This window comes from Miscanthus floridulus, chromosome 5 (assembly GCF_019320115.1).
Source record: "Miscanthus floridulus cultivar M001 chromosome 5, ASM1932011v1, whole genome shotgun sequence".
In the NCBI taxonomy this organism is placed as follows: Eukaryota; Viridiplantae; Streptophyta; class Magnoliopsida; order Poales; family Poaceae; genus Miscanthus; species Miscanthus floridulus.
In genome coordinates this window covers 101,330,506-101,402,594 of record NC_089584.1, presented here as the reverse complement: position 1 = coordinate 101,402,594, position 72,089 = coordinate 101,330,506, and the positions used below count along the sequence as shown (strand labels likewise).

Below are 72,089 nucleotides of genomic sequence, written 5' to 3'. Positions count from 1 at the left end.
GATGGTGTGAAGACCATCTTTCTCAAATATGTAGCCAGAGACCCTCTCAATCATAAACATAATATAGGGGCATAGGGTATCCCCTTTCTCCCATCCTCCATGGCGTTCCTCAGCTCATACCACATGAAGCGAGGGATATTAAACCTATCACCTCCAGGAGGAAATCTAGCAAGCACATTCCTCACATATCCATTAAGATCAGAAGCTGCTCTATCCTTGGGATTGATAGTGTGCCTGATCAAATTGTTCAGAATATAATAATAGCTCTTCAGGCCACTAACCTTCCCTTATGCACTTCTCCTATCAATCCACATATATGCAATGTCATGGATCTCAGCTCTAGCCTCATCATGAATGTAAGTGAAGCCCCGCTCCTCCTCTCCAAAACCAAGGATCCGACTGAAAGTCACAAAATCAACTCTATAATGCCGTCCCTTAGTCATCTAGTGAATCTCATCAGTGTAGATACTATAGAAGAAAGTGGCATGGAACTAGAGTAGCACTTCCTCATTCCAATTATATCTAAAGCTCATAATATAAGTGAGGCCAAACAACTCACAAGCCTTGATCACCTTATTGAATTCTAGCTCATTCTTTGCCTTCATCTTCTCCCAATCAACATACTGCATCTTGACAACTTTGGATTTCTTGGAGTTGAAGTTCATAGATGCATAGAAGTTGGAATGAAACTCATTCCAAAACCTATAGTCTATCTCTAAATCCTTTGGCTGCTCATAGGGATTGTTCTCACGTTCTTCCTCCACCATCTTTAGCTTTCCCGCATAGTTGAGCACGGGATGAGTACGTGTGTCAACAGGACGCCTCATGACTACATCCTCAGAATACTCTCTGATGTAGCTCCTGTCAAACTCCTTAAGATAAGGTGGAGTATCTAGGCAAGCACCTAGAGGAATAGTGTGGCCAGCCCTCTCTAAGTTCTCCTCCTGGATCATCTGATCTCTCCTCCCCTATCTCTGGCAACATCTTTGCCTGCTGCACTGCTGCTGCCCCCTATGGTCCTACCACGACCATGATGAGGCATCTGCTTATCCTGAGGCTCTATCATCTTTCTTTTCCCCCTCCGGTCATCATTACCTCTGAAGGCCATCTACGCAAAAACATAGACCAAAATGAGAAACTATACAAATGAAGAGTAGGAGTTACCCTATAAAGCAAGTTCAGTAATCAAGAAGAGTCAACGTGCAAGCTAGAGAAGCAGCTAATCAGGTACTGCCCCTAGATGTGCAGCACTGCCGTGCCTAGAAGCGGCACTGCCACACCAGCTGTTTCACCAAGACTGCACTTTGTATCTTCTTGTCTACTGAACTTACTTCATAATTTAACTCCCAGCCCACTATATAATCTTAGAAAGCATATGCATGTCTATGTCATCGATTCATCTAGATATGATTGAGAGAAAGCCTAGTAATCATGAATCTTAGCATTGGGTGCTGAGTGAAATAGATAAAGTGAGTCAACCATCGAACTAGGAGTGTAGCATTGCCATCTTTGCCACAGAGGTGCGGCACTACTGCACTGAGGGTGTGGCACTGCCATAGCAGTTAGTTTGGTTCCAAAGATGAATCATGATTTCTACTTTAATCAATCCTCAATACACCATCCAAACTACTATATACCTTCCAATCAACCATCCAAGACAACTAGAATCGACACATTGCATAGATCGGGAAGGATTTAGGGTTTCACCTTGGTTTTCATGGATTGAGGAGGAAAGAGATGAAACGGCTCCATCCATGAGCTACAGTGCTACTGGCGATGACGAGGAAGACCAGCAGCATGGCATGGCACTGCCAGAGGTGACAGCGGCGCCTTGCTGGGGCGTGACGACGCTATGCACGAGAGGGAGAGAAAGGAGAGAGAGAGAGGCGACGCTGTAGGTGAGAATGAGGTGAGAGTTACCCTGGGGCCAGGTGAAATAAGAAGAGTAAATGGGTCCCCATGGTAACTGTTGTCATGGGCTGAATTTTGATTGAAATTCAAAGTGCAGCACTGCCGCTGGGCAGGCGCAACACAGCCGTACTTCCTAGTACAACAAATTTAGCTACTAACTAAATACCTCTCTATATGTAGGATATGGACACATATCTCAAGCACACTATGATCAGCAACCAATAATCAATATAAACAGTTATCATAATGCACTTGTTTCTTATGATAAAATATTTTAAGCATAATATTTATACTTTTGCAATTCATTTCTCCTATCCATGCTAGTTCATCAATCAAGGTGTGCTATAGTTCAAACCATGTTACGAGAATCAAGAATATTTAGCTCACTACGCAAAGCACAAAACCTTGACTCATTAAGAGGCTTAGTGAAGATATCAGCTAGTTGCTTTTTGGTGCTCACATGGTGAATTTCGATATCTCCTTTGGCTTCGTGGTCTCTCAAGAAATGATGTTGGATGCCTATGTGCTTAGTTTTTGAGTGGCTTATGGGATTGTTGGCTAACTTTATGGCACTTTCGTTGTCACACAAGAGTGGGATTTTTGTGAAGTGACATCCGAAATCTTGAAGGGTTTGCCTCATCCAAAGTAGTTGAGCACAACAAGCACCGGCTGCAACATACTCGGCCTTAGTGGTGGAAAGGGCTACATAATTTTGCTTTTTAGAACTTCAAGACACTAGGGACTGTCCAAGGAATTGACATATCCCCGAAGTGCTTTTTTGATCTACTTTGCAACCAGCGTAATCGGAATCTGAATACCCAAGTAGATCAAACCTAGAGCCCTTAGGATAACACAAGCTAAGGTTGGAAGTGTGTACTAAATATCTCAAGATTCTCTTAACGGCCACTAAGTGACACTCTTTTGGGTTGGCTTGAAATCTAGCACATATGCACACACTAAGCATAATATCGGGCCTAGATGTGCATAAATAAAGTATAGAGCCAATCATGGAGCGATATACCTTAGTATCTATGACTTTCCCTTCATCATTGAGATCTAGATGTCCATTGGTTGGCATGGGAGTTTTGATAGGCTTGGCATTCACCATGTCAAACTTCTTGAGCATATCATGGGTGTACTTCATTTGGCTAATAAAAGTTCCATCCTTCACTTGCTTGATTTGAAATCCAAGGAAGAACTTCAATTCACCCATCATGGACATCTCAAATCTCTTGGTCATGATCCTACTAAATTCCTCACAAAAAGAATGATTAGTACTACCAAATATTATGTCATCGATATATATTTGGCACACAAATATATCTTTGCCAACTTTGTGAGTGAAAAGGATAGGATCAGCTTTGCCTATTTCAAAGCCTTATTGAAGCAAGAATTCCTTAAGACATTCATACCATGCTCTTGGTGCTTGCTTAAGCCCATAGAGCGCCTTTTGGAGTTTGTAGACATGGTTGGGAAACTTATGATCTTCAAAGCCTGGTGGTTGCTCAACATAGACAAGTTCTTGAATAGGGCCATTGAGAAATGCACTCTTCACATCCATTTGATATAGCTTGAACTTGTGATGAGAGGCATAGGCTAGAAGCATTCGAATTGCTTCATGTCTTGCCACTGATGCATATGTTTCTTCAAAGTCCAAGCCCTCTACTTGAGTAAAATCTTGAGCAACCAACCTTGCCTTGTTCCTTGCCACAACTCCATTCTCATCTTGCTTGTTGCGGAAGACCCACTTGGTGCCAATGACATTGGTATTGGGTTGTTCCACCAAAGTCCACACTTGGTTTCTTTCGAAGTTGTTTAGCTCTTCTTGCATGGCCATCACCCAATCCCGGTCTCCAAGTGCTTGTTCTACCTTAAGAGGCTCCAAAGAGGAAACAAATGAGTAGAATTGGCAAAAGTTTGCTAAATATGAAGGAGTTGTTACCCCCTTTCGAAGACTCCTAAGGATGTTGTCAATGGGATGATCCCATTGAATTATTTGCCTTAGCCTTGGATGCTCAATGGCCTCTTGTTCATCTTTTAGATCTTCATCATCATCTTGCTCAAATATGGGTTGTAGGTTTTGTCCTTGAGCTAAAGTCGAATCAGCTGCTGCTGACTATGTAGGTGCGGCACTGCCGCCCTCAAGTGCAGCACTGCTGCACTCTAGAGTTGCAGCAGATGCTTGCTGTAGTGTAGCATCAGTTACATTAGCGGAAATAGGTGCAACAGCAACTTGAGGAACCTCCACTTCAGTGACTTCTTCTTCTTGTGGTCTAATATCACCAATAGCCAATTGCATGATTGCTTCACATGGTGGATCCTCCTTTCCTACAACACTTGAATCAACTTGCTCCACTCTAGAGCCATTAGATTCATCAAATGTCATGTCTACCACAATCTCAACTCTCTCGGAGGTTTTGTTGAAGACACGATAGGCATGCTCATTTGATCTATAACCAAGAAGAAAACCTTCATCAACTTTAGGTGCAAACTTAGAGATTTTGGGTTTCTTGTTAAGTATGAAACACTTGCACCAAAACACTCTAAAGTAAGACACCTTAGGCTTGTTACCGGTTAGAAGCTCATATGAAGTTTTCTTCAACTTCTTATGTAGGTAGAGGCGGTTATGGCATGGTAAGAGGCGTTGACGGTGTCACACCAAAAGATGTCCGGCGTCTTGTACTCATCTAGCATTATTCTTTCCATTTCAATGAGTGTATGGTTCTTCCTCTCTACTACACCATTTTGTTGAGGGGTGTATGGAGTTGAAAACTCATGCTTGATGCCCTCTTCATCAAGAAACTCCTCAACTAGAGTATTCTTGAATTCGGTCCCATTGTCGCTTCTCACTTTCTTGATGGGAAGACCGAACTCCTTTTGAGCTCTTCTAACAAATATCTTCACCTTCTCTTGAACTTGGCACTTGTCATGCAAGAAAAATACCCAAGTGAAATGGGAATAGTTATCAACAATAACAAGACCATATTTGTTACCCCCGATACTTAGGTAGGCGGCCGGTCCAGAGAGATCCATATGTATTAGCTCCAATGGTTGCTTGGTGGTCATGATGCTCTTTGGTGGGTGAGGGCTCCAACTTGCTTTTCGGCTTGACAAGCACTACAAATCCTATCTTTCTCAAAGTAAACATTTGTTAGTCCAAGAATGTATTCATCTTTTAGAAGTTTGGCCAAGTTCCTCATCCCAACATGGGCTAGTCGGTGATGCCAAAGCCAACCCCTGCTTGATTTTGCCACTAAACAAGTTTCAAGCTTAGCTTTACTTTTGTTGAAATCAACTAAGTAAAGCTTGTTCTTTAATTGACCCGTAAAGACAATAAAGAAATCCTCCCTTCTAAAGACTTCCACACCCTCATCCGAAAAGAGACAATTGTAGCCCATCTCACACAATTAAGAAACGGACAACAAATTGTAACTCAACGAATCAATATATAATACATTTGTAATTGAATGCTCAAGGGTTATAGCAACTTTACCGAGACCAATCACATCCTCCTTTGAATTGTCTCCAAAGACAATGTTTTCATTTGAGTGCGTCATCGGGGAATATGATGAGAACATACTCCTTTCTCCGATCATATGATTTGTACATCCACTATCAAGCACCCAACTTGATCCACCGGAGGAGTATGCATACAAAACAAGTTTAGTTGCTAGATTTAGGTCCTCAATTTAACTTCGGGACTTGCATGTTAGTCACAAGAATCTTAGGAACCCAAATAGAAGTATTTCTATATATGTTGGTTTCCTTTCCAATATATTTTGCAACCACTTTCCCACTGCTGTTGTTTCTCAAAACAAAGCATGATGTCAAGTTTTGTCGAGGTGCATAAGTCTTCGGTTGATAGGCATACTTATTCTTAGTGGCCCACATTGATTCCTTAGGCTTCTAGAAAAATTGTTTCTCCTGGTACACCTTCTTCTTGGGCTTAGTTTGATCAGGAGCAGAATTGGTAGCCTTCCTATTTTTGTGGGGCATGGCACTACCGCTGTGCGGCACTGCCGCTTGGGGACACTGCACTGCCATGGTCTGTGTAGGCTAATCTATACCAATTTTGCCCTTGCTTTCAAACTGCACACACTCATAGCCATTTACTATCCTTCTTCCATTTGTCTTGGCTCCTTTTGTGTGTCCAAGCCCATGCTTGATTGAGGGATGCCTTTCTTGCTTGAATTATGGCCCTTTTGATTCATCATTCTTCTTGTCATTGGATTGGGTCTTACCTATCCACCCTTTTCCAATGACTTCATTGAGACTAGCAATTTCCTTTCTCATAGCCTCCATGTTTGTAAGGTTAGTGGAATAGGCATTCAAATCAAGATTACAACATTTTCCACAACCTTGACTAGTGGAGGGACTAGAGGTTTCCTTTGCCTTAGGGAGATGTGAGTTGCTATCCTAAAGAATGTCATATTGCATCTCAAGTTATTTGTGCTTTTCATCCAAGTCACAATACTTTTTCTTGAGAGATTTATTTGCTTTCTTTGTAATAGCATGGTCCTCTTACTCTTTGGCCAAAGCCTTGCGGAAGGATTCCACCTCACTTCTCTCTAATGCAAGAGCTTCTTTACTAGCAATGTAGAGATTCTCTTGTTGGACAAGAGTCTCTTCTCTAGATTCTAGCTTGGATTGGACACTCTTTAAATCCTCCATTAGCTTAGTGATGAATAATTTGGTCTTTCCATCCAAATTTTTAGTTATCATGTTTATTTCTTCATCACTAGAGCTATCACTAATATCACTACTAGAAATATCACTAGGAGGTGGAGGAGATTTTGCCTTCGATTTGGATTTTACCTTCTCCCCCTTTGCCATGAGACAAATGTGAGGGGAGTAGTAGTCATCATCGGACATGTCATCGAAGAGCCTTAGTGTAGGGGATGACTTGTGAATAGCAATAGTTGCAACCTTCTCATCCTCTTCACTTGTGCTCTCTTTAGTTGAATCCCATTCATGCCCAATGTGAGCCTCTCCCATGTACTTTTTGCTCTTTTTACGGTCGGCCTTCTCCTCTTTCTTGTCCTTCTTGTATTTGTTGTCCTTGATCTCATATGGACACTTGGCAATGAAGTGATCGGTGCTTCCACAATTGTAGCATGTCCTCTTTTTCTTGTTTGGAAAGCTTTTCTTCACTACCTTGTAGCCTAGCTTCTTTAGCCCCTTGTGATACCTCTTCATAAAGAGAGCAACATCATCAACTTTCTCATATTGATCATCATCATTTTTACTTTTACTTGAAGATGATGTGGTCTCTACTCTTTCTTGAACTTGCTTGCTTGCTTTGGGCTTGCTAGTTGAAGCTTGTTGGTTGATCTTGGACTTACTTGTAGAGCCTTGCTTGCTTGATTTGTTGGCCTTGAGAGCTACATCTTTGATCTTGATTCCTTATAACTTTGCTTGCAATTCTCCAAGTTTCTCCCTCTCATTTGCTTCTTCTCTTTGCATGTCAAAGGTCAAGATCCTCCCAAGTACATCATTTGATGTGAAGTACTCAAACTTCTTCTTGTCTCTAATTAGAGTGACTACGATCTCATTTCTAGGTGAATAAGCTTTCAACATAATCTTGACAACTTTATGATCATCTAGCTCATCACAACCATAGCCTCCAATCTTGCCCACCATCATCATCAACCTATTAAACATCTCTTGTGGCCCCTCTCCACCCAAGATTACAAATCGGTTGAGCTTTGACATCAACAAGTCAATTCTTGCCTTTCTCACTTTGTCAATCCCTTCATGTGCTAGGTGCAAAGTGTAACACCCTCGGTGTTACATTGCATGGTTTTGCTAAACATCGCATGAGCATCATGGTTATGTGCATATATGTATAACATGAATTGTAAAGCAATGTTCGGTCCTTGAAACATTTATATGAAACGAGAAAGCGAGTGTATGTTTCGTGTCACATAACGTTGTTATTATCCTAATTGAATCCCTATTAAAACAAAAGGCTATAGAACGTTTTGTGAACGACAATAGATGTGTGCGGTCGAGGACACGGATAATTAGCTAGTACCTCCCATAGGCCGGATTTGGGATTCGACGTGAAATCATTCGAATCGACGTCTTTCGTGTAAGTTTTAGAAGAGGTCGACGAAGCCACCTTTGGCAATATTTGTAGAACAATCAGCTTAAGGAGTAGCGCAATGTCGTGACTGTGGTTGATGGCTTGATGTACCCCCTTGCGCATCAAGCGATTAGTTTGGCATTTGGAGCACGGCGTACATGTTTTCTAATTGCTTTAGAAAGCGTGCACGACACATAGCTTAGCCCTAGGCGCGGTCACCACCCGCTGCTGGCTTGCCAGTGCCCACGGCCGCACAAGCCGTGCCCACCGTCGCGCCGGCTGTGTCCCATCACCGTGCCTATGCTTGCGCACGGTCCGGCGCTGCGTGCCAAGGTCGCCTGCCACCGCTGCTGCTCGCCTGTCACCGCTGTTGGCTTGCTAGCACGCCAAAGCGACGCACGCAGGGCATGGCGCTACTGCCTTGGCTGCTGGCCGCCACACGCTGGCGCACGGGTCGCCTCACCATGCCTGCTGCGCTGACCGACCGAGCTCTGCCGCACCATACCACGTCCTACGTTGTTTTGGCCGGAGGCGCATGGGTCCCACGTTACATGCCACCAGCGGCCACGCCCTTCACTGCTCCACTAACTTCTCTCGGCCGCTCACGCAAAGGATGACGGCCTGCTCCCCATCACCTCAGTGTCACACTTCACCGTGCCCCTTTGTCTAGCGCTGCCCGCTGCGACGCCGTGCCCGTCTTGTCGCCTTGCAGCAGCGGCCGTGCGGATAGCCGTCTAGGGCACGTCCCGCATGTCCCGCTCTCCCTCGACGTGTTGTGTGTTGGCTCATAGCATTGACGCTGTAGACGGACTGAGCCAAGACATGCCAGGACCTCCCCTGCCTCCGTTGTCTCCATGGCTGCCGAGACGTTTCTTTCAAATTCGCCGTGGTAGCAGTCCCGGGTTACAAATTGATCACGTCCTCGACTCCGCTATGTATTCTGCAGCCCTATCGACCCCACATCGCCGCCTGTTGCTCCGTACCGTGCTTCAATTTTGTAATGCTACACCGTCGGGACCATAAGACCAGGGTGTCCTGCGCCATCGGCTAACCACGTGACCACAGTATCCCGGTCCAATTCCTTGCTCTCCTAGCCCCTCCTCCAGCTAGTCATCACAATGCTCACCATAGCCTAAGCCCTACCGCCGTATAGCAGTCACTGGCACAGCCATGCCCTCACCGTGCACCACCGCACCACCTCGAGCGCACGTGGTTAGCTCAGCTCGAGCCATCTCCGGTCGAGTCACCGCGTCGTTCGGTTCCGTGGTGAGTCGTTGGTGCTCAATTGCTACTTGGTTTGCCCCGGCCTTGCTGACGTTCATCGAAACGGCACCACCATGACTATAGGTTAACCGTCATCATCGTTCGACCTCCCTGCTATGTCCCAATTAGTGTTTCCTCCATCAATCACTTCACGTTTGTTCCTAGGTGAGTGTCGGCTCGGTTATTAGGGCGGGGAAGGCCTGATGTGGCCGACGTAGGTCGCTGGTGCCAACGCAGCCACGCTGGTGCGCACGCCTAGCCATAGGGGTGTCACTGGTGAGAGGATAAGAGTTTCCAAGGTGCAGATGTAAAACTATAGACTAGCAAAATAGTATCGTAGAGCTTGTAGCAAATACCGAATGGTTCGGGGACGTTTTCACATGATGCCATCGCGCGCGGACCTTTCTCCCATCGCGGGCCGTTGGCCGGCTAGGCCGTGCGTGCACGCGCGTGGGCTACGCTGCTCTGGCGTGCGCCTCGCGCAGTCGTGGGCCAGGCCAGCGCGAGTGGGCCAAAGGAGTAAGATTCAGTTTCTTAATTTCCAGTAAAATAGAATTGCTTATTCCAATTAGTTTTCAAGCTAAACTTTGATAAATTATAGTAAATTGTGTAGTTGTCCAAAAATAGTGAAACCAAGTTTGTTAGGTTCACAAAAATGCCATCTATCTGTTAGTGTAGTTAGTTCACAGTTAGCTGTTATGATGATAGGCTCATAAAGTCTGATTAGAAAGCTTAGCATTATATCGATCAATACTTGTAGGAATTATTGTGGTAAATCGGTAATAGTTTTAGCTTTGAAAATTTTACCGTAGGTTCACTAGGATACTATGTACTTGCTATAAATTTTGTAGCCATAGAATGAGTTGTTAGATAGATTAGCTTTTACCTTTGCTTTACGGTATATTGCGTAAATTAGCGTTAGGAGTAAGAAGGTCTGTAATGGCTAAGAGAATGGATGTCATGTTTCATGCTTATTAGTGGTGATGGTACGTAGCTTAGCCTTTAGTAGGTAGGCCCCACTTAGGAGTTTAATAGATGTACTTTTGGGTTAAGAGTTGCTGTTGTCATATTGTTAATCATTGCATCATCACTTCATGTAGATCATGAACTAGTAGACTTCATGCCCGTTGGCGAGCCGGAGTACGACGAGGTGATCGAGGAGTACGAGGAGGAGATCTTCGCACAGGAGGAAGCCTAGGAGCCTATTGGTGCTGACCCTACTGACCCAGCGCCTGCCCAAGGCAAGCCCTGGTGCATAACCCATATCCTTATGATCACTGAATATATATATATATGATGTGCATTTAAGTTATAGACATTTTATGGAAAATACTTGCATAAACATACCTACCCATAAGTCCTACTAGTACAGGTCGAGTAGCTGCTATGCTCAGGATATCGGTAGCATGAGTAACCTGTCATTATTCGCAAATAGGTAATAAAATATGAACACTCATGATATAATGATGGGAAGGAAAATGGTGACCGGACAGGGATATGGATTGGGTACTGGTGGGTGTAAGGGGTTGTGTCCTGTGGCCAACAGGGCATGACTTGGTTACACTTTTTCCCTGTTCGTGTCGATTAAGGACCGGTCGTTGCATATGACTCTAGGCAAGTCACAGATTATTGTCCTGAGCGCATACTTGGGTATGGGCGCAGGGAAGGCTTGCTGCTCTCTTGTTGCAGATCTGGCTCTTTTCGGACCGACTGATGGGAAGAGGAGGTGGTGGAGGTCCTTGCACCACACTGAGTCCGGGACTTAGGAGTGGGGGCTTAGAGTCCAAGTTTGGACGGGGACCTAGACACCCAGGATAGGAGAGTGGTGGGTTAGTCCTGCTTGTGCCTGGGGTACAAGCGGGGCGTGTGTTTTTGGGGCACCCAGCTGGGCACATTGATTCACGAATCGCCGGGCGATCCGGTACGGCTTGTCTGCGATTTAGCACCATAGTAAGAACTGAAAGTAAAGAAAGGAGAAGAATATGACTGATTGCTCAACCCTTGCTTGAAAGTAGAACAGGTGCTTATGTAGTCTGGCTAGATGATAACTTAATACGGCAATTAATAAGACATAAATAAGGATTCACTATTAGTATTGCTTTCTACAAAAGAAAACCAGCAAACCATAAAGCTTATCATACTCCTTGGAGTAGGGAAAGTATTCCCACTAGTCGGATAAGTCTTGTGAGTACATTGTGTACTCAGGGTTTATTTACCCCTGTTATAGGTGATGCTTGAAGAATACCTTGTGTGGAGGATCCTTCTGGTGGGCTTAGATGGATTCCTCGCCCCTTATCGCTAGATGTTATCTTTTTAAATTCCGCTGTTTATCATTCCGCACTCTGGTATTTGGTATTGTAATAATGTACCTTTTTGAGAAACTCAGATGTATGAAATAGACTTGTATTGTAACTCGTTCTCATTATTGGATCCTTGGGAAAAATGTGGATCTTTCGGGTTCTCCCTCGGGGTGTGCCCGATGGACACCGCTCACTGTAGCTTGCTTTCGGGGTGCTTAGTGTCTGGTGGAAGACAAGCACCTCCATAAGTACGCTATTTCAGGCGGTTCTGCCACAGTTGGTACCAGAGTCAATAATGGTCACGAGTTTCATCACTTTTCCAAAACTAAAAATTTGACCAACAAAAGTTTTGCGAAAAGTAGGATGCGATTAAGTTAAGTTACATAAGTATAAGCCCTAGCTATATGGTCTATCTAGGATAGCGGCACTGGTTTTATCTAATCAGTTTTCTGCAGGTACACTGACTTACGTTGTGTAAGAAATCGCTTAGTATACAGAAAGTGAGTGTGCGATGTGCCAAAAATTTTATGAATGCTGCTATATTCTGGCTTGAGTGAACGTATAGGTCGAAGCATGCATCATGATAATACCATCTTACTTGAACTAAAACCCCCCTTCACGTTTAAGTGAGTAGTAAATTGGTAGGATTAACTAAATGAATGCTTTAATAATTATGCTGCCATCTCTCTAATCCCTTGATTCTGATCGGGAGGGTGTTCTAATGAATGGTCCCTATCTCTTACAGATGAACCTAAGGTCTGGACACGGAAGCACCAGTTCTGGGGTGGCTCCCGAGGGCCAGGGCGACAGTGGCCGGGCCATTGAGCACAGCAGCGGGGGATGTTAGGAGGTTCCACCTCTGGTTCCTCATCCTTTCCCACTGCCGCCACCACCTCCGCCGATGACTCCCGCAGAGATAATGGCGGAGCTATTGGCTACTCATCGGGAGTCAGCTGCTGCTCGCCAGGAAACAGCTCGTGCCATGGAGATTAGGGCACAGGCTGTCGCGGGCCTCGCCCACGGGGGCCACGGGGGCAACGGTGGGAATGAGGGTGGTGCCCGCTGCCCTGGGGGACAGTCCTCTTACTAGGACTTTCTCAAGACTCACCCACCCACCTTCACCCCGTCCGATGAGCCTCTAGAGGCGAAGCATTGGCTTCGCACGCTGGAGCAGAAGTTTTGGCTGCTCGGAGTGACAGACGAGCAGAAGGTGTACTTTGCGGCCCAGCAGCTTTTGGGGTCCGTAGGTGCATGGTGGGAAACTTTCCAGGCCACAGAGCTACCGAATCATCCAGTAACATGGCAGGAGTTCTCCACCGCTTTCCGAGAGTTCTTTATCCCTACTGGTGTCATCAACCAGAAGGTGACCGAGTTCCTAGAGCTGCGCCAGGGGAACAGGACAGTGATGGAATATGTGAACAAGTTTAATCACTTGGCTCAGTATGCTGGCAGTCAGGTGGATATGGATGACAAGAAGAGGGAATGTTTCTTTCGGGGTCTCGCTCCTCTCCTTCAGGAGAAACTATATCTGGGGAACTATCAACCTTTGGGGCTCTAATGAACGCCGCCATTGCCATTGAGGGTTTTTAGCGGGCATCTCAGGCTGATTGGAAGAGGAAGCGGGTGGACGCAGGGTCTTCTAGCCACCCTCACACACAGAAGATTTAGGTTGTCCGGCAGGGGCCCTATCAACCATCTGGTGGGCTTTTGTTCTGGCAAACCCAACAGACTTTGCAAGCTTCCTCTACTCAATACCGTGCACCTCCGCAGTAGGTGCAGCCTCAGCAGTCTTAGGGATAGCAGGTCCCACCTCGCAGGGGTTTGGGAATAGGCTAGGAGCTTGTTTCAAATGTGGCAAAGATGGCCACTATGCCCGAGCCTGTCCCTAGAACCAGCCATCTCAGTCAGCTCAACCGTCCGCAAATTCTAGGCTTATCAAGAGGACCATCATTAAGAAGAAAGTGCTCAACCGTCCGCTAGATGTTATCTTTTTAAATTCCGCTATTTATCATTCCGCACTCTGGTATTTGGTATTGTAATAATGTACCTTTTTGAGAAACTCAGATGTATGAAATGGACATGTATTGTAACTCGTTCTTATTATTGGATCCTTGGGAAAAATGTGGATCTTTTGGGTTCTCCCTCGGGGTGTGCCCGACGGACACCGCTCGTTGTAGCTTGCTTTCGAGGTGCTTAGTGTCTGGTGGAAGACAAGTGCCTCCGTAAGTACGCTATTTCGGGCGGTTCTACCACACAAAGTGTCCCATATTTGCTTGGCAACATCAACTCCAATCACTCTATTGTATTCATCACCATCCAAGGCACTAAGCAACACACTTGTGGCTTGACCATTGAGGTGAATGATTCTCATCTCTTCTAGTATTGGGTTCTTGGGATCAACCGGTGGCTCAAATCCATTGCAAACAATCTTCTAAATACTGGGGTGAAGACCTATAAGATAGGCTCTCATCAAGTGCTTCCACTTGACAAAGTTAGTCCCATTAAAATGAGATAACTTGCTCGCAGGCACATTGATGAAAGACCTCCGATCATGGTTAGTCATAGAAATAGAAGAATAGTTAAAGGATACGACGGCATATTTGTTGTTGTTGGCCTTGCCCTTTCATTTCTTCTCCTTCTTGTTCCCCTTCAACACTTGGTATGACTCATCATCATCTCTATCTTTAAAACTACTTGATATGCTTGATGATGCACTTGTTGCCTTCTCTTCTTCTTCCTTCTTCTTTCTAGCTTCTCTTCTTTTTCTTCTTGCTTCTCTCTTTAGCCTTCTTTCTTCTTTCCTTTGCTTCTTCTCCTCTAACCGCTCCTCCTCCTTCTTCTCTCTTGCTTCTCTTTTTAGCTTTCTTCCTTCCTTCCTTTTTCTTCTCTCATTCTCATTGAGAGCTCCTTTGGCATCGGTAGCCTCAAGATGTGGTAGCGTGGTGTTGCTTCCTATCGACGCGCTCAGCTCGCTGCCGTCCGTGTCGACATCCACCTGCTTTGCGCCACTAGTTCCTCCTCGGGGCTTCATACTTCACGTGGTGAAGTGTATATGAGGTAACCGGCTCCGATACCACTTGCAGAATCTCTGGTTGGCCTAGAGGGGGGGGTGAATGGGCCTGTCAAAACAAACACTAAAACTTTTATTAAATTCACCCTGTGGCACTGCTGCTCTGGAGGGTGGCCCTACCGGACTGCGGCACTACTGGGCTAGAATAGCGGCACTACTGCACCTTTAGACAACTTTGAGTCACAGTTCAAAATCCATGAACGAAAACTTAGATCAGAGAAATTTTCTAGCTTACTGTAGGTATGACAATCACAGATCAAGAGCTAGAAATAGTAGGAACACCACATATAAGTAGATCGACTAGAAACCCTAGAAATCACCTCAACCACAATATGTCATGCAAGTAATGTAAATCAAGCACAAGTGACACAATAATTTATCCCGTGGTTTGGCTCGTCACCAAGGCTTGCCTACCTTCATGTTGTTGAGGTTAGCCACTAAGGCTTAGGGCTTTCCAACCCTTCCTCGTTCTCAAGTCAAGAGACTTAACTCTTGAGATGAGGGGTGAGTTTACTAGCTTCAAGTGATGGTTACAAACCTCTTGGGGTTACCACATAAGTTGGCAAGCTTCACGGGCGATGCTCTAGCCGGCTAGGAGCCAAGCTCCAAGAATAACAAACACAACCGTCAGCCAAAACATGAACCAAGTGCTCTTTAGAGTTGGGGAATCAATGGAGCTGCTCTCTAATCGAGTTTTGGACCCTTTTCCCTCAAGGATTGATGGACAAATCAATGGATTTGCTTAGGGGCTTGAGGTCAACAATGGAGGAAGAGAGAGAGAGAGAGAGAGAGCTCTTGCTCTATTTTGGGCATGCTGAAGTGAGGAAGAAGAGATAGAGTACTGCTGGAAAGGAAGGGGAAGGGTATAAATACTCCTCCAGCCCCCAACGGTCACTTAAGTCATGGCAGTGCCGTGGCTCAAGTGTGGCAGTGCCGCACTACGGCAATGCTCTCTTCAAGTACGATAGTGCCGCACCATGTAAGACAACAAGGGTAAGAGTGAAGTGTAGATTGTCTATGCTGTGAATCTAAAGATGCATGTGTATGTTTGAGCACTTGGTAGCACATATTAGCTTAAGCATTGTGTCCCCCTTTATAGTACGACTTTTTCTATACTTAAATTCAAAATATAAAAGAATTTTAACCTTCTTTGAGTTTGAATCCATTTATATTTGTAATTGGGGGCTCCTTTGTTTGGTGTAGCATCCTCAAACATGAATTCCCTGCTTGTCATCTCGATAAATCTCATTAGTTCTCTAATTACGTGGTCATTATCACCAAAACCCACAATTAGGGCTTGATTGCACTTTTCAGGGAGTTGTGGCTGCCCACCAACTCCCTGGCCTAGTATGGCTTGCTTGTTGTCGTCGTGGCCTTCATCCTGGCGCTCTGTTTCTTCAGGGAGAAGTCATGATGTCACTGTACGGGGAGGGTGACTTGTCCCATCGTGGCTGCTTGCTCTCGGGGTTGGGATCCTGTTGCCCCGACCTCGTGGGGTCGAATCGGGGGCATAGGGTCTAGTCAGAGTAGAGAGCTGACTCCTCATCATGGTCCCCATGTCATGGCGGGTACGATCGTATGCCCGTCCATCGGACTAGATGGGATTTGGGCGGTGCGGAGCCACGCAATGTGACATAGTTGTGCCCTAGCGTGGTCTTGTCCGTCAGCGGGGTGTTGACCAAGGCAACACTCTACCTCAGGGTCGAGGGGTTGTCGTCCTTCTGGTACTTGGTGGAGTGTGCGTGCGCGTCCTGTCTGGTCAGGAGCATTGAATGTGCTCACCCACCTCTCATCCTTTCCTTAGCGGCTAAGGAAAGAGGTGGTCGTGGCACCGCGCGATGCGAGAGGTAGGAGAGGTCGAGGCAGACCTCGTATGGCTCGAAGGCGAGAGGTCGTGGCCAACCATGTTCGGTCGGGCCGTGTCTAGATGGGCCATCCTGAGCGACTCTTAATGGTCGTGCTTTGGGGTATCCTGTTTCCATAACCCCAACACAGGTTGCTGGTCCTTACAAAATGTCGCCCTGCTCCTGCTGAGAATGAAAATAACTAATAAGTAGAAACAATTGTATCAAATGGCTCTAGCGAGGAACCAAGTTTTATAATAAGTAGGGTTATCCGTGAACCCCTAAATAGGTTATTTCTCATGGATTATCTATAAATCCGCAACAATTAAATCTATTTACGAGTTCGCAGACAACCCATCTTGCATCCCTAAACACGATTTAAGGGCCTATTTAGATACCAAGAGAAATAATCAAAATTAGCCCTAAAAGCATTTCCAAAAGTCTTTCTAAAGCTCACTCTCTAAATCATCATTTAGAGAGTCATTTGTATAAAAAATCGTTTTCAGTATATTTTCACTCCCCGCCAATTTTTCTACATCTTGATTGCACTCTATGGAGCCATTCTTGTTTTTTTATCTTTGGGTTAGCGAGAAAATCTAAAATAGAATATGGCTATATTTGGAAAACAAATTAAAGAGCTGTTCGAGCGTATTTCCCCCCCAAAATCTCTGTTTCTAACCACTAGGAAGGATATAGAAAATGTCTTGCGGACATCTAAACATGGAGATAATAGATAAACTAATTTATTAGCCAAGTCTACAACTAGTTAACTAACCTCAACTAATTTAGATTAATTTTTAGCTAATTAATAACTAACTCTACCCTAGACCCTTTTTGGATTAAAGGATTCTCAAAGAATTTTTGAAAGAATAAATTGCAAAGGAAATGAATCACATCATAGTATTTGGAACGAAGAAAAGTGTAGTTTCTTTTCAAAAGAAAGGAAACCATAGTAGTGCAAAATATAGGAAATAAACATCCACTCCAGCCCAAGGGAAAGAATATTTGCTCTCTTTCTTGCTACAAATGTTTGCTGACGTTCCTATACTTTTTTCCTCATTACAAACAACTCAAAATATTCATTTCTATATTTGAAATTATATAGTTTTTTTTACTATCACTCTATCTACTTTTTATGTTTTTTTATTTCTCTATGTTTTATTCCTTTGTTCAAACCCTAAATCATTTAAGCCTTATTTAGATATGATATAGTCGGATTTGCATGAATCTATCTGTATTGGGGTAGATTAGAATGAAATCTCAACATATGTAGATTGAGTTAAATCCAATAACATCAAATGAGACCTTACCGGATTAAAATTCCAATAGCCATGTTCCCACCACACAGTGGCACGCGGTCCACCCACCATCACCAAAAAAAAAAAGCACCACTACCTACACCCTAATTACTTAATTGTATTAACCATACTTATCAATCATGATATAATATTTTTCTCTCACAACAAAATAATATCAGTGGATTATAAGCCACGTGAACCATAAAGCGAACAGGTCCGTCCTCCTCTACTCCGCTCTCCCCAACCCCAAAACTGCACGGTCACTTCGCGTCGCCTCACGTCACCGTCACGCACGCCTTCTTCAAATTTAAAGGCCAAAACCGGATCACATCGATCAAATCAAATTAAAAAAAAAATCAGAAATCCATCCAGCACCTCCCTCCGTCCTCCCCTACTCTGCATCTCTGCTTCTCTTCTCTGGATTTCTTTTCGCTGCCCCCCAGACTCCTCGTGCGCCTCGCGGGGTCGCGACCAGACGACGACGAGCGGCGAGAGGGGCCGATCGCGATCGAGCAGCCATGTCGACGTCGCGGAGGCGGACACTCCTCAAGGTCATCGTCCTCGGCGACAGCGGGTCAGCCCATTGCTCCCTCCCCCCCTCCCCCAACCCGGCTCCCCGTCCCTCCCTCGGATCCTCCCGCATGTGGATTCCCGGGTCGCTGTTGTGATTTCCAGGAAGCTTGGCGGTTCGATTTGGACGCGGTTGCTGCGACCTCTGTGTTTCACTCTGTCCTCGTTGGTCTGATTTGGTCCGGTGTGATCTCTGCAGGGTCGGGAAGACGTCGCTGATGAACCAGTATCCTTGACTTGATTCCCTCAATATGTCGCGTTTGGTAATTAGGCCCCGTTTCATGTCCGTGCAGTCGGTCCCCCATTTCGTGTGAATTGCGTTTTGCCCCATGGATCAACTTACGCCATAGTGCTCGGAAGACACATGAGTTTCATCCGTTGAGCTGTAAGAACGCATCTCTTTAATTTTGGGGTATGGAATTTCGGATTACCGTGAGCTCACACTGGCAGAGTTGCAGTCAATAACTGTTTACCTGCATTCTCATTCCTTGTGCAGTTGTGCTGTGCGTGAGCGGGACTCGTGATTTTGTGAATCTCGTTCTGAAAGCTCTGGTACATTTGAACATCGTGCTTATTGCAGTATGCGGATTAAAGTTAAGATGATGTAAAAGCAATAAGAATCAAGTATCTTGACATGTATAATCTATCTGAAATGCTGGAGTGCTTTTAGTACTTTGGGTGCTTTGATATTCTTGACTTTCAGCTAGATATGTCCACAAAAAGTTCAGTCAGCAGTACAAAGCTACAATTGGTGCAGATTTCGTCACAAAGGAGGTTCTCATTGAAGACAGGCTAGTCACGTTGCAGGTGAGCGTCCACCTGAGTTGCTGAGCTTCCAAAGAGAAGGAAGTGACTGTTGTTCATGTTGTTGTCATCATGTTACTTTGATGCTAGATCTGGGACACCGCGGGGCAGGAGAGATTCCAGAGTCTTGGGGTTGCATTCTACAGAGGGGCGGATTGTTGTGTGCTTGTCTATGACGTCAACTCTAACAGGTCATTCGATACACTCAACACATGGCATGATGAGTTCCTCAACCAAGTAAGAATGATTATCTTACAAATTGTCGTGATTTTAGTCATGGTTGTAGATATCAACTGTACTGATTTTAAAGAAAAAATAGACAGGTATCGACTGTAGTGCATTTCATCATTTATCATATTGATACCATTTTACTAGCTGACAGCTTGATATGATGCTGCCAATAATTTCGTAAAGCTTGAGCATGCTCACATATCTGCACTTTTTTTTAATAGATATCTGGAATGGAAATATATTGAGTTTAGCCTTGCCAGCTTCCGTGACCAAATATGTCCGCTTTATGAACTTTGAATCTGGAGCATATGTTCAAATCGTTTGATCCTGTCATCTTTTCTGTGTCAATATGCCCGTTCTCAATCTACCATGTTTTCAACACATGTAAGCTGCATGAAGCCAAGAAGCCATATCAGGGGTTTATCATCGGTCGTGTTGAATAAGTATATGTGAACAGGAAATAGCTAATGATATGTTTGGCTAAAATTGGATTTGCCTAGATCACATAGTTACGCTCTATCCATAGTGGTGGAGCCAGACAAGCTGGACAGGAGTTGCTTGACTAGACAAGGGGTGCTGGATTGAGTGAAAATGGATTGAGTTTTGATTTTTAGGCTTATATTTCTCTTAGGGATTCTACTGGCAAGGCCGATGCTGCAGCCCTGACAGCACCAGTCTTTGCTCCTCCCCTTCCTGTCCATGTCTTTTGTTTACTTGATTTCGAGGATGTGTTCAGGGCTTCAGGCAGAAACATAATTTTCGCTTAATGTTACTTTGGCAGTTTAGTTTCTTCTTGAACCTGCTAATAATAGCAAACCATTATCGAGGACAGGGATTTCACTATTTCTAGTAACCAAGATTGTAACTGGCATGTGAAAATTATACAGGTTCCCTACTATGATAGTGCTTTTGTTTATTTTAGGATTTAGGGCTTGTAATAAACACTTCTGAAGTTCTGACTGGAAGTATGATCACGGTTTACAATATAAAATTGTCGTGGAAAGAAATTTGAATGGTTCTTAGAATTTCTTAAGTTCCGAGTCAGGAGGGAGGGAGGGAGGGGGAAGGGGTAGTGGTTTCCACTCTAGCTCATAACTAGCAAACACATAAATGCTGGAGTGGTTGTGTTGATGTAAAACAGAAGTGTTGATAAGTTACTATTGAGGTCTGAATCTCTAACTGTTATTATTACTATGGTGGAATGATTGTAATGTCTAATGCCATATTAGTACAGATATGTTCTATTTTCTGTAAGAGTTGTGTATGTCCAGTCAGCAATTTATTAATGCAAGATGAAATAACACAGCTGAGTCAGAATATAATATTTTCCACCCAGAATTGTAATGCACGATCCAAACTGATTCTGTTCAATTAGTACAGGAAACTTAGATAAATTCGCAACTGATAACACTCTGCATGCTTATTCAGATCGATATAGTTTGCGTGCAATTCATGTAATTCTGTAATAACAAAGCTACTGTTTGCACTTATTACCTTTGTTGTCTGTCATGAAATTTTCAGAAAGTTATGTGTACACAAATAATGCAAATGGCCTTTAATCCATTTTTGTCGTGTTTGTTGAATGGACTATTTGGTAAACAGCCTTATGCTTTAGCATTTTTGTCTGGTGATCGATTTTGTTGTAATATACTAATCTGTTAATACTGTAGCATCTGTATCTCTTATAACGGCTTGTAGTATCTTGACAACATTGCTTGACATAGTCATCCTTATTTCTTTTCAGGCTAGTCCATCAGATCCTAAAACTTTCCCCTTCATCTTACTCGGTAACAAGATTGATGTAGATGGTGGAAAAAGCAGAGTGGTTAGTATTGTTATAATGTGGTGATTGGCTCATTGCAACTCTCGTCTCTTGATATGCCCCTACCTGATTAAATGTTTCCGCATAGGTTTCTGATAAGAAAGCAATGGAGTGGTGTGCTTCTAAAGGCAATATCCCTTATTTTGAAACTTCTGCAAAAGAGGACTACAATGTTGACAACGCTTTCCTGACTGTTGCCAAGCTTGCTCTAGAGCATGAACGTGATCAGGACATGTGAGTAAACTAAATTTCATCATCTTCTGTTTGTTGTATTGTATGGAAGGCAGCTCATTCACTGCTTAGGGTAAACCTTCCCAGCCCTTGTTACCTAACCTGCCCATACTCTTGTTGCACTTGTTTGACCATATTCTTTTTAACTGAACTTGTTAGTTTTTTCTTGATTGAATATGTTATATGTTCGTATGTTGGGCAGCATTTTTAACTCCGTTATGGTGATTGCTACTTTTCTTTAATCTCTGACCTATTATTTGTAGAATGACTTTTCTTTAGCTAATTTTTAGATATTCTGTAATCTTTATATGCATGATTTGGATGTACTATTTAATGTGGTTTTATGTTTTTTTCCCAGTTTCTAATAACTGTTACAGGCTTTTATTTGTTAATAAATAAGGTTCTTGATTTGCATGGCAAACCTTTGATAATGTCTTAGCAATATCTTGCTATGTTATCGATGTTGAAAAACTTCTGTTCAAAAGGAAAGGTCATAATGATGCACATGTACGCTAAAAGAAGCTACCTCTACCACTATGAATATGTAACCATTTTGAGTAACTACTAGTCCATGACCCTACTGGTTTCTTCTCTGATGATAATATTATCATAGATATCTATTTGCTTTCGATGAAGGAATAAAAAACTACTTTGGCTAGTAATTAATGAAGGGCGGGCCTGGTGCAAGCGATAGAGTCTTACCGCCTGTGACCGGAAGGTCCCGGGTTCGAGTCGCGGTCTCCTCGCATTGCACAGTCGAGGGCAAGGCTTGCCACTTACACCCTTCCCAAGACCCTGCACAGAGCGGGAGCTCTTTGCACTGGGTACGCCCCTTTTTTTGGCTAGTAATTAATGTCATTACTCTTCACATATCTGAAAAACAATAGATGCTTATAACAGGTAAACTTTGTAGTAGGCTAATGCTTTGTACTTGGTTTAATCTGTGATGATTTGTGTCTATTAGTAAATGCTTTCACACATGTTTTCACTATATTCCATTCCATTATTTCAGAAAGATGAAACAGCTCCCTGCTGCTACTTACTGCTAATTTCCCAGTTTAGTTATTTACACCCTTCTTCTTTTTTGCTCTTCAGTTACTTCCAGAGTGTTGCGGATCCTGTCCCTGAGACTGAGCAGAGAAGCGGATGTGCATGCTAGTAGTTAGTCATCATCCTTGTCCCTTCCAGATTTTGCTTATTGCTTATTGATTGCGGCATACTTTTCCAGTGATGCCGAGCAGGCATTCTTTTCATTTTTCGCAATGTACACTAATGTTCCAACTGTCCAACTCTGTTTTTCTATCCAATTGTACGATAGTTAGTGACCATGGTTTTTTTGTACACGGTATACTGATGTGGAGGCCAGCCCCTTTTTCTTGGTTTGTTGCTGTATTCGTGCGGCTGTCACTTGTTGGCGTGCAAATGCAATGCGATAGGCTTATTGATGTTCCTCGCCCTGCATGGTCATCCACGTTTCTAACTGTCAGTCTGTCTCTGCATATGCAAAATGGCAAGTTGCATTCCTAACCTTGTTCCAACCAGCGGCTCTAGAATCGCAGTTGGACTGTTGGCTTGACCTTCCCGGATCCTGCTGTGCCGGTGGCGAGAAGGTTCAGAAACTGGAATTTTCGCCTTGACGGATTATTCTCCTCGTCATCCTTATTGTCGTCCTCGTACTTTATTATGCTTAGCATGGCGGCACGCCTCTGCGTCGCCATGCCCATGGCCCATGTGTAAACTCTACATGACATGCTATGACAGGGAGAGATGTACCCTAAATTATAGGCACGAGCAACACAGCCCACAATTCAGTCGACGAAGCATCGTTGACGAAAGCCATCTGTAGCGCGCAAATGCAGTGTATTGAGCTAAGAATGGTAACGCTGAGCCTGAGAGTCTCATATGCGCACGTGCTTGGATGGCCATGGAGACCAATCCTAGACTTGCAAAGGGCCAGAGACAAAGCAACTAGAGGAAACGTGATTGGATAAGTGAAAAGGCAGCTAAGCAAAGGGTGTCATGGTCTCACTGACTCACTCTCGCAGATATTGGCTCGTCGATTGGGATAGCTCATCTGTAATGGCTTTTGTTATTTCAGAAGAAAACATCCGAGTCAGATCGCATGACTCCGATGAACCTGTCGACGCAGAATTTTCGTCCTGTATCGAGGACACACGCAGCAAGCCTGAAGGGTCCGCTCGATGGAGCAGATCCGCCTAGCTTCAGCGCAGGGGTGGTCGATCCTGCGCGACCCCCCCGAGACGTGCCAGTCAATTTGATCATGCAATTGACAAGCAGAGAAAGTTCATCAGTAATTAAGGGCGGAACTTGCCGGTGTTGTCAGACAGTCCCGAATGTGCGGCTATGAGAGCCGATATGAAAGGAGATCTAAGTCGATTTTAGTTTATTCATGAGAATAAATCAATTAGAGCTCATGGGGTTGTGCAAGAAGAATCGGTTATCATTCAGGATAAATATCATTAATCGAATATATATTAATCAATGGCAATAAAATGTCAACAATGATCGGTTTGTGCTGAGCCAATGATTATAATTAATCGAACCCCTTTTTATATAAAGAAACAATTCTACACCACTTAACCATTTAATAAAGATAAATCTAATGAACATGTTAGATCTCATCTATCATCATGACCAGTGGGGCATGGGGCAGAATTATGCAGGCCGTAGAAATAACAATAGACTCGACGACCCTAACTCATTACTAATATCAGTGGGGCATGAGGCAGAATCATGCAGGCCGTAATACAATAATAAGATCATGGGGCTAACATATTTTTCAACCTATCTTTACTTCAATGGTCTCGTGATGTGAACTGTTCGTGAAAGCGCTCGATATTGGCTAAAACAGCCGATTCAGACATAACGCACAGTTAAAGTCATGCCTTACCAGGAATAGATCTACTAAATATCGATCCTCACTTCACGGTGCTAACAGTAGGGTGTGAGGTAGAATCACACAGGCCGTGATAACGGGTCGTGGAACGGTTCTCTCTAGCCAATAGATCTACTCAAGACGCAACATGCCTTAACCGCACATTATGCACGATCAAGATTGATGTAAAACAACCGATAAGACATAACTCATCGTTTAAAATGTAGATTGGATCAGTTTTAGGTTAGCAAACGATGGGTCAAATAAGATATAAGGCCGATCTAGATCAATCTCAATCGGGCAGAGTCTATTGTTATTTCAAATAAGATATAAGGCCGATCTACTCTACTCCTACTCCTAAGGGGTGGCCAGAGCCAAAAAAAAAGTAATTGACTTGTATTTGGATTGATTGATTCTTTTTTACAATAGCCGGGGTTTGGTGTGCATGACTCCTGTCTAAGCACGACTTATTACAATTTTTGACCCTAGAAAAAACATTTCTAATTTAAGATAACTTGGACTCTAATCTTTCCCTTATTGTAGAGTCCGGCATGCTTCGTCCTAGCGCCGAACATAGCCTCTGTTGTTATCTACTAGCGCTATCTATGGAAAGCCGATTTCATTTTCTGCATCTGAATCAGCTGGTCCCGATCTGCACGTAATTGATTCCATGGTGACATGATCTTGGGAGCTTTCAGGTCCCTATAACATCTTCTTCTAAATTTTGGTGTAAACACATGCCCCCCAATTTTGCGATAAAAGTAATTTTATTCCAAAATTATCATGTCTGTATTCCTGATTGGTCCACAGTCATAGGTAGAGAACCTTGATCTGGGTCCGCTGTTTGTCATTGCCTGCGTCCACCCATGAGCCTATGCCTCAAAACTTTTTACAAGAGTGTCACTGCTTCATGGGCACTTGGATTCATCTTTCCAGGCCGGCTATAAATGCCTATCCGACCTTGGCGAGAGCAACTCAACAATTCAGCCATGCTTTTCTTCCATCTGCTCCCTCGAGTGCTCCCAGTTCCGCTGGACCCTCCATGGTCTATTTTATGAAGATTTCAAGCGGCTAGAAGAATTCTTGTGCATAGGGCAATTGTATCGCTTATTCTAACACCTCGTTGGGCAAGAAGACCAACCATTGTGGTTAGAAGAATTCTTGTGATATCACTTGAGTCTTCTCTCTATGCTCACAAGGCTGTTCTAGTGTTTGCAAGAGCTAGAAGGTGTGATCATCTTTCCCTTGTTGCTCCTTCAAACGCCCATCGGGACAGCCTTAGGCTTCTTTCCCAAAGTTCCTCAATTTATCGAGAAATCTGTTGAGCATATGTTAGGTGGGCGAACTTTCTTCTTTTCTAGTATAATTTATTGATGGGCCGATGCGACTTGGTTCACAATGAGTGTCGGTCTTGTGGAAATCTGGACTCCCTTCAATCCAAAAAAGTTCTGGTGGGTTAATCTCTAGTCAATGTATCCACCCCACGATATTTTGTAATCTGAGGAAGTAATAAATTCGAGTCCATTATCTCTTCGTTATCCGCCCCCTGAATTTCCAGAGTGTTGATCCGTTTCCGTTTTCCGATTTCAATTTCACACCTCCATCGAAACCTAGCTTCTTGCTTTCTCGGGCTATATATACGGGCTATGGCCGCGGCCTCGGATCGAAGGGTCAATTCCGCCCAGCCCTCGGGGTCATCTTTGGCACCAATCCGCCGCCAGCTTCCTCATCACCTGAGGCAACAGATTAGTAATGATGATCTGCTGGCCTCCATCGATTGGACCGACCAGCATCTAGCCAACTGCCTCTCCCTAGCGGAATCAGCTTTGGCCACGATTGAAGACCGATCTCCCCCCGAGGTTGGCCTGGTGAGGGAAAGGTTGGCCAGGGCTGAAGCTAGAATCATGGGTGAGATGTCTGCCATTATTTCTCTGTTTCTTCTTGATTTTACCCTCAAGATTTCTGATCACTCTTTCCTTGAATATTTTAGATCTAACTGCTCAGTTGGAGAGTCTTCGATCAACCGCGGATCATGCAGCGGGATTTGTTAATGCTAGGGGCGCCGTTCCGGTGGTTTGCTTGTATGACATCCCGAATCGTGTCAGGGAGGTCGCCCTTCATGGCGTTCGTCACGGCGCCGCCATGGCGTTGGCTGCTGCACAAGCCCGTTCGGGCCATAATCTCCGGCTTCTTCCTCATGGTTTTCCAGATGCAGTGCATCCTGGGGAACATGAGCGCTTGGTTGAAGATTTTATGAACGCCGCCGACTCTGTAGCTTTCAATACTCTGGCCGACGATATAGTAGGCAAAGTGTTTTCTGGCCCGTAGCTTGTAATAGGTGATGTTTAGCAAATAACTTCCTCACCTTGAGTGGTTTCCCATTGTTTCGTGCTTCATACCCATCATTTTGTTTGTGTTTGCTTTACTTCTATAGGCGATACATGTCGTATCGGCTTTTACTCCTTTGGGTTCATCTTTTGCACTAGAGGCGATATCTTTTTAATATCGGCTATTAAAGCTATTAACCAAACATATCTTTATCAAGTATTGATCCAAACGCTAGGATAATATTTCTTTAAATATTTCCTGTTGATTGCTCGGTCAAATTCTTCCTCTCCTTTTAATGTTTCCAAAATATAAGCATTACCAGGCGCACAACGTTTGATCCGATATGGTCCTTCCCAGTTAGGTGATCATTTGCCGAATTTACTGTCCTTTGATCCGATCGGCAATTTCACTTTCCAGACCAAGTCTCCTTTGAAGAATTGCTTAATCTTGACCTTTTTATTATAATATTTCGCAACCCTCAGTTTATTGGCTTCGATATTCTCAAGAGCACACAGTCGAAGGCAACTCAAGTCTTCCAAATTGTCTGCCTCGATCTAGTCTAAACTTCCTAAGGAAGAACGACATTATGGCCATACACAAGTTCGTAAGGTGACGTTTTAATTGATCCATGGCAAGCCATCCTATATGCCCATAGTGCTTCATTTAGCGTCGAATGCCACTTCCTTGGCTATTCCTCGATCTTTTTCTTGATCAGCTTAATCATAATCTGGTTGGACGCCTCTACTTGACCATTAGCCTGGGCATAGTAAGGGGAGGAATTCAATAGCTTAATCCCGATACTGGCAGCAAAACCCCCGAACTCTTCTGATGTGAACATTGTCCCTTGATCGGTAGTTATCGTTTGAGGAATCCCAAAATGATACACAATGTGTTCCCTAAAAAAAAGCAATCGTGTTCTTTGAGGTTACCGTTTTTAAAGGAATTGCCTCAACCCATTTAGTGAAGTAGTCTGTTGCTACCAATATGAACTTATGTCCTTTGCTTGAAGGCGGAAAAATCTGGCCAATTAAATCAATTTCCCAACCCCGAAACGGCCATGGTTTGATTATTGGATTCATGGTCGATGCGGGCGATCTCTGAACATTACCAAAACGTTGACAGTCCTGACACCCCTTGTAATATTCAAAATAATCTTCCAGTATCGTTGGCCAGAAATATCTAGTTCTACGAATAATCCATTTCATCTTATAAGCCGATTGATGAGCTCCACATATCCCTTCATGCACCTCACCCATCAACACCTTAGCTTCTTCTTGGTTCAAGCACTTGAGCAATACCCCATCGACCGATTTATAATATAATTGATCATCTAACAAAACATACTTAGCCGATTTATACCTTAGCTTCCTGGTAACTTTCCGAGACGGATCTCTAAGGTAAGCGGCTATTTCAACTCTCCAATCATCACTTAGGTTTCACTACTCAAGACTTCTTGAAACACTCGATATGAAGAAATCCCTTGAGTGCAAAGGTGAAATAATAACAATACCAATGCCACCACCCTGCTTGCATGATGACCCATCAAAGAACAGCGTCCACGGTATCGGCTCTACATAACTAATGCTTGGCTTGTGATGTTGGGTGATAAAATCGGCCATTACTTGTCCTTTGACTGCTTTAGCCGATTCGTACTTCAAGTCGAATTCCGATAACGCAAGAATCAACTTTCCCACTCTTCCATTCAGTATTGGCATTGATAACATGTGCTTAACCACATCAGCCTTGGAAACAACTGTACACTCGGCCGATAATAAGTAGTGTCGTAATTTAGTGCAAGAGAAATGTAGACACAAGCATAATTTTTCGGTGGGAGAATATCTTATTTTCGGATCCAGTAGTCTTCTACTTAGATAGAAAACAACTCTCTCTTTTCCTTCAAATTCTTGCATCAGGGCCGATCTAATTGTCTTGTCATCAGCCGATATGTACAACTTAAATGGCTTACCTTGCTGAGGAGGGACCAGCATAGGTGGACACTTCATATATTCTTTTATTTCTTCGAACGCTTTTTGTTGTATATTACCCCACTTGAATTCTTGATCATTCTTCAACTTCAACAAGGGAGAAAACGGCAGGATCCTCTCCGACAAATTTGAAATGAATCTTCTAATGAAATTAATCTTACCAAGCAGAGATTGCAACTCTGTTTTGGTAGTCGGGGGAACTGCTTCATCAATGGCTTTCGCGCTTTTCTGACCAACTTTGATTCCCCTTTCGTGGACCATGAATCCTAAAAATTGTCTGGCTGATACTTCAAAAGCATACTTATTAGGATTCATCTTCAAACCATGCTTCCTCGTGCATTCCAGAGTCTCACGCAAATTAGCCAGGTGTTCTTTATATCCTTTGGATTTTATCATCACATCATCGATGTAGATTTCAACAATTTTGCCGATCAACTTATGGAAAATGTAATTTATCGCCCTTTGATAAGTCGCACTGGTATTCTTTAGTCCAAAGGTCATTACAACCCACTCGAATAGACCGATTGCGCCGGGGCACCTGAAAACGGTTTTTGCTATGTCTTCTTCAGCCATGAAAATTTGGTTGTATCCTGCATTACTATCCATGAAGCTAATAACCTTATGCCTGGCTGTTGCATCTACTAACATATCAGCTATCGACATTGGATAACCGTCCATAGGTGTGGCTTTATTTGGATCCCTGAAATCAATGCAAACTATCAATTTTCCATTCTTCTTGTATATAGGGACACCATTCGATATCCACTCTGCATATCAGCATGGTCAGATAAATTTTGCTTCTAGTAATCTTTCAGTCTCCTTTTTGATATCATCAAGCACGTTCGGGTTGAATCTCCTCAGAGCTTGTTTAAGCGGCCGATATCTAGGTTTGATTGGCAGCCGATATTCAACAATTGACTGATCTAAACCAGGCATCTCATAGTATTCTCAAGCAAAGCAATCTTTAAATTCCTTTAATAAGTCAATTAATTCCCGCTTATACTCTGGATCCAACTTAGCACTCGCGTACGTCGGCCTAGGTCTATCTCCAGGACCAATATTTAGTTCTTCTAATTCATCGGCCAACGTGAAGCCATGTCCTAGTTTCCTATCTGTATCATCTATTGGATTATCCATTAATACAAATTTTCAAAGCCGCCTGCTTGGATCGGCTGTTGGTTTTCACCATTGACTCTGAACTCTGATGGCAACAGAAAAACCATCTGGATATTGGCCGATGGTTGATTTCTATAGGCTATTTGCTTGATACGACACTTAAGTTTTATCAGATACCTGAGCCTGTTCCATCTCTTTATTCCTTAGGCGTTGCACCCTTCTCTTTTGATTTCTTGTTAAACCTCCTGGGCACCACTAGCTTTTCTGCCACACATATCTTCTTTTAGTGCCTTCTTCTTCATGATCAGCCCAGTCCTGATCAATGACCCTTTTTCTAAGCCGATCATGAACACTTTTATTTTTTTAAGCGTCGATCCATGTTATTATGATGATATGCATCTTGAGCATGGATAGACCGGTGGTTGGTTTGATAATGCCTATACTACCGATATTGATTGCTGCATCCTAGACAACTTCAAACCTTCATTCCAGCAATGTCTGAAGAAAGGACAATTCCAATATAATTCGGCTTGTTCCCTTTCATACCTTTCTTGCTTCAATTGATGCTAGTACGCTTGATCTTTTAACCAACTCTGATAATCCTTTTCCTTCTGCCGCTGCCATTTATTCAACAAAATCCAAGATGTGACCCGCGACTTTGTCGTCTCTGCTCTTAACGTCTTCCCCTGCTAGTATCGGCTCTTTTGCTCGGCACGACGTCTCCTAATTTTTCTGTACTCGTCAGCTGATATTTGCATCTTAGGATCGACTATTCCAGCTTCTTTTGATTTGGTTGATGTTAGGACCTTCGTTTTTCCTTTGAATAGCCCAGCATCAACTATGTTTTGATCTCCTGAGAAAGGATTATCATCAACTTTCATTTTCTAAGGCGTATCAAATTTGAGCCTCCCCTGCTGAATAACTCTCTGTATATGCTACCTAAAGATTCTGCATTCATTAGTGGAATGAGAAGTAGCATTATGGAACTTGCAGAACTTCTTATTCTTCAACTGATCAGGGGGCAACATGACATGACCATCGAGCAACTTGATCTTCCCTTTCTCCAGCAAGAAATCGAAGAGTTTATCTGATTTGGTGACATCAAAGTCATAGCTCTCCTCGACTCCTCTTCCCCAAGGATTTGGCACCATCACTGTCTTCTTACCCCAATTCCATTCAGCTACAGCAACCTCTTCTTCTTCATCTTTATAGCTATCATCAACTGAGTATGGATCATAAGCTTCGGCTACTGAGGTACTCTTTTGGAACCGGGTATCTCTGTGCATACTCTGAAATTGGCTATTAAGCGTTGCTACTCGTTAAGCCAATTGTTCCAAGTTGTCAAATTCTTGTCCCAGCAGCTTTTCTTTCCACATCGGCAGCATTTCTTGAATAGCCAAAGCAGCTAGTTGATCATCGGCCAAGTTTAAGCAGAAGCACAAGTTCCTGGTCTCTCGAAACCTCTAAAGAAATTCAGTGCCTGATTCATTAGTCTTCTATCTTATGGTTGTCAGATCGGTAATCTTCTTTTCTTCAGTCCCAGTATAAAAATATGTATGAAACTTCTTCTCTAGATTAGCCTAATTGGCAATGAAATTGACTGACAATGATGAAAACCAAATGAAGGCTGGCCCTGATAAGGACAGAGAGAAGAAATGAACTCGATGGGCATCTTCAACTGACGCTTCGCTTAATTGTGTAAGATACCGACTGACATGTTCTATCGTGCTTGTACTGTCTTGGCTAGTGAACTTAGTGAATTCTGGGAGCCTATAATTTGTTGGAAGAGCGACCAAATCATACCATTCTGGATATGGACGTTTGTACGAAAAGGTCAGCCCTTTTGGCTTCAGACCGAACTGATTCTTCATCATCTCAGTTACCCTCAGTAATAACTCATCAGCTTGTGGATTTGGATTCCTCTGTACCTGCTGACCCATCTGTGAATTAAAATCCTGCGTGCCTTGATATCCTGGATTTGGCATCATGTGGAGGGTGTTATAATCTATGCCATAGTGATACCCTTATGAAATCTCAATCTGCTGAGTCCTTTGCTGGCTTGCTGCTTGAAGTCTCTAATTATAGATATAAGGATCTATATCTCTATGGATCTTTTGAACCGACGGTGCTATTTTTTGAGCCGACGACGGTATGTGGCCTGATGTGTCAAAATTGATCACCTGGTTACAACTTTGTCCCGTCGACTATTGCACATGCTGTACTGGTGGTTCAGGATGGTACTATGTTTGATTTGCAGTAGTTCCTTAAGTTTGTTCAGATGAACCATGAACTATCTAGACATCACCACTACCAGCCGGTGCTGCTTCTTGTTGGCTGGTACCAACTTGATTGGTTCCCTAGGTCGACGGATCTGGAATGTTGTAATAAGCTAGTCCGCCTTGACCAACTGGAAATACATGAATCGTCTCTTTCAAGGCGTTATGGAATATGTCCACGAAAGCTTCGTTATGGCTCGACATGACATCACGAATAGATTTGTCCACAATCTCTTTAAAGAAATGTCTGTCTTCAACTTCATTTGTGTCCGTCTGCCCGTGTAATAGAACTCTTGGTAGTAAAAATTTTTGAACAATTGTGTTGTCACGTGTTTTGGTGTAGGACAACAAACATTTGTTCTAAAACTCTTCCACAGCTTTGCTGATGATACCCTTATCCCCATCAGGTAGATCTTCATAATGTAGCATAAGGATGTCGTCGTTGTTGTGAACTGCCATGACGATTGTGGTGTCCCACCGAGCGTGCCAAAAACGTGTGTCGACACAGAATTTTCATCCCGTGCCGAGGACACACGCAGCAAGCCGGAAGGGTCCGCTCGATGGAGCAGATCCACCTAGCTTCAGCGTAGGGGTGGTCAACACTACGCGATCCTCCTGAGACGTGCCAGTCAATTTGACCCTATAATTGACAAGGAGAGAAAGTTCATCAGTAATTAAGGGCAGAACTTGTCGGTGTTGTCAGACAGTTCTGAATATGCGGCTATGAGAGCCAATATGAAAGAGATCGACTAAATAGCCGATTTCAGTATATTCATGAGAATAAATCAATTATAGCTCATGAGATTGTGTCAGAAGAATCGGTTATCATTCAGGATAAATATCATTAATCGAATAGATATTAATCAATGGCAATAAGATATCAACAATGATCGGTTTGTGCTGAGCCAATGATTATAATTAACTGAACCCCTTTTTATATAAAGAAACAATTCAACACCACTTAACCATTTAATAAAGATAAATCTAATGAACATGTTAGATCTCATCTATCATCATGACTAGTGGGGCATGAGGCAGAATCATGCAGGCTGTAGAAATAACAATAGACTCGACGACCCTAACTTATTACTAATATCAGTGGGGCATGAGCCTAAATCATGCAGGCCGTAATACAATAATAAGATCATGGGGCTAACATATCTTTTAATCTATCTTTACTTCAACGGTCTCGTGATGCGAACTATTCGTGAAAGCGCTCGATATCGGCTAAAACAGCCGATTCAGGTATAACGCACAGTTAAAGTCATGCCTTACCAGGAATAGATCTACTAAATATCGATCCCCACTCCACGGTGCTAACAGTGGGGTGTGAGGCAGAAACACACAGACCGTGATAACGGGCCATGGAACGGTTCTCTCTAGCCAATAGATCTACTCAAGACGCAACATGCCTTAACCGCACATTATGCACGATCAAGATTGATGTAAAACAGCCGATAAGACATAACTCATCGTTTAAGGTGTAGATTGGATCAGTTTTAGGTTAGCAAACGATGGATCAAATAAGATATAAGGCCGATCTAAATCAATCTCAATCGGGCAGAATGATATTGCTGTAATTAGATAAATAATGAAGGCAATAATCAATATCGGTAACTTAATGAATCTACCAAAGACTGCCATTCTAAGGCAGAGCCGATAACTTAACCTTGATCTAATTCAAGCAGTAGGGTGTGAGGCAGAATCACACAGGCCATACTTGAATTAAACAAGAGTCGATAACTAGCTTATACCAGAGCCGCGGTGAGGGTCGACCGGATCGATGCAGCCATACGAACAAAGGTATAAACCATGACGGTACTTACAGACAAGCAGTGGAGGTCGACCGGATCGATACAGCCGTACTCGCTGAAGAACTCGTCGAGATCTACTCTACTCCTACTCCTAAGGGGTGGCCAGAGCCGAAAAAAGTAATTGACTTGTATTTGGATTGATTGATTCCTTTTTACAATAGCCGGGGTTTGGTATTTATATCGGGGCCCTGTGCATGACTCCTGTCTAAGCACGACTTATTATAATTTTTGACCCTAGAGAAAACATTCCTAATTTAAGATAACTTGGACTCTAATCTTTCTCTTTTTGTAGAGTCCGGCATGCTTCGTCCTGGCGCCGAACGTAGCCTCTGTTGTTATCTGCCGGCGCTATCTGTGGAAAGCTGATTCCATTTTCTGCATCTGAATCAGCTGGTCCCGATCTGCACATAATTGATTCCTTGGTGACATGATCTTGGGAGCTTTCGGGTCCCTATAACATCTTCCAAATTTTGGTGTAAACAGAACCATGTAGGCAGAAGGCTACACTTAAACAACCTGATCGCTGCCTGCCGAGAGTCGGCGCGCCAATGGAGATGTCGCCTCCCGAAGAATAATGCTTGCCTTTCCTCTTTTTGGTGTAAAACCATTTGCCTATTTGAATCTAAGCCTGTTCATTTCGTCTGGATTAGCTTATAAGCTATGACTGAAAGTACTGCTGACTGGTTTTTTTATGAATTAGTACTGCTGACTGGTTTGGTGTGAGAGAAAAATACTTTTCAAGCTATGGATTATAAGCCAGATACGCCGAAACGTCCTGTATCTCTCCCCTGTTGTAATTCTGTGAACTTTATTTGGGCCATGAGCCCCGTCACCCACCGGTTCACGCCTATCAGATGGGGGTCTCTTAACGCCCCCCCCCCCCCCTCCCCCACCCCGTAGTTGCCCTCTAAAAAACAGCCTGCCCACACGAGAAAATGTCTTGAGAGCTGACGTTGCTTGTTTCGCGAGAGCGATGCTATTTACTTTGACAGTAAGGCTGTCGTCTTGTTCGTTTAGTCTGGTTTGGCTTATAAGCCATGACTGAAAGTACTGTTGTCTGGTTTAGTGTGGAAGAAAAATACTGTTTGTTGGCTAATAAGTCATGACTTATAAGCCAAATACGACCGTAAGGATATGCTGATTGACACTAGATCACACAGTCACACGAGCACGTCACGTATTTATGTAGGCGAAGGCAGCTCTTATTTCGAAGAATCTCTATCTATTTCCGGGCAAGTTCCGAACAAGAGCGTGCAGTGATCGATGCTTGGTAGGTGCAGATCTATTGCTGCAGTAGATTGCGTGAAACAGCGACGAATAGGGACACCAAAGGCCTTCGTACTGTTGGCTTAACTTATAAGCCATATTTTTTCAGTCAACTGATAGTATTTTTTTTTATAATAAATCAGTTAATAGTATTTTCAACCATGACTTATCAGGCAAATAAATAGGGTAATTGTCTTTCGAATCGCGTCGTTCGTGCCTATGCTTATCAGGTATATACATTTACCGTTCAGAAAGGGATCACGATGCTCACGTACCAAACCAGTGCAGGGCATCGGCAGTAATCCACGCCACTCAAATGTGTAGCACTGAGAGTCTGAGAGACTGAGACTACAAGCTGGATGGCCAGCAGTTCGGCAACAGAGCACCTGCTGCTGCGGACGCCTGCCTGGCTGCCATTCTGTGTGCTGTGTGGCTAGTGGCTTTTTTTTTCCCGAAAACGTGCTTGGCACGTGCCTTGTTAAGAGAGGTGTGTGGCTAGTGGCTAACTGGCTACTGTCTTTCTTACGCAACTGTTTCAGTTTTGTCATGGGCAACTGAAGTATGATTACTGTACGTTTAATCTTTCTGTTGTTGTCATGTTCGTATATACAGCTTGTTCGTTTGGCCGTGGCCTGTGATAAACGATCGTAAATTTTCAGTTGAAATAGTATTTTTTTTCTCACACAAACCAGCCAATAGTACTTCTTCACGAATCAGCAACGATATGAACCAGCCAACGGAACATGCTGATAAACGTTTATCCTCCGACTTGTTCAGACGATGATTTGTGGCTCTCCTTGACTACATCAAACCGGAAGCTCAGGTGAGGAAGGCTACGATGAAGAGGCTCTGGCCTTGCTTGTACACAACTTTAGGATTTCTTGGTTCTAAATGAATCAATATCCTTTAAGGCCAGGGCCTCGGCAGATCATCAGATGCTTTCAAACCTTCCCCTGCCTCTCAGGTTGCCCTTTTTACATGCTACATACACAGAATCACCAAAACAGCGTCTGAGATTCAGTCTTGTTGTCAAGGGTATACTTGCTCCTGAGGAGTATCGAACAAAATACTTCACATTTCTGAAGTGTACAGATTACAGAAAGGAAAAGCATGCTGTCGAACCTCGATGATCGTACACAGCTACTGTCGGCGTCGCCCTGTTCAAAACGGTTTCAGCCAAACCGGACTAGTAGCTAGATGACCGTGACAGCAGTAGAAGAATTGCAGAACTCGCATGGGCCATGAATGAACCAGAACGATGCTGTAGAAACTTCCACGTAGCCAGTGTATCGGTCATATGCCCCCCCCCCCCCCCCCCCCCCCCCCCCCCCCCCCCCCCCGCACAGCCTGCAAATAGCGAACGGCACGAGCAACTAGTCAGCGATGTCCTGTTATTCAGTCCCGGCCGGCCGCCGATGCTGGCCAGAGAGACAGGGGACCGCACGCACGCACCACGTGGCCGTCGCAAAAATACCGCAAGTCGTAGCAGGCAGCGCTCCACAACCACAAGCCACAAGTCAACGGAACGATATATTTTTTTTTTGACAAGGACGGAAGCCATGCCCGTGACCGTGAGGCCGTGACCTCTGGTCGTCGATTCGAACCGCGCCGTGGCCGAGAACGGCAGGTGTTTCCTTGTTGGTGGCCGCTGCAACAGCTGACAGGGCCGGCCGGCCGGATGGAATGGAACCTGCCTAGAAGATCCTCCTGGTGTTCCAGCTGGGCAGGCAGGTGCCAGGCAGGCACCAGCTCCGGTCCCTGGATAGCATCCACGTGGACTCTCCATTCCTCTCTACGCCGGGCACGTCAACCAGCTACGTATTTAGCCAAGTGGGACGTCCGTGGAAGGTCACTTTTTAGGGGCCGGATTGAAGGATTGCTGAAGGAAATTTGTAGGATTTAGTTTCCTTTGGATTTTTTTCTATAACCTTTTGTTTTAACAATGGAAGTACTAGAAGAGTAAAGCACTATGCTTCAGGAGTGGAGTAGGAGAGCGGCATCCACTCTACCTTGGCACGTGTTTAGTTTAGAACGAAGTAGAGGATAAGATGATCATGTCTATGATTTTGAGATGGGATCTAATTTATATTTGGTTAGAGGCATATGGTCGGTCCTAGTTTTTATGTCATTCTATGTTCTTCTTTCTTCTCAGTCATTCTATGTTCTTCTTCCTTCTCATATAGCCCAGAGATTGATGAGGGGGAAAAAATTAGGCGCTAGCACCGGAGGAGGTTGGCCTATAGGGGCTTCCCCCTAAGGAGGGTCCATGGTATTGGAGGAGCTCGTCCCACTGGACATCTCGCTCAGCCCCATCCATCTTCGAGCATTCCTGAACCTCCTTGTGTCACCACTCTCCTCTGTGTCGTCGCTTCCTGAACCTCCTCATGCCCCGCATTATTGTTGCTGGGGCCTCCTCATGCCGCCAAGCAACACGGTGCCTCTTCCTAAACCATCATGCTCAACTGATCGTTCCGCTTGCGCTCATGCCCCTGGCCAAGTAGAGATGACGCGAGACAATGTTCGCAAGGGATGGCTTATAAGCTTTCCGATTTGAGGGATTGAGTAGCCCAAATATCAAGCAAATATGCCTTCGGTAGGATGACTCAATCATCTACGTCCCTCAATCAAGCACCGAAAAGAAGTCCGCCCCTTCGTGTCTCAGGATCAAACATCCTCATAACCGAACACAACCTAAAATCAGGAAATAATGTTTCCATCGTCTCTAGTGAACCGGTGTGACAGATGATTACATGTAGTTCCTTCAATGTCCAAAAAAATCAGTCTAACCTTCTACACTGTGCTGTGGAGCTTCCGCGAGAGAGTTATTTTTATATTTCCACTATATTTATGTGAAGACTATGTGATATTATTCTCGATGTAATAAACATTTGTGACGATACTTTCTATAATTTATTGACTTATGTGTGTGATTGATCTCTGAACGCACATAAAATTATGCATCCCATTTTATTCTTAATTTTCTGATGGCGACGTAACGTTCTACACCTATACAGTACAGACTACATACAGACTCCTTCCCCAAGTCCCGCCTTTTTGCAGCAGCCGCCACCATACCGGCACCTAGAGCCAGGGACACCTTTAAAATAAGAGAAAAATTAAGGAAATGAAAATTTTAGAGGATTGGAATTTTATAATAGAATTTTCTACGTTGCCTCTATAGAACACGGGATTAATATGTTCCGACATGTTCCATATGATTTTTAAAAATAAAATTATAATTCTATCCAGAGATAAAGTTGGTACAAAATTTACAAATTTATACGACTCTTATATACCATCAAATGAAAAATAATTCATGCAGTTTCTTTGTTTACTAGTAAGATTCAAGATGCTTGCGCATTCTACTTTTACCTTTTCTATTTATGTATTTTTAAAAAAGAAATCCCGCATTAAATGGGCCCATCCTCCCTTTCACCCGCTACGCACGCACGTTGCGTACGGCTCCCCAAATTGGCAGACAGCGACCGCGAGCGCGAGCGCGACGGCAACAAATCAACAATTCGGAACGGGGCGGCTGTTGGCTCCACGCCTCCACCCCGCCCGCGCCGAAGTTTCTCCCCCGCGCCCAGGAAGGCCGGTGCGAAGCCCACACCCGCGCGCCATGTCGCCGTCGCTGATCGCCCTTCGCTCGTGCTATAAAAACGAGCGCTTCGACGCGCATCTCACTACAGTTACTTGCAGCTGGCCCCGGTCGGCGGCCCATGCTCATGGCGCGATCGTCCCGCAGTTCATTCGCCGACGCCAACGTCCTCCTCCCAGCAGCCATGGCGTACCGCCAGCCGTGCAGCGGCGGCTCTGCTACCTCCAGCTACTTCGGCTCTCGGCCCGCGGCCCCTTTCCCGTTCGGTACGGCGGCGCAGCTGGACGTCTTCGAGTGCCTGTCGGACGAAGGCGGCGCCGTCCCGGCACCGGCAGCTGTACCTGGTGCGTTCGCGACGCCGCCGCCGCTTATGCCGGCCGAGCGCGTCGTCCCGGACGCGGCTGCAGGCTACAGCAGTCATGCTAGGTGAGTTTCATATATGTCCAGATCCAGACTCCAGCAGAGACGTGGTGCACTTTTGTTTGCAAAAAATACTTCTGGTGCCTTTCTCGTGAGCCACCACGTGCACGTTTGTTTCATCAACTGGTTCGTGAACCTGGACGACTTGTATTTCCAGGAGTGCGGCTGCGGCGGGTGAGGGGCCGCCGAGGAGGACGGACAGAATTGCGTTCCGGGTGAGGTCGGACGACGACGAGGTACTCGACGACGGCTACAAATGGAGGAAGTACGGCAAGAAGTCCGTCAAGAACAGCCCTAATCCGCGGTAAATATATACAATATTTCGTAGTTTGCATGGGGGGCAATGTGCTACTAACACTGATAGTTTAATTTGCAAGTCATTATTTGAGAACCCAAAAGTGAGAGATTAATGATCATGAACTAATCAACAACGATGTGTACATATATGCATGCTGGACTGAACCTTGCAACGAATTGAATTGATTTGCAGGAACTACTACCGGTGCTCGACGGAGGGCTGCAACGTCAAGAAAAGGGTAGAGCGAGACAAGGACGACCCGAGATATGTTGTGACCATGTACGAGGGAATGCACAACCATGTGAGCCCTGGTACCATCTATTACGCCACCCAAGATGCCGCCTCCGGCCGCTTCTTCGTCGCCGGGATGCATCAGCCAGGCCACTGATCAACCAGAGATCAGAGCGTGTTAATTAATTGGTGTAAGGTAGATACACTGCACACTGACTATCTTTAGGGTAGAGACAAACCTACTCAAGATAGAAACTGACGTGACATGTCGCTTATAGCTTGTCATATATCTCTCGATGCATGGTCTCTTCTGGTTTAACGTGGGGCTAGATGATTTTGTTTGTGCTGCTACTAGGAGTAAATACTAGCTAATTATGTCTCGCTTCCAGGAAACTGATATATGTGTTCATTTGAAATGTGCTACAAAACAAATGCAATTTTCACTTATCGAGGAGTCATACAGTTTTAATTAAGTTTGATCAAATCTATGCAAAAAAGATATTAACATTTATGACACCGAATGAGTATCTTTTTGACAAGTGAATAAGTATAAGTAGATCAATCATAGAATATACTCCATCTGTCCCTAGAAGAATGAATTTCAAGCAACTTTAGGACAGATTAGCAACGAAGATAAAAGACTATGCCGTCCCTCATTAAACTGTTGAACCTTAATAGCTCTCTAAATATCAAGAAGCTTAACTAAGTAGTGTTGTTTAGAGTATCCAATAGCAGCGCAGAAGAGAGAGGTTGTGTTAAATGCGACCCATACTAGATTAATGTGGATCCGTAGACCGTTCACCTCCAGAAATCGATTCTTTTGGAGACAATTTTTTGGGGCTAGAAATAGAATCTTTCAGAGACAGAGGGAGTATTTTCATAATATACTTATTTAGAGTCCCAAATATTAATAATATTTTCTATAAAACATAGTCAAATGACTTAAGAAAATATTGATGATCAATCTAAACCCATAATTGCATCTTATTTGGGACTGAAGTAGTATAAGATAAATGCCAAATTTACAAGATGGAAAAAATGATTCAACACTAAACAAAATGGAATAATAAAAAAAAATCCAATGTCATAGTTATATTTTGTCTTGTTTGCTAGAGCTCCGACTCTAGATTCTCATGGGACATGGAATCTAATTACAGCTAAGTGGTTTAAGCATATGTTTATAGTCAATATAAATATATAATGGACCGCAGCTCTCTTTGTTGGTGTTGTGTATCTAGCTTTTTAAAAAAAAATACATTTTCTAAGCTTTGAGATAACTAACCTATCTCCACTAATGTAACTTTCCATTTTTAGCAAAATGTAATATAAATACCAAAACACCGGCTAGTCTTGAAATTAAAGAAGTCACCATAAACGTCTTAATGCTGGCGGGCACATGTCCAAAAATTGAAAAGAATAGTTGGCCAAAATGCAAGCACACATACTGAGTGACTCGAACTCGAGTGGCAAGCATTCACCATAAGAAACATAGCTTAATTAGTTTGCAACCACTTCTTCTGACCTTGGCATGTTATAAATAGCTTGGTTCTCGATAAGATTGGTATCTAGGCATAAGAAGAAAAAAAAACAGCACTTTCATTGGGATATTAACAGTAGAACCTGTATGGCTTTATCTAATTGCAAGTTATGTATAAAAGTTTTCCCTCAGCTAGCTAGTAAAAGCAAAAGCCACCTGAAATCAATATGGTATAAACATGCTTAACACAATTTTGTAAGTGCAGCAGTAGACCAAGGAAAAAACAAATTAATAATCCCTCCATTCCAAATTATAAGTCGTTTTGACTTTTTTTATACCCATTTTGCTACATATCTAGACATATATTATATTTAAATACATAGTAAAATGGATGTATCAGAAAAGTCAAAGCGACTTATAATTTAGAACAGAGAGAGTAGATATTACGACATAGAAAACAGAAGCAAAAGGTGCTCAGATAGAAATTTGCACGCATAGAGGGTGGTGCAAGTTTCATTTGTTTTGGTTTATCGGATTGATTTAAAACTTGCTAAAATAAGCTAAAATTATGTGTCCTTTTAGAAACATAATCACCCTAATGAACACGTCTGACAAACTAAGCAGTAGATTTTGATATTAGCAAAGTTAATAACATATATAGTTTTTCTTCTAAAATTATTCCTAAAAGATAGAAGTATTCATGTCAAGCTGAGAACTTAAATGTAAGTACACAGACGCGCCACTTAAACGTGGCACGTAACTAATTGGCTGACTTATTAGAAAATACAATTAGATATCCACTTGTATCCGTAACGATGGACGCATGGCCAGCACGGCAGCACCGATAGTTCTAAGAGCAGGAAATAGGAATGCAGGAGCAGGATATAGTTTTGCTTGTAGGCTGCAGGTATGCAGGCCCAGCGAGCGACGCTAGTGTGCAAATTTGTGCACGCATGCAGAACATTCACGAAGCTTCCAGGACGTTCTGGAAAGTTGGTGTGTCACCTCATATCCACTTGGACAAGAGGATCGTTTTCCCCTTTCTGCGCCTGTGCGCGAACAAGCAGGGCACGTCCCTCGCTTCCGCTTCCGCTTTCGCTGCGGTTGCGGGGAGCACGGGCCATCGCGCCACCAGCCGCCCTCATACTTATCAGCTCGAGTATTCCTCCGGATCCACGGGCTCGAAGGCAAACGGATGGATATGGATCTGAGGCAGCAATACGTGGTGTGTGTGGGGAAAGTTAAGGCCCCGTTTCGCCACTCTCCCTACACCATCCACGTACGGATCATGGCGGTGGAGCAAGCGCGCGACAAAGTGACAGACCTGGAGGTACTCGTCAGCCATCTGATTTTTACCTAAGCCTCGCTTCCTCCGTTCACATCTCGGTTGCTAGATCAATATCGATACCTGATGTCCTGATATCATCTACTTTAGGCTTATCCATGCAGTTGAGTGGGTATGCGGAATTGTAGTTGTGCTGCACCGATACCCTGCGAATGGTAACGTTCATGTGCATTGCATCTTTGCTTATCTGGGTGCAAATACCTATCCTTCTCTGATCTTCAACAAATCCATACTCTGAGCAACAAGCTTTTCCTGCTCCAGTTCAACAGGGTCTGTTGGAACGGAGGATTGCAAAATAGAGGAAATGAAGAAAACACGTGAATAGAAAATGAGTGTAGGTAGAAAATAGACGATGATTTCCTAACACTCCGTGGAGTATGTCCAGTTTTGGAGCGCTCTAAACCACATTCAGCTCCAATCGGACAGGAAAGACAACATCAATTGGAAGGATAAGTTGGATGGAAAATTCACAACAGGATCGGCCTAGCACGTGCAATTCATTGGATCAACAATGACAAATTTCAAATGCCTAATTTGGAAAGTCTGGGTGCTGCCAAAGTAATCAACAATGACAAATTTCAAATGCCTAATTTGGAAAGTCTGGGCGCTGCCAAAGTACAAATTCTTTGGGTGGCTCGTCATCCAAAACAGAATCTAGACCTCCGATAACTACAAGCGCGGGCATGGCCAAATAATGGTGTGTATCCCCATTGCAGGCGCAGTCAAGAGTCCATCTCTTTCAAGACTGTCGTTACACTAGGCGTATCTAGGAGAGCATTCTTGTCTGGCTAGGTAATGAGCACGTGCGATCTTCTACCTGGGTGCTAGGAGACTCGGTACAAACTTGGTGGGACAACTTAGATCGAACACCTTCGACTACAAGACGAGGACTACGCTACATCATCATTCTTGTCTGTTGGATGGTGTGGAATGAAATAAATGCAAGAATCTTTGAGCGCAAAGAATCCACACCAACGCAGCTCCTTCAGAAGATCAAGGATGAGGCAGGTCTATGGGCAATGGCGGGAGCAAAACACGTCTCCAACTTATTATTGTGTGCTTGATTTGAGGCCTAGAGGGCTTTGGTCTTTTTGTACACAGTTGTATATGTTTGCACAGTGCCTTTGTAGGATCCCTTCTTTTTAATACAACAGGCAGTTCTGCCGGTTCCGTTTCAAAAAAGAAAATAGTTGATTGAAAAACACAGAATTTTTATAGGAATGAGTGTTTGGAACACATGAATATATGGTGTGTTTGGTTTGTAGAGTCACCCTATGCTTCATGAGGTGATGCATCATGAGTTCATCGTATGAATTTTGGTGGAATCAACTCATTCCTCATGCATAACTAATTATTAGGTTGTGAAGAATGAGGTGATAATGGATCAACTCATTCCATTCCACAAACCAAATAAAAAAAGTGAGTCAGAAGAAGATGGACCACCTCGTTCCCCAAACCAAACACACCCATAATAACATATTCCTTCATTCTAGTGAAAGGACTTGCTCATCCCTCCATTCACATGTAGCAAAATTTCCCAGGAGCTTGAAGTGGATGTTTTATTTCCTCTATTTTACGAAGGAAAGCAAGCCATCGATTCTCACATAACCGGCGGTGATCATCCTTTCTGTAGTAGTGAAAGTCTCATAAATTACACTTTAATCATTTATTTATTTTATACTAATTGTTTATTCTTGTAAACCTATGATAATTATATATTAATCTAACTGTATTCAAAGAATTTAAAGTCTGAATCTTAATATATGTATGCGCCTTGTAAAAGAGAACGAATGGAGTAGCATATTGGCCCCACGTGCTCCACACCCTGCAGGGGACTGCATCAATGAAGCCCTAGATCCTATTATCATGGCAATCTTATGGTTACTATGTCTGCGGATACATATGTTTAGAGGGAAGGATGGTACCACGATTTTTCTGCATTAGTTATTGGCAGATCCAAATCATGCCTCAATTCAACTGGAAAAACTAATTGTGTGTCGCTGCCAGGGTGCCTGGTAGTGCAATGGGTAGCGGAGTTATGGAGTTAAGGAGAGGCAATGTAGCGCAAGGAAATTTACCCTAATAATGCAATGGTATATTTTTTTCTTTTTGTAATACAAGTGGATCTATCTATTGCAACGTTCTCTTCGCTTGAACTTATCAGCCGAACAGAAATTTTTGGTGACCTTATGCAACAGAAATGCACAATGTTAAACAAATACTGGCAACATACTTGATATATTGCCACAAGATTATTGGCTGTGGTAACAATATCTACTAGTTCCAACCAAATATGACCTATGGTAACATGTCGCTGTGACAAAAGAGAAAAAAATATTAGCAGTGGGCTGCATAATGAGGCAGCTCGTCTGGTTTTGGCTTGGCTCGTTATGGCCCGCCTCGTTATGAAAATAGGCTAAAACTCTAGCTCCACTTTTGGCTATTTTAGTTTGTCAGTTGGATTGTTAACAATGACAACCGAATGCATAAATCTGAAACTACTGACTTGTTCTATACTGAACGGACCGTGACGCCTAAGAGGGGGGGGTGAATTAGGCAACTTAAAATTCTTACTCTAAACTATGGCCTCTTTTTCTAACCCTAGCAAAACCTATGCAATAGATAAACTATCTAGATGTGCAACTATGGTTTTGCTAGTGTGTTGCTATCTCTACCGCAAACATAGTAAAGTAAACAATGTAAATGCGGAAGCTAAAGAGCAAGGTAGAGATATGCAAACTCCCGTCGACGACTCCGGTATTTTTACCGAGGTATCGAGAAGCGCGCAAGCTTCCCCTAGTCCTCGTTGGAGCCCCTCGCAAGGAATCCCTCACAAGGGCCAAGCTCCCGGTCGGGTAACTCCGTGGATAGCCTCGGACCTTCCCCACGCGCAAGTGGGTCTCCGATGTGCCTCTTGGCAAGCCTCTCCCGGATGCTCCCCGCCGTCTTCACTATCAAGCTTCCGGCCAAAACGCCGCGGGCCTTGTTCCCTCCGGTACACGGTGGCGGCCACACCACAAACGCGGTTGGTGTGATCTCGCAAGACTTCAAGCCCCTCCGATGTACAACACTTGTGCTCGCAAGCACGGGGTGGCAAGAGGTATGCAAACCTCACTAAACACTATGCATAAACCTAGAGCAAGCGCATAAGCGGTGGTCTAATCAACCTAAGCACTTCACAAAGCACTTATGCTAATCACCTAACAAAACTCTAAGCACTATGCATGTGAAGATCACTAAAATGATGTATCAACACCCTTGGTATGTTTCCTCAGCTCCACACGCCTCAAATGGCCGGTTGGGGGTTGTATTTATAAGCCCCATTGAGAAAGTAGCCATTGGGGTTGAATTCCCGCAAAACTGCTACTGACCGGACACTGAATCGTCCTGACCGGATGCGTCCGGTCGTCCCGACAGTTGAGCCGGCAATATGCTGATCAGACGCTGGCCAGCGTCCGGTCGTCCGGTCGCAGATGTGCCGCTCTGGAACCTTACTGTAATCGATCGGACGCTGCTATCCTGCGTCCGGTCAGTTGCCACCAGCGTCCGGTCAGGGATCCAGTCGCCTGTCTGCCGAGCCACTTGCCCAGCGTCCGGTCGCAGCGTCCGGTTGCTTATCCAGCGTCCGGTCCTGCATCCAGTCACCACAGTGAGCTCATTTCTTCGTGATCTTGCGTATGACTTGGTTCCAATCTTCGTGCTTGGACTTTGCTTGATATCTTGGGTCTTCTCTTGTGCTTCTAAGGTCTTTCTTAAAGTGTTGATCATCGGATCACCACGTCGCCTTCGTCCAAGTCACATCTTGCACCCTTTTGAACTACAAAATAAACACTTGCAAATTCATTAGTCCAATTTGGTTGTGTTGGTCATCAAACACCAAAATCCAAAGTAAATGGGCCAAGGGTCCATTTTCCTTACAATCTCCCCCTTTTTGGTGATTGATGCCAACACGACCAAAGCAAGCAAATAATAAGAATTTGGAAGTTAAAAACTACCTACTTGCTAGGATGCAATGCAAAGGGCAAGGTTATATGATACTAATTGACAGATACCAATTAAAAACTTTACTTAAAAGCTTGTCTTGCCCTTGTAAATGTCCCCATGTGATATTATGGATTAAAGCCTATCTTTCTAAAAATTCTTCCATTACTTAGACTCCCATAATTCACTTTCCTCCCTTTCTCGGACCATTACTACTTGTAACTAAATGCTTGTCTTTGGTCCTTTAAATTCTCCCTCTTTGGCATCAAACACCGAAAAGGAAGACATTAGTAGCACAAGGGAGGGTCAAACTTCGTGATCCTTTGTGTAGAGAGTGAAATGAATCACAAATTTTGACTCTCACATTATTTAGACTAAGCTCCCCCTAAATATATGCATACATATGGTAGAAAGCAAAGCATATGCATAATTAGCAATTTATTGTACAAGAGAGTTTAATCTATATAATGCATGGAGAAAGCATGTAAATATGAAATGAAAACAACAAGATGATGCCAATAGAAGAGTGATGCTTAACTCCGGGGACTCCAATTTCCTTACAATGAGACTACTACACATGTGATAGGTTTGAAAAATTGATACCATTTGAACAAGTGATAGTCTCAAAGCATCCAAGTTGTAGAATTACTCCCCCTAAATAAGTGCACACAAGTGTTGTATACTTGTACCATTTGTGCACATTGATTTAAGAATCAAAATACCACTTGAAAGATGATAATTGGGAGAGATTATCCACAATTTAGACTTTGGCACAAATTTGATAAATAATTGTAAAGCAAGCTATGTGCCGTGCTTCTAAACAATTTTAAACCATGTAGGTTTGCTCCAAGGGTTAATAATGAAACCGAGCAAGCCTACCATATGATATACCTATTGAATGCATGACAAAAGATTAAGCATGTAAATGCAATCATAGGCATGAAATATAACTAGATGCTTTAAGAGTATATCAATTGAAAAACAAAACCAATTGAAATGAATACTAATTTGAAAGTAATGACATCTAGTTACCTAACATGGGAAGGGGAATTTGGGTCCATAGTATTCACTAACCTACTTGGCAATGACTTTGTCCTTCATGATGCACCCCATGAAATGCACTCAAACTTTGCCAAGTCTCCAAATTCCCCGACGTCCGACGGACTTCTCACTTCCCTTTTGGGATCCAAACCTTCTTGGTGCTCTTCATGTTTGAAATGATTTCCTTTGGCACCCAAAAGCGTTTGACCCCATTGTTGGCTTGCTTGTTCACCTTGATGGCCACCACCTTGTCATTTTTCTTCTTCTTCAAGAGATAAGGTGTGGAGGCCTTCTTGTCCACCATGTTGGTGTAGGTGTTGGAGAACTTGCTTGTTTGCTTTTTCTCCTTCTTCTTTGCTCCTCCCCCATTCTTCACCTTGCACTCATAGGACTTGTGGCCTTCCTTGTGGCACACGTAGCAAACCACAGTTTGTCCTTCATCAAGCTTCTTCACTCCCTTGACGGTGTTATCTTGATGAAGTTGAGCTTGCTTCGCCTTGCCTTTTACTTGAGTCAAGTCCTTCGTGAGGCGAGCTATTTCTTGCTTAAGTTCCTCATTTTCCTTTGCAACCTCTTGTGTGCATGTATCTACAATAACTTTCTCAACACAAACTTGGTTGCACAAAGGTGAGTCTAAACATAAATCATTGCAAGAAGTAGAGGCATCCCTTTTAATGATAGAACTTTTCTTCTTAGGTGCCTTGGTGGGGGTATTTTTGACGGCTTCAAGATTAGCAACTTTATTAGTTAGCTCTTCACAATGTTTGCTCATGATTTCCAATTTAGCAAGCAAACTTTGATAATCATTTTGTGAGCTAGCTAACTTTTCTTTTTAATTTTTCATTTTTCTTTTCAAGTTGCTTATCATTGATTGTGCATTCATTTGTTGTTGCACTAGCCTCAAGTTGCTCAATTTTAGTAGATAGTTCAACATTGAGATTTGCAAAGTTTTCATATTGTTCAAGCAAATTCTTGTATGCTTCTTGTGAACTACCTAGCTCTTCTTTTAAATTTTTGAGCTTCTTTTGTTGACTAGTGCAAACTTTAGCATATTTATGATTTTGTTGCACAATTGTATTATAAGAAGGCAAATCATCATCACTATCGCTCTCACTAGAGGATGAGCTTTCATTACCTCGTGCCATGAGGCACACACAAGAAGAGCTTGATGATGAGTGCTTGCGCCCTCGCCTCTTGTGATGATCTTCTTCACTTGAAGAATCATCCCATGACCTTATTGATGTGAGGGCTTTGTTCTTGCACGCCTTCTTCTTTGCCTTAGGTGTGGGCTTGTTTGGACAAACTTCCACAAAGTGCCTCAACTCGCCGCATCCATAGCATCCTCTCTTTCTTTGCTCGTTTCTTTGATTAGTGAAAACGAGGTCTTGAATTTGGATGGGCACACCCTTGACATTGAGCCTTACGATCATCTTCTCCACCTTTTTGATAAGTTTGATTGATTCTTCATCAAGATCGGAGGTGGAGGAGGAAGATTGATCATCATCACTTGATTCTTGTTCATCATCATCATCATCCTCATCTTCTTCTTCTTCACTTGAGGAGCTTGAGCTTGAGCTTGACTCAACTTTCTTGCCCTTCATCTTTTTCTTCTCGCTACAAGAGAGAGTTTTGCCTTTGCTTGATGAAGATGCTTCTCCTTGACCCATCTTACGTGACATTTCAAATGCCACTAGCTTGCCAATGACAATGCCCTGGGTCATGGTGCTCAAGTTCTCCATGTTGTGAAGAATGGTGATGATGCTTGCATATTTTTTTTGTGGTAGAACGGAGATGATCTTCCTCACGATGTCCGCATCATCTAGCTTTAATAATCCTATTGAATGGAGCTCATTGATAATTAGATTCAATCGAGAATACATATCACGAACAAGCTCATCATCATTCATAGCAAAGGAATCATAATTTTGCTTAGCTAGACAATGTTTTTGCTCACGGACATTACTTGTGCCGTCATGGAGCTCTTGGAGTTTTAACCAAATTTCATGTGCCGTATTTAAGGTGAACACTTGGTTAAACACATCCATGCTAAATGATTCAAACAAGCAATTCTTAGCTCTAGCATTAAAATGCATTTCTTTTTCGTCACTCTTTGTGGGCTTTTCGGGATTCTTAATGGGTTTCATCCGGTCACGAGTGACTCTCCATACACCTAAATCAACCGCCTCAAGGTGGCAAGCCATTCCAGCCTTATAGTAGAGGAAGTTAGTGCCATCAAATTGAGGAGGCCTAGCGGTATCCATCCCAACCACTCTACAATAGCGTCGGCTCAACGGCGGTTAAGCCAAAGGTCCAAATATGAGCCAACCGGCTCTGATACCAATTGAACGGACCGTGACGCCTAAGAGGGGGGGGGGTGAATTAGGCAACTTAAAATTCTTACTCTAAACTATGGCCTCTTTTTCTAACCCTAGCAAAATCTATGCAATAGATAAACTATCTAGATGTGCAACTATGGTTTTGCTAGTGTGTTGCTATCTCTACCGCAAACATAGTAAAGTAAACAATGTAAATGCGGAAGCTAAAGAACAAGGTAGAGATATGCAAACTCCCATCGATGACTCTGGTATTTTTACCGAGGTATCGAGAAGCGCGCAAGCTTCCCCTAGTCCTCGTTGGAGCCCCTCGCAAGGAATCCCTCACAAGGGCCAAGCTCCCGGTCGGGTAACTCCGTGGATAGCCTCGGGCTTTCCCCACGCGCAAGTGGGTCTCCGATGTGCCTCTCGGCAAGCCTCTCCCGGATGCTCCCCGCCGTCTTCACTATCAAGCTTCTAGCCAAAACGCCACGGGCCTTGTTCCCTCCGGTACACGGTGGCGGCCACACCACAAACGCGGTTGGTGTGATCTCGCAAGACTTCAAGCCCCTCCGATGTACAACACTTGTGCTCGCAAGCATGGGGTGGCAAGAGGTATGCAAACCTCACTAAACACTAGGCATAAACCTAGAGCAAGCGCATAAGCGGTGGTCTAATCAATCTAAGCACTTATGCTAATCACCTAATAAAACTCTAAGCACTATGCATGTGGAGATCACTAAAATGGTGTATCAACACCCTTGGTATGTTTCCTCAGCTCCACACTCCTCAAATGGCCGGTTGGGGGTTGTATTTATAAGCCTCATTGAGAAAGTAGCCGTTGGGGTCGAATTCCCACGAAACTGCTACTAACCGGACGCTGAATCGTCCTGACCGGACGCGTCCGGTCGTCCCAACCATTGAGCTGGCAATATGCTGATCGGACGCTGGCCAGCGTCCGGTCGCCTGCCACCAGACGCGTCTGGTCGCAGAAGTGCCGCTCTGGAACCTTACTGTAATCGATCGGACGCTGCTGTCCTGCATCCGGTCGGTTGCCACCAGCGTCCGGTCAGGGATCCGGTCGCCTATCTGCCGAGCCACTTGCCCAGCATCCGGTTGCTTATCCAGCGTCCGGTCCTGCATCCAGTCACCACAGTGAGCTCATTTCTTTCGCGATCTTGCGTACGGCTTGGTTCCAATCTTCGTGCTTGGACTTTGCTTGATATCTTGGGTCTTCTCTTGTGCTTCTAAGGTCTTTCTTAAAGTGTTGATCATCGAATCACCACGTCGCCTTCGTCCAAGTCACATCTTGCACCCTTTTGAACTACAAAATAAACACTTGCAAATTCATTAGTCCAATTTGGTTGTGTTGGTCATCAAACACCAAAATCCAAAGTAAATAGGCCAAGGGTCCATTTTCCTTACGTATACAAACATCAAGCAATAAATAGCATAAATATATTCTAGACTAAAATAATAGGCATATATATCATAACATCAAGCATAATTTTTGTTTTGTTTAATGTGGTTGACTGTCAAGTGCTTTGTTCATTTAGCTCCCAACCTAGATCAACAACTTAATGAGCTATAGTGTTGGCTTTGTTGACAATGGTTGTAAAAGATTTCGATCTTAAGTGAACCATTTATCAATTTCTTAGAGCAAAATTCATAATTGGGGATCTAGGTAAATTCATTTGCTTCAATCGATACTACCAATTGTGGGATCGGTTCGACGAAATTTCCTGTTGGAACCGACTAAAGATACCAAGATCCAGTATGGCGTTTGGTGTATACCTGTAATACCCTGAACTTTAAAAACTTAATGGTTGACTGGATGAACTAAAAAGAAGACAAAATTGTAACTTTTTGAGTCATCAGTGTTGTGTGGACGATTGGAGACCGCCTTGGGTGCTGATGAGTGGGCCCTAGAGCCTGCTACCCCTGGAGTTGGCTCCAGGGCCCACTCGTCAGCCCCCTTGCGGAGGCTCCTTCCTAGCCAAGGAAGCCTCGAGAAGGTTCACCCGGGGAGGCCACGCCGTCGCAGACAACCCCTGACAGCCAAGTGCTAGGTGACGACAACGGTGTTAGGCAGCGGCTATAGCTCCTTCGACTCCTCCCTACGCGACGAAGGCAATGTCCATCCCATGCCATGGTAGCACACTCCTACACCCATCGTATATAGACCAAAGACTAGAAACCCAAACCGACTTGTACCCGACCCCTCCTCAGAATATAAGGGGAGGGTCAGCTTCCAAAGAGAAGGGAGAAGAAGGAAGAATAGAGAGAACCGAACCGAGAAGGGAGAAGAACCGAGGGGAACATTAGACAACCCCCCATCAACACAGCTAGAGAAGGTCGGTTCCTTACTCGATGCGAAAGAACTACGATGAGCCATAGGATAGCACCGAGCAACCCCCTCCTCCATTGTAACCCCCAATTTTGGTGCTCCTTAACACGAAGAACACCTCACTATTAGACGTAGGGCTCAGAAGCCCAAACCAAGATAGATCATCGTGTCCCTCTTGTGTTTATGAGTTCCCAAGCCACCGGAGACCCACACATCGACTTTCGACGAACAATCACAATGCTTGTCACGGTTATGAACCAGCGACAACAGGCAAAGATCTCAGGCGTTTTGATGGCCTAGGGCCAGGATTGCTTGCCTGGCCAAGGCAAGCCTGGCAGGCCTCTGTAACACCCTCGGTGTTACACTGTTCTATTTTTGCTAAAACACGACATGAGCATCATACTTATGTGTAATTGTGTGTAAAGATATGAGTTATAGAGTGTAAAGCAATATACGAAACTTGAAACATTCGTTTGAAACACAAAACGCATGTTACATTTCACGTCGTGTTGTATTACTTAGGGTTCTAAATGAATTTTTATTGGACGGAAATGCTATGGAACGCATATGTGGAACGTTAGTAAAGTTTGTAGCACGAACTTCGTAGGCGACGATGAAATACGTGCGGTCAAGGACAGGGTTCGCTAGCTAGTGTATCAAGTAGCTTGGAAATGGAATTCGACGCGAAACCGTTCGAAGCCATGTTCGACAATTCTTGTAGAATGATCGGGTTAAGTAGTGGCAAGATGTTTTGGCTTAGTTTGATAGTCCTAGGTACCCTCTTGAGTGTAGAATAACTGGTTTAACTTTTGAATCATCGGGTTTGAGTTTTTGAACATCTTTAAAAAGCGTGCAAGTCACGTGTTGAGCAATGCCAGCGCCTAGGCGCGGTCACCCTGCCGGCTCTCGGCACGCCGCGCTGGACTACCCGTCGTGCCTATGCGTGCACGTCCACGCGCATGGCCCCGCACTGCTGGCCACGGCCCTGCTGCTGCGTCCAGGCACATGCATGCACACGCACCGCGTCGGTGGTTTTGGCTGCTCTGCCTCATCCGTCACGTCTGCCTGTGCTTGCGGCTTGCCGTTGCGTCGCACTGCACCCCAGTCGCTTGCGTTTAGTTTCACGCCGCGTTTGGTGCCACGCCATGCCGCTGTGTTCCCGAGCATGCCAGTCTCTGCGGCGCAGTGCCGTGCCACCCTCGCCTCGCGTGTCGCGGAGCTACGGGCGCACATCGAGTGCCGGGCTCGTACGCGCATGAGGAGTCGCCACTAATGCGCTGTCGTCCTTCCCAAGCTAGTGAATGCGCCACGACAGCACTGAGCCAACGTGCCTACTTTCCCAGTTCCTCTGTCGCCGAGACGCGCTGTGGCAAGCACGTAGCGTCGGGCAAATCAATGCAATTGTCTGCGCCTAAGAATGGAGTAGAGACCTAGCTATGCGCCAAACCCATCCACTGCTGCTGCCAGCCAGTGTCGAGCTCCAATTCAAAATTCCTTCGCCGTCGGTCGCTTTAAGACTCCACGGCAGCGCCCGCCTAATTTCCCTAGCCCCGTCCACCTCCGTCTAATTCGTTGGCATTGAACCTTCGCCCTGCTCCACTCTATCCCGCGCACACCCCAATTCACCCTGCCACTGCCTGCTCATCGCTGCCGTCATAGTCATGCCATCGCCGACGTCGTAAGGTTTGCTGGGCGCGCATGGCCAGGCCCGCTCGGTCAGTCTCTAGTCAAGCAATCACGACCGGTAGGTTTGGGGTGAGTCTCTGTTGCCCATACTTGAGCTTGTTCATGATGTCGGTACTTTGGCTCACGGGAACGCACCCGCCGTCATAGGGAGAAGTCCACCGCCGTGAAGGGAGTTCGGAACAGCGTCCCCGTTCACCGTATTGCCTCCCACCGCTTCGCGTTGATGTTGAGGTGAGCATCGGCTCCTTAGATAGGACTATGAGGGTCGGGTGTGGCTGGCATTGCCGCCCGGTGCCAGCGCCGCTGCGCTGGTGCACGCACGGGTGCTGAGGGACGTGGCCGCAGTGAAGAAGGGAAAGGGGAGGGTGGTAGATGCAAACTCTGTGACTCAGTGAAATAGTGCTCGAGTGAGTTTCATGAATAGGCTAGAGAACGGGGGCTTTTTCACTAAAGAGCCTGCCGCTGCATGGGCCACGTCGGGTACTGCGCATGCACGTGCGTGGGACGCCGGGGTGGGCCGAGCCGTCGCTCGTGGGCCGCGCTGTGAATTCATTTTCCAATTTTTTCAGTGAATTACAAATGTTTATTCAATATAGTTTCTAGCCGAACCTTGATAAATTGTAGTAAATCTTGTAGATGTCCAAAAATAGTGAAACCAAGTTTGTTAGGTTCACAAAAATGCCATCTATCTGTTAGTATAGTTCGATTACAGTTAGTTGTGACAATGGTAGGTTCATAAATTCAAGCTAGAGAGCTTAGTATTATGTAGATTAATATTTGTAGAAATTTTTGTGGCAAATTGGTGATAGATATACCTATGAGATTTTTACATTAGGTTCATTAGATTATTATGTACTTGCTATAAATTTTGTAGCCCTAGAGTAGGTTGATAAATAGAGTAGCTATTATCCTTGTTTTATCATATATAGAGTAAATCAGTATTAGGGGTAAGAATACCGTTAGTGGCTATGGTAAGGTAAGTCATGCTTCATATTTGTTAGTGGTAACAGTAGGTAGCTAGCACTTTAGTTGGTAGAACTCACTTAGTAGTTTGATAGATGTATTCTTATTTTAAGAGTTGTTGTTGCCGTAATACTAAGTGTTGCATCATCATTTCATGCATATAGATCACGAGTTAGTAGAGTTCGTGCCGGTGGACGAACAAGATTACGAGAAGGTCATCGAGAGTACAAGGAGGAGATCCTCATGTAGGAGGGAGCCCCAGAGCCTTTTGGTGCTGACTTTGCTAACCCGTCGCTTGCCCAAGGCAAGCCCCGGTGCATAACCCTTATTTTAAATGATCACTGAATATATATATGATGTGCATTTACGTTACAGGCATTTTATGGAAACTACATGCATAAATATATCTACCTATGTGTCCTACTAGTATAAGTCAAGTAGCTGCTATGCTTAGGATATCGGTAGCGTGAGTAACCTACCATTACTCACAAATAGGTGATAAATATGATCACTCATGATAAAATATGGAAAGGAAAAGTAGTGACCGGGCAGGGATATGGTTTAGGTACTGGTGGGTGTAAGAGGCTGTGTCCTACAGCCAATAGGGCATAGCTTGGTTACGCTTTTTCCCTGTCTATGTCGGTTAAGGATCGGTCCTTGCATATGGCTCTAGGCAAGTCACAGACTTATTATCCCGAGCACATACTTGGGTATGGGCGCAGGGAAGACTCGTTGCTCTCTTGTTGTGGATCTGGCTCTTTCCAGACTGACTGATTGGAGGCAAAGATGGTGGAGGTCCTTGCACTGCACTGAGCCTAGGACTCAGGAGTGGGGGCTTGGAGTCCAAGTTTGGATAGGACCTGGACACCCAGGACAGGAGGGGTATGGGTTAGTCCTGCTTGTGCCTGGGGTACAAGTGGGGCGTGTGTTTTTAGGGTACCCAGCTGGACGCATTGATTCATGAATCACCGGCGTTCCGGTACGGCTTGTCTATGGTTTAGCATTGTAGTAAGAACTGAAAGATGGAAGGTGATGAAATGGAACTAATTGCTCAACTCTTGCTTGAAAGTAGAACAGGTGCTTACATAGACTGGATAGCTAAGGAATTAATACGGCTATTAATAATAACATACATAAGGACTCACTATTAGTACTGCTTTCTGCAAAAGGGAAACTAGCAAACCATAAAGCTCATCATATCCTTTGGAGTCGGGGAACTATCCCCACTAGTCGGATAAGTCTTGCGAGTATATTGTGTACTCAGGGTTTATTTACCCCTGTTGCAGGTAATGCATGAGGAGTGACATTATGTGAAGGATTCTTCTGGTGGGCACAGACGGAATCCTTGCGTACTATCGATAGTTGTTTTCTCGATGTTTATCTTCATTCCACTGTTTATTATTATTCCACACTCTAACATTTGGTATTGTAATAATGTAATTTTTAAGAACTTCAGATGTATGAAATGGATAAGTATTGTAACTCCTTCTCATTATTGGATCCTTGGGCGAAAATGTGGATCTTTTGGGTTCTCCCTTGGGGTGTGCTCGATGGATACCGTCCATTGTAGCTTGCTTTCGGGGTGCTTAGTGTCTGGTGGAAGACGAGCACCTCCGCTTCAAATGTGGCAAAAATGGCCATTGTGCCTAAGCGTGTCCCTAGAACCAGCCAGCTCAGTCTGCTCAACCATCGACGAACTCTAGGCTAGTCAAGCGGACCGTGATCAAGAGGAAGGTGCTAGCCAGCCGATCTGGACAGGTGAATTTCATAGATGCTGAGCAGATATTGCAGCAGGAACTGGTGATGGCTAGTATGTTTACCATCGATTCCCATCTAGCTTATGTGTTGTTCGATTCTGGTGCATCACATTCATTTATGAGCATGGGATTTGTAGACCGGCACAACATACCACTTATGGCTATACCATATGCCTATTGAATCTGTACTGTGGGTTCACAAATGTTCATCAATACCTGAACGAACACAGTAAGCTTGGTATTAGCCACCCACACTTACCGCCTATAGTTCATGGTAATGCCTGGGCAAGGCATTGATGCTATTCTTGGAATGAACTGGTTGCAGATGTATGGGGTAGTCTTGGATTTGAAGCGGAGAAGTGTCGAGTTATGGCTTCCTTCTTCTGAGGATAGGATGTCTCTTCTTGTACCCTCATATCTAGTCTTACTTGTTGCTGCCCATGCTGAAGCCTCTCCTAATCTTACCCCCATCCCTGTGGTATGTAAGTTCCCGGATGTTTTTCCTAAAGATCTTCCTAGGTTGCCACCCGATAGAGAGCTAGAATTCTCCATTGAGCTAGAGCCTGGTACTGCTCCTATCTCCTGACGCCCGTACCGCATGGCTCTAAGGGAATTGGCTGAGATGAAGAAGCAACTGGAAGAGTTGAAGGAAAAAGGTTTCATCCATCCTAGTTCTTCACCATGGGGTTGCCTAGCCATTTTTGTGAAGAAGGATGGCACTCTACGGATGTGTGTGGATTACCACCCTCTTAATGCGGTAACAGTTAAGAACAAGTATCCTTTGCCCCGCATAGATACTTTGTTCGATCAGCTAGCTGGTGCTAAGGTGTTCTCGAAGATTGACCTCCGTTCATGCTATCATCAGATCAAGATCAGACCACATGATATACCAAAGACAGCTTTTTCAATCTTCATGCCAGAGCTAGATAAGTTTGTGGTAGTGTTCATTGATGATATACTGATATATTCCAAGAATAATGAAGAGCATGCCCATCACCTTTGAATAGTACTAGCTCGACTAAGGGAGAACAAGCTATATGCTAAATTCAGTAAGTGTGAATTTTGGTTAGATCGAGTGTAGTTTTTGGGGCATGTATTGACACCTGATGGCGTTTCAGTAGATCCCAGCAAGGTGCAAGATGTGTTGGATTGGAAGTCTCCCAAGTCTATGCACTAGATTCGTCAGTTCCTTGGTCTAGCTGGGTACTATCGGTGTTTCATTCCAGATTTCTCCAAAATAGCTCAGCCATTGACCAAGCTGCTCCAAAAAGAAGCTAAGTTTGATTAGAGCCCAGCCTATAAAGAAGCTTTCCAAGCTTTGAAGATATTTTTGACCACTGCTCCTGTGTTGGCCCAACCAGATATTGATAGGCCCTTTGATGTATACTGTGATGCCTCGAAGATGGGATTGGGATGCATGATGATGCAAGCTGGGCGTGTGATAGCTTATGCTTCGCGCCAACTGAAAAAGCACAAAGTGAATTGCCCCACTCATGACTTAGAGCTGGCTGCAGTGGTCCACGCTCTAAAGATTTGGAGGCACTATCTATTGGGCAACAAAGTGCATATCTTTACAGATCACAAGAGCCTCAAGTATATTTTCACTCAGTTTGAGTTGAATATAAGGCAAAGGAGATGGTTAGAATTGATAAAGGATTATAACTTGGAAGTCCATTATCACCCAGGAAAAGCCAATGTAGTGGCCGATGCTTTGAGCCGAAAGTCACATCAGGTTGAGGAAACAACTTTGTCTCTCAACCATGTAGAAGTGCTGGCTCACATTGCCTTGACCTCAGAGTTGCTTGAGCAGATTATTCTTGAGCAAAGGCAAGACCCTGAAGAAATTCCCCACATTAGAAAATTGATTGCTGAAGGGCGTGGCCCTCACTTTAGTATTGATGAGCATGATGTAGTGAGGTACAAGGATAGATTGGTGGTTCCATCCAATGAGGAGCTGAGAAGAAAGATTTTGAATGAAGCTCACCATTCAAAGCCATCTATTCATCCTGGCAGCAACAAGATGTATCATGATCTACGCCGCTTGTACTGGTGGTCCAACATGAAGTAGGACATCACTCGACACATCGTAGAGTGCGACTCTTGTGGTAGGGTTAAGGCAGATCATATGCATACCCCAGGATATTTGCAGCCCTTGCCCATTCCTGTTTGGAAATGTGAAGATATTTCCATGGACTTTGTGGTGGGTTTGCCCCGCACATCCAAGGTCAATGATTCTATTTGGGTCATTGTGGACTGGCTAACTGAGTCTATTCATTTTATCCCGGTGGACACTAGATATGCAGCCAGGAAGTACGCTCAAATATATTTTGATCAGATTGTGACTCTACACGGGGTTCCCCTTACTATAATCTCTGATAGAGGGTCAGTCTTTGTCTCTTGTTTTTGGGACCAGCTGCACCAATGTCTTGGTACTCGTCTCCTCAGAAGCTCTGCATATTATCCACAAACTGATGGTCAAACAGAAAGGGTGAACCAGGTGCTCGAGGACATGTTGAGAGCTTGTGCCATTTCTTTTCTGAGAAGTGGGATGAATGCCTGAAGTTAGCTGAATTTTCTTACAATAATAGCTACCAAGAAAGCATCTGCATGGCACCATTTGAAGCTCTATATGGAAGAAAGTGTAGGACACCACTCAACTGGGTTGAAGTGGGCGACCGTGGGTACTTTGGGCCTGAGTTCATCAAAGAGGCTCGAGAGCAAGTAAGCATTATTCGTAGTCACTTGAAGGTAGCTCAAAGCCGACATAAAGCTTATGCAGACACGTGAAGAAGGCCCTTAGAGTTTGCAGCTAGAGATTATACGTATCTCAAGGTGTCTCCTATGAGAGGGGTGCATTTGTTGGGTGTCCATGGCAAGCTAGCCCCTCGATATGTGGGTCCTTATCAGGAGTTGGAGCAGTGTGGCCTAGATGCTTATCGTCTCTAGCTTTCTGATATTTTATCTGCGGTACACAATGTGTTTCATGTATCGCAATTGAAGAGATGTTTACGGGTTCCAGATGAAGCTGTGGACATTGAAGGGCTTACCCTCCAGCTAGATTTGACTTATGTTGAGCACCCTGTCAAAATTCTGGATGAGAAAGAAAGAGTGACAAGGAACAGCGTGGTAAAGTTCTACAAGGTGCAGTGGTAAAACCATTTAGAGGATGAAGCCACATGGGAACAGGAGAGTTACCTATTGAAGCATTACCCCCACCTCCTCGCTGGTTCTGCTAGTCAGTTATTGCGTCGAAATGTATTCCCGATCTCCTTCTCACACTAGGCACATAAAATCTCGGGTTGAGATTTTGTTTTAGGGGGGTAGATTTGTAACACCCTCGGTGTTACACTGTTCTGTTTTTGCTAAAACACAACATGAGCATCATACTTATGTGTAATTGTGTGTAAAGATATGAGTTATAGAGTGTAAAGCAATATACGGAACTTGAAACATTCGTTTGAAACACGAAACGCATGTTACATTTCATGTCGTGTTGTATTACTTAGGGTTCTAAATGATTTTTTATTGGACGGAAATGCTATGGAATGCATATGCGGAACGTTAGTAAAGTTTGTAGCACGAACTTCGTACACGACGATGATATACGTGCGGTCGAGGACAGGGTTCGCTAGCTAGTGTATCAAGTAGCTTGGAAATGGAATTCGACGCGAAACCGTTCGAAGCTTAGTCAATTCTCGTAAGTCTGAAAATGGGTCGATGAAGCCATGTTCGACAATTTTTATAGAACGATTGGGTTAAGTAGTGGCAAGATGTTTTGGCTTAGTTTGATAGCCCTAGGTACCCTCTTAAGTGTAGAATAACTGGTTTGACTTTTGAATCATCGGGTTTGAGTTTTTGAATAGCTTTAAAAAGCGTGCAAGTCACGTGTCAAGCAATGCAAGCGCCTAGGCACGGTCACCCTGCTAGCTCTCAGCGCGCCGCGCTGGACCGCCTGTTGTGCCTGCGCGTGCACGTCCACGCGCATGGCCCCACGCTGCTGGCCACGGCCCTGCTGCTGTGTCCTGGCACACGCACGCACGCGCACCGCGCTGGTGGGCCTGGCTGCTCTACCTCATCCGTCGCGTTCGCCTGTGCCCATGGCTCACCGTCGTGTCGCACTGCACCCCGGTCGCGCTGCGCGCCGTCCGTCGCTGTCGCACGGCACTGCTCCCGTTGACCTGTCGCGACTACACGCGTGTGGGCCGGTCGCTTGCCTTCGCTTTCACACTACGTTTGGTGCCATGCCATGCCGCTGTGTTCTCGGGCATGCCAGTCTCTGCGGCATAGTGTCGTGCCACCCTCGCCTCACGTGTCGCGGAGCTACGGTCGCACATCGAGTGCCGGGCTCATACGCGCACGAGGAGTCGCCACCAACGCGCTGTCGTCCTTCCCCAACTAGTGAATGCACCATGATAGCGCCGAGCCAATGTGCCTACTTTCCCTGTTCCTCTATCGCCGGGCCACGCCGAGGCAAGCACACAGCGTCGGCCAAATCAATGCAATTGTGTGCGCCTAAGAATGGAGTAGAGACCTAGCTACGCGCCAAACCTATCCACTGCTGCTGCCAGCCGGTGTCGAGCTCCAATTCAAAATTCCTTCGTCATCGGTCGCTTTAAGACTCCACGGCAGCGCCCGCCTAATTTCCCTAGCCCCGTCCACCTCCGTCCAATTCGATGGCACCGAACCTTCACCCTGCTCCACTCTATCCCGTGCGCACTCCAATTCACCCTGCTACTGCCTGCTCATCACTGCTGCCGTAGCCGTGCCATCACCGTCGTTGTAAGGTTTGTGGGCGCGCGTGGCCAGGCCCGCTCGGTCAGTCTCCGGTCAAGCCATCACGACTGGTAGGTTCGGGTGAGTCTCCGTTGCCCATACTTGAGCTTGTTCACGATGTTGGTACCTTGGCTCATGAGAACGTGCCCGCCGTCGCAGGGAGAAGTCCGCCGCTGGAAAGAGAGCTCAGAACAACGTCCCCTTTCGCCGTATCGCCTCCCACCGCTTTGCGTTGACATCGAGGTGAGCATCGGCTCCTTATATAGGACTATGAGGGTCAGGTGTGGCCGGCGTTGCCACCCGGTGCAGCGCCGCCGCGCCGGTGCGCGCACGGGTGCCGAGGGATGTGGCCGCGGCGAAGAAGGGAAAGGGGAGGGTGGTAGATGCAAACTCTGTGACTCGGTGAAATAGTGCTCGAGTGAGTTTCGCGAATAGGCTAGAGAACGGGGGCTTTTTCGCTAAAGAGTCAGCCGCGCGCGGGCTCCGTAGTGGGCCGCGTCGCGCACCGCTGCGTGGGCCACGTCGGGTGCTGCGCATGCGTGCGCAGGGGATGTCGGGGTGGGCCAAGCCGTCGCTCGCGGGCCGCGCTGTGAATTCGTTTTCCAATTTTTCTAGTGAATTACAAATATTTATTCAATATAGTTTCTAGCTGAACTTTGATAAATTATAGTAAATCTTGTAGATGTCCAAAAATAGTGAAATCAAGTTTGTTAGGTTCAGAAAAATACCATCTATCTATTAGTGTAGTTAGATTATAGTTCGCTGTGACAATGGTAGGTTCATAAATTCAAGCTAGAGCTTAGTATTATTTAGATTAATATTTGTATTAATTTTTGTGGCAAATTGGTGATAGATATAGCTATGAAATTTTTACAGTAGGTTCATTAGATTATTATGTACTTGCTGTAAATTTTGTAGCCCTAGAGTAGGTTGATAAATAGGGTAGCTATTATCCTTATTTTATCATATATAGAGTAAATCAGTACGAGGGGTAAGAATACCGTTAGTGGCTATGGTAAGGTATGTCATGCTTCATACTTGTTAGTGGTAATAGTAGGTAGCTAGCACTTTAGTTGGTAGAACTCACTTAGTAGTTTCATAGATGTATTCTTATTTTAAGAGTTGGTGTTGCCGTAATACTAAGTGTTGCATCATCATTTCATGCATATAGATCATGAGTTGGTGGAGTTCGTGCCGGTGGACGAACAGGATTACGAGGAGGTCATCGAGGAGTACGAGGAGGAGATCCTCATGCAGGAGGGAGCCCCAGAGCCTTTTGGTGCTGACTTTGCTGACCCGTCGCCTGCCCAAGGCAAGCCCCGGTGCATAACCCTTATTTTAAATGATTACTGAATATATATATATATATATATATATATATATATATATATATATATATATATATATATATATATATATATATATGATGTGCATTTATGTTACAAGCATTTTATGAAAACTACATGCATAAATATATCTACCTATGAGTCCTACTAGTATAAGTCGAGTAGCTGCTATGCTTAGGATATCGGTAGCGTGAGTAACCTGCCGTTACTCACAAATAGGTGATAAATATGATCACTCATGATAAAATGTGGAAAGAAAAAGTGGTGACCGGGCAGGGATATGGTTTGGGTACTGGTGGGTGTAAGAGGCTGTGTCCTGCGGCCAACAGGGCATAGCTTGATTATACTTTTTTCCTGTCTATGTCGGTTAAGGACCGGTCGTTGCATATGGCTCTAGGCAAGTCACAGACTTATTATCCCGAGCACATACTTGGGTATAGGCGCAGGAAAGACCCGTTGCTCTCTTGTCGTGGATCCGGCTCTTTCTGGACTGACTGATTGGAGGTGGAGATGGTGGAGGTCCTTGCACCGCACTGAGTCCGGGACTCAGGAGTGGGGGCTTGGAGTCCAAGTTTAGACGGGGACCTGGACACCCAGGACAGGAGGGTGATGGGCTAGAACTGCTTGTGCCTGGGGTACAAGCGGGGCATGTGTTTTTTGGGTACCCAGCTGGGGGCATTGATTCACGAATCGCCGGCGTTTCGGTACGGCTTGTCTACGGTTTAGCATCGTAGTAAGAACTGAAAGATGAAAGGTGACGAAATGGAACTGATTGCTCAACTCTTGCTTGAAAGTAGAATAGGTGCTTACATAGACTGGATAGCTAATGAATTAATACGGCTATTAATAATAACATACATAAGGACTCACTATTAGTACTGCTTTCTGCAAAAGGGAAACCATCAAACCATAAAGCTCATCATATCCTTTAGAGTCGGGAAACTATCCCCACTAGTCAGATAAGTCTTGTATGTACATTGTGTACTCAGGGTTTATTTACTCCTGTTGCAGGTAATGCATGAGGAGTATCATTGTGTGAAGGATTCTTCTGGTGGGCACAGATGTAATCCTTGCATACTATCGATAGCTGCTTTCTCGATGTTTATCTTCATTCTGCCGTTTATTATTATTCCGCACTCTGACGTTTGGTATTGTAATAATGTAATTTTTAACAACTTCGGATGTATGAAATGGATAAATATTGTAACTCGTTCTTATTATTGGATCCTTGGGAAAAATGTGGATCTTTCGGGCTCTCCCTTGGGGTGTGCCCGACGGATACCGTCCGCTGTAGCTTGCTTTCAGGGTGTTTAGTGTCTGGTGAAAGATGAGCGCCTCCGTAAGTGGGCTATTTCGGACAGGTCTGCCACAGCCTCCATCCAAACAAGCCCTATATTCGTGTGTTTCATGTGATCCAAGTTCACGTGTTTCTTTACATTCAGTTCATGTTCCCGTGGATCCAGGTGCAATTTGGTTTTTATATTCAAATTTAAGTTTTAAGTTTTCACTTACATTCAATTCTAGTGTCGTTTTATCCAGAAGTGCAATTTGATTCTTATGTTCAGTTTCCTTTGTAAGTGCTGGCCCCACTTGCTTGGGTTTGCTGGTAAATGCTATGGAGTATTAAGGGGTTGTTGGTTTGAGACGGAAACTAGTGTTTAAGTAATGTTCCAATTATTCATTCATGGATTTCCGTGTGACTCTTGTTCTTTCGGTTCTGAATATACTTGCTGATTGTTTTTACTCACCCTTATGTTTATTTGGTTTTTATAAGTAGATTGTAACCTGCATGGGAATTGGGAGTAGCATCTTCGTTGACACAACCACCTAGATCACACTTGCTTATTTATTCGAAGTATGCAACTCTAATAGTGTAAGTAGAGGTCGCTTAAAGGATGATTTGGTTGAGATGATCTTTGCTATTAGGGTGGTTCTTATGTTATTGGGTTGGGCTGTGATGCTTATATCGTTCATGCTATGTGATTTTGCCTGTTCATATATATGCTTAATTTACTGGAAAGACTCCACCAAAATTTTTAATAAGTTCTAAACTTAATAGAATTTAAGTGTTGATTGGTAGCCTCCGGTGGCGTGTCTGGCGGTGGCGGGCCAGGGTGTTACAATACCCTTTCTCCTTCCACTGAGAACATACATTATGCATGCTCTGCTATGATAGACACTAAACTGATCATATTATCGTTGTGGCAAGTTGGTTACCTAAACATAGGAAAATTAAAGCTTCAATTCTCGTGACTTGTCAGTGTTGTGCTTGTTCCAGGTTAAACAAAGGTGAACGATCATTGAAATGCAGCTTGCATGTTCTGGAAATGGCGTTGCTGGTTCCTGCTTAAAGAAAAATTTCAAGTGAAATTCCTCATCACGCAAGTACCAAAAACAAACTGCCTCGCGAAATGCGTGGCCAACAGGGTTGCGTCCTAAGCCCCAAAGGTGACACCACTCCGTGAGCCTAACGGAGCAACATGGTTCTGCTGAGAGCTCTTTTACAATGGTTGAGAAAGTACCACAAGTTTTTTTTTTCTTAGCTAATTAATTGAGGAAGATTATTTATAAAAGATAATTTGTACTATAGAGGGTATTTTGGTAACACATGGCGGCCTCGGCTCTACCGGACGCAGCGTGCCCCGAACTCCCAATAGCTCGTCATCCGCCGCCGTTAGGCACTCCTCTCTCGATCGGCACTGAAGAGCCCAGGGCGCCACCGCTAGACGCTCCTCCCTCGACTAACCGAGGACAGCAGCCACTCCTCTGCTGCTGTGCCATCCTTGTCAAACACGAAGTTGTCTGAATGAGAAAATGGGCACTTAGAATTTAGCAGACCGTGGAAGCTTGAGTGGTAGCAATTCCTGACAAAGCATCATATTTGTTTCACAAGCTCCTCCTTTACGAACAACGCGTGCTACCAGCAGGGGTGGGGAAGGCATCCGGGGTTGATGGGCGTCAACGCTGGAGTTGGAGAGGAGAGTGACGACCGCTTGCTGTGCCGCCGCGTAGCGCTGGATCACGGCGGACACCATGGTCGGCCCGCCCAAAAGCTTTGGGTTTCCCGCCTTCTCCGTGTGCGCGTGCTGGCAACGGTGGTGGGGACGCATCCGCGGGGGAGGTGGACGTGGGCACCGGAGAAATGAGGAGGAGGAAGCCAGCGAGCTACGACTGTTTTGCCGGGTGGCGAACGCCAAGGATGGCCCACCCAAACCTGGCTTTGCTCTACAGGATCCCCAGTTCCCCCACAGCTGCGGACGGAGGGACAGACGCGCGGCGGTGGCGGCGATGGTCCGGGTGGCGGGTGCTCCAGATGGTGAGAAGTAAGGACGAGTGTCTAGATGAGCACGAAGAAAGAACGGTCCGTGTGCTTCCTATACTGAAATTACCAAACTATCCGGGCATTGCTAGAGCGTGGGCGCGCAGGATCCAAAATTTCTGCCCGCTCACCTCCTCCAGCAGATTTTTAGTCCAAAAAAAACACACACAGCAGCTCTTTCTCCCCGACTCCGGTGCTCTCACCCCTGCCGCCGCCACCGCCACCGCCACTGCCCGGCCGTGGCGAGCTAGGGTTTCACCGGAACTCGGTTGGATGCCCGGTCTAGGCTTTTTTTTGTTTTTTATTTGAATTAACAGAGACGTAACAAGCGCCTATGTAAATCCTCGATTTACCACTAGTAGAGAAACAACTTTTGATCCACTTTGAAATTTGGCTTTAGTCCCGATATTTTTCGCGCCCGGGACTAGAGAAACCTTTAGTCCCGGTTGGTAGCTTCAACTGGGACTAAAGGTCCCTGCCCAACGGCTATTGCGGCAGGCTTTTGCTGCAGGGGACCTTTAGTCCCGGTTGGAGCTACCAACCGAGACTAAAGGTTAACTTTTACTCCCGGTTGGTCCCTCCAATCGGGAGTAAAAGTCTACTCCCGGCTGGAGGCTCCGTCCGGGACTAGAAAGGGACCTTTAGTCCCGGTTGCTGTCTCCAACCGGGACTAAAGGTCCCCTCCTATATACCCCTTCTTCCTCCCTGAGCCCGAGCCACTTCGAGCTCAGTGTTCTTGCTTCATCGTCGGCCTCTCTTCTTCCTCATCGCCCATGTCTGACAGGACACAGCCACGCGCACGGCCCGGATCGACTCTCAGCACGTAGGCAGCGAGCAAACCCTCTTGGCTGACTCGTCCACCTCCTTTTTCCTCTTTTCCCCTCGTGTCCGCCGTCGGAACCATAGCCTCCGCCGCCACAGGTGAGCCGGACGGGACTCTTCTCTGCTGTTCTCCGCGCCCTTCCTGCTCGGGTCCAGCAGTCTACTGATCCGCCTGATCCAATTGGCATGGTGCAGGCAGCCGGGATGGAGAAAGGAGCCCCGGAGGCGTCGCCCCCTGCGCTCGCTGCGGCAAGCCCGCTCAGCTCCAGTGCACATATCGCTTCCTGTCTCTACCAGTGATCTGCTGTCGAGTTTTACCCGCTGCGTTTTGCTTCGACGCCCTATACCTGTCCATCTAGTAATAGGAATTGATGCTTGACGCGGCTTTGTTGTGACGATATTTATTTTAAGTTATAGAAATTGGGTCTTTAGCTCTCATTTGCTTGTAGTTAGAACATTGAAGAGGAACCTGGGTGGCTCTGATTGTTCATTGCTGTGATATATGGCTGGAAAAACAGAGTTATACTTTGGAAAGTAGCACATAGTAGACATGTTGGTTTCTTCAAGTCATTGCTTATGCTCTGGTGTGTTGATTTTCAGATGCATGTTTTAAAGGCATGTATCATTGCTTATGCATGTTTTAAAACCTTCTGCATATTTTAAAGGCATGTATCATTTAGTTATGGCCTTATGTGGAAACTTCATCACAATATGTAGTTAGTAGTATCTGTAGATACCTCTATTAGTGGAAATGGTATTTTTTCATATCCTTGATCTTTTGATTTTTTAAAGGAAACACATCTTTTTATATCAAAGTATCCATTTGAAGTGCTGGCACACCAGTGCAGGGTAGAATTATGTTTCATGTGTGCTCCTTCACCTTTTTGAACTAGTGAAAGCGTTAAATTCTTTTGTGTCCACAAATCATTTGCAGCACACAGGATTGTTTTAGGGCAGCATGGAGCTCTCACAAATCTGTTCACCCAAAGCCTGGTGCACTGGCATACCAGCAGTCTCCAGAAGGTTGGAAATATTGTGTGAGAAAAGGGCGGGGACGTGCATTGGAACTTCCTCGTTTTGATTGGACAGGGTAAAATACTATTACCACATCCTCAATTCCTTTGTTCGATCTGTTGTTCAATATATGTAGCATTTCATTTGCCTCTGTTGTTCAATTTCAATCAAATATAAAAAGAACAAGAACAACAACAAAACTTTCTAGTTTCTAGTCCCAAGCAAGTTTAGGTAGGCTAGGTCTGAAATCCAACATGAGCCACTACAAAAAATGGTAGTGACAACTCAAATTCGAATATTCCAAATTTATATTAATTTTTAGCTGGTTGATTTCCTACCTTAAATAAATGCGGGTACCTTCTGACACAACCTATGTGGAACACTAAGGATAACCCTGCCACAACCATGCAAAAGGTTTAGAGCAGCAAATGAGCTATTTGGGTGGGAGGAATGAGCTATTTGGGTAGAACCTTTCTCACATTTACTGAATGATTATGTCTTTCAGTCCATTGATACCATATCCAATATCAAAGATGCGTGTGGTGCCAGATGAAATTGAGAAGCCTGATTGGGCGCTTGATGTAAGTTCCTGTTGTTTTAAGGGTCTCTTCCTTCACAGTATGCATGCAGTGTCGTCTCACCATTCCACTATATCTCTTGCAATATGCTCTTTCAAATCTCCCTGACATTGTAATACTTTTTAGGGAATTCCCAAGATAGAACCAGATAGTGATTTGCATAAAAGAGTAGAGGTAAAATCCTTCAAAGATTTTTGAGTATCACATATGTTCCATGAACAAATTTCTGATGATTACTGCTTTCTTTGTGCCTCTGTAGATTAAGACCCCTGAACTCATAGAAAGGATGAGAGAAACATGTCGAGTAAGTTCTCAGCATGTGTAAATGAGTGCTTAGTTGTGACATTATAATTTCACTTTCCTAATCTTTTCTGCTTTATCTCGTATTATCATTTATAGATTGCAAGAGAGGTTTTAGATGCAGCTGCTCGTGTAATTAAACCAGGAATTACAACAGATGAAATTGATAGAGTTGTCCATGAAGAGACAATTGGTAGAGGTGATATCAACCTCCTTTAAGAATTAAATGCAACAAATTGAACTCTAGTTGATTGAATGATGAACTTGTGATCACTACAACTATTTTTAAGAAAAATACTATTTGTGTCTTGATCATAACTTTCATTCTTGATCCTCGGGTGGATACCCATCTCCATTGAATTACCATTTCTTCCCCAAGTCATGTTGCATGTATAAATATTATCTTTCTATATTTACTTACATGCATAAAGATTTATTTTTATATTTACTCACATGTATTACAATTATTTATCTTTCTTGAGTTCTATTTGTATGGTTGCACCTGATAGAATTTGAAATAATATGTTCAAATACATTTGATAGACCCATTCAAATCTCAAAGTAATTACCAGGGAAACAAGTCAGGAGCTTTTGTTTGTTTATTAGTTAATAATATTTTCACTATCATTAACTTTTGTCCAAGTTGGTATATTTGATTACAGAAAAAAAGAAAAGAAAAAGAAAACCTTTAGTCCCGGTTGGTAATACCAACCGGGACTAAAGGGCCGGCCCACGTGACCAGGCCGGGAGGCCTCTTTAGCCCCGATTGGTATTACCAACCGGGACTAAAGGTGAACCTTACCTTTAGTCCCGGGCGAAAAAACCAGGACTAAAGGAGGGGCTGTTTAGTCCCGGATTCGTGCTCCCGGTTGGGAAACCGGGACTGAAGGAGTTTCCCAACCGAAAGTAAAGCTTGTTTCTGTACTAGTGTACAGTGACTTTAAAACAAAGGCAGGCATGGTGCCCGTCTTTGTTAATGTATTTTTCTTCCTCTGAAAACCTTTATGCTAGGAGAGGGAGGATAGGAAACTATTATTTGGATAATTTTGTGTACTCCTAATGACATTGCTTTTGAGAAAAAAAAACAAAATATTTCTTTCATGCAAGCTGTTTTCAAGGGATCATATTAGTTGCGGTTCCAAGGCGGAGAAGATTTAATTGGCAAGCAAAGCATTGGAAGTTATCACTTTGGATGTTTTTGCCAAGAAAGAATGGCAAAGTAACAAGAGCAACTTCAACAACTTGGTTAAAATTAGTAGCCAGATTCCATTGTTTAGCCATTTTATAAAATAGAAAACTCCTCAAGAAATAAGAGGTTTACAAAGCAGATAGCGAGTGCCCATGATTGGCTATATATGGCCACTAAAAAGATAGCATATCTATTGAAACCTACTTTTTGCTATACAAATTCTAAAATAACCTTCACAACAAGAATAACCAAGCTGTTGCAGTTGCTATAATAGATTTTGCATGTGATTTCTCCAATTTGAGTGCACTCTTTTTCTTTATTTCTATCAGGGAACAAGCTGACAATATTATGATACTTGGCTGTGTACAGTCACGGAATATTTTTCCATTTTCTTAAGAAATAATGGCAGAATAGTTTTCACTGCTTGAAAAACACACAGAAGTGGTTATTTTATTCATTACTTAGGTTATATCAACCTTGTGCAAATTTAGCAGCAGGTTGGATTTCATTAATTAATGGAAATGAAGTCAAGGGTAGACAAAAATTCGGTTGGTTAATAAATAAAGTCTAGATATTAGTAGAAAGGAAACTGCTTGCCTTAGCCTTAGCCTTAGCCTGGCAACAGGCCTTGGAATGCTTTTGCATGCCCTGGAATACATACAGCCAACAAACCTTCGCATGCCCTGAAACAACTAACTTCCCCTAACAATGACTCCCATGACGCCTAGCTTGTCTATATATATGAACAGCAGGCCAGAGAAGGGCTTCATCTACCGTCTACTTTGCTATTGCTCTTGCACTGCCACACTGCTTGCAGGTAACCTCCGATTCCCTTCTGTAGCTTTCCCTATTGAAGCTTGCTGTTCTTCTTTTCTTCCTGTTCTATCAATGAACTATGAATATATATGTATCTATGGTGCCGTGCCTTGGTTATTTTTTCATTTTTCCCATTTCTTGAAATGGATTATGATGTCTCCCTTAGGATAGTCAGTTGATCCTACTCTTTCATAATGTTCTAGTGCCCATCTATTGGTTACTGGGGGACAGCAACAGTGATTGTAAGATGGAAGCTAATCTTCTTGCCTGTTGATCTAAATTTATTGAACAAGTTGGAAAGTTGAGGACCTCATTCATTTTTTTGTTATGAAGTATTACAATCATAACCATATTTGTGGTTGCAATGAAACTCTTTATAAGACTGTTGTGCCATGATAGGGTACCAACGATGAGGTTTTTGAATGTTCTGTGGATGGTACTGTACCATTGGTGCAAAACACCTTTGAATATATCAACACTGTTTGTTCTTAATTCTATATTCTGGACAATAGTGCAATGCTGCTGACCATATTATGAACTCACATCATAAGAAAATGTTTCATGCCGGTAGAACCCGTGTGTTACCTTATGGAGAGAGTGCAGAAAGGCATCTCAATGGATCCCACTATAAGATTTAGTGGGTGCACTTGAAGCCTGCCCCCTGTTAGCAAACCAATGATACCTTCATCTTTAGTAATATCACCAAACAAACATTGAAAAAGATCTTCATTTGAAGATCATGCTTCTTAGGAGTGTGTTACCCTATCTAGTGACTTACAAGTAATGGAGACACCAGACAACCCCCCACTCAAAAGAAAAAACACAAAACCTAAGCAGGGGAGATAGAAAGGCCTTTTGGGGGATACTCGGGAATTCACTACGCACAAGCACCTCTAGTTCATGTGTGGGAGCTTCAAGTACGTGAGGCTATAGCAACATGCACTAGTCCCATTCATCTCTTATTCTCTTACACTGATTTCCTAGGTCCTAGATGGCTAGCTCTATAAAATAGGGTCCCGCCACAACTGCACCCTTGACTTAATTTTGTTTACGGGCATGCATGCTTCATGTTTATCCATGCCACAACTAAACTTTGGTAGCATGCAACTATATTTGGGGAAACAAACAAAATTGGCATGCCCAATAGTTGTGTCAATGAGCAAACAACTTCCTAACTATTGAATGCATTATTATGATATGTCTGCAACTTATGTTTCACACATAAAGCAAAAATTATTGTAACGTTTCTTATTTTTACAGCATAATCAAGTTTCCAAAACATAAGTGGTTTAATATACGCTATCCAGCTTTAGAGAACATTCTTTAGACATTATATTAAGCATATGAGAGTATATTTTGATAT

General features: G+C 44.2%; 2 protein-coding genes and 1 long non-coding RNA gene across 3 annotated transcripts; all 3 read left to right on the top strand.

The window, feature by feature from the left end:
• The first annotated feature begins 18,126 nt into the window (after positions 1–18,126).
• On the top strand, positions 18,127–22,777 carry LOC136452788 (ras-related protein Rab7-like). Its single transcript, XM_066453380.1, has 7 exons — positions 18,127–18,345; positions 18,541–18,567; positions 19,049–19,148; positions 19,236–19,382; positions 21,121–21,201; positions 21,287–21,432; positions 22,525–22,777. The coding sequence occupies exons 1-7, from the start codon at positions 18,290–18,292 to the stop codon at positions 22,586–22,588; spliced, it is 621 nt and encodes a 206-aa protein (XP_066309477.1). The 5' UTR covers positions 18,127–18,289; the 3' UTR covers positions 22,589–22,777.
• Positions 22,778–38,785: 16,008 nt separating this feature from the next.
• LOC136452787 (probable WRKY transcription factor 51) lies at positions 38,786–40,207 on the top strand. The gene is made up of 3 exons (XM_066453379.1): positions 38,786–39,137; positions 39,289–39,435; positions 39,622–40,207. The coding sequence occupies exons 1-3, from the start codon at positions 38,833–38,835 to the stop codon at positions 39,815–39,817; spliced, it is 648 nt and encodes a 215-aa protein (XP_066309476.1). The 5' UTR covers positions 38,786–38,832; the 3' UTR covers positions 39,818–40,207.
• Positions 40,208–67,763: 27,556 nt separating this feature from the next.
• LOC136452786 (uncharacterized) lies at positions 67,764–68,593 on the top strand. The gene is made up of 3 exons (XR_010758900.1): positions 67,764–67,919; positions 68,349–68,424; positions 68,548–68,593. It is a non-coding gene; the product is annotated as an uncharacterized lncRNA (long non-coding RNA).
• The last annotated feature ends 3,496 nt before the right edge of the window (positions 68,594–72,089 follow it).

Bases quoted from the DNA above. Each gene is read 5' to 3' on its own strand.
- LOC136452788 (XM_066453380.1), top strand. From the start codon at position 18,290: ATGTCGACGTCGCGGAGGCGGACACTCCTCAAGGTCATCGTCCTCGGC. The intron at 21,202-21,286 runs GTTAGTATTGTT...GTTTCCGCATAG, and splicing joins ATGGTGGAAAAAGCAGAGTG to GTTTCTGATAAGAAAGCAAT. The intron at 21,433-22,524 runs GTGAGTAAACTA...TTTGCTCTTCAG, and splicing joins CATGAACGTGATCAGGACAT to TTACTTCCAGAGTGTTGCGG.
- LOC136452787 (XM_066453379.1), top strand. From the start codon at position 38,833: ATGCTCATGGCGCGATCGTCCCGCAGTTCATTCGCCGACGCCAACGTC. The intron at 39,138-39,288 runs GTGAGTTTCATA...TTGTATTTCCAG, and splicing joins GGCTACAGCAGTCATGCTAG to GAGTGCGGCTGCGGCGGGTG. The intron at 39,436-39,621 runs GTAAATATATAC...ATTGATTTGCAG, and splicing joins AAGAACAGCCCTAATCCGCG to GAACTACTACCGGTGCTCGA.